The 72089-nt window shown below is 39.2% G+C and overlaps 1 protein-coding gene across 1 annotated transcript; it reads right to left on the reverse strand.

The window, feature by feature from the left end:
- Window positions 1–33731: 33731 nt before the first annotated feature.
- CALM1 (calmodulin 1) lies at window positions 33732–46541 on the reverse strand. The gene is made up of 6 exons (XM_053697565.1): window positions 46386–46541; window positions 43368–43398; window positions 38254–38397; window positions 37855–37961; window positions 37610–37745; window positions 33732–36244 (listed from the first exon to the last, which is right to left on the reverse strand). The coding sequence occupies exons 1-6, from the start codon at window positions 46386–46388 to the stop codon at window positions 36216–36218; spliced, it is 450 nt and encodes a 149-aa protein (XP_053553540.1). The 5' UTR covers window positions 46389–46541; the 3' UTR covers window positions 33732–36215.
- Between the last annotated feature and the right edge of the window lie 25548 nt (window positions 46542–72089).

Consider the following 72089-nt stretch of genomic DNA (forward strand, 5'->3'; position numbering starts at 1 on the left):
GCAGAACAAGAATAAATAAATACCTTATGTGCATGCCAATTAAGAGTGGGGGGCTGGGGGTCCCCAATTTAAAGAATTATAGGAAAGCTACCTTTCTCCAGTGCATAGTTGACTGGTTTACAAATTATGAACACAAAAAATGGGTAAGACTAGGACATGATATCACACATACTCTTCACCTTGGGTCTTTCTGTTGGCAGAACAGAGCAAGTCTAGCACGAATTACCAACAATAACTTCATAATTCAGGAAACATTTAACGTTTGGGAGAAATCCCTAAGAGAAAACCCTTTTCTCTCATCCAGATCCTCCCCCCTAACACCCCTCACAGAAAATATAGATTTCCCCCCAGGACAAGGGTGGGGGAAATTGAAATATAAAGCACAACATAGAGCGATCTTGGTATATCAATTAGGTAACGAACAAGCTCTTTTCCCTTCAATTAACCTGATTGACAACGGCCTACACATGTTCTCAAATTGGCTATTCCTTTGGCAATGTCATTCTTTTATATTTAAGCATCCAGATAGGAAAAACATACTACGGCCTTTAACCCAGTTTGAACTTTTGTGAAAATCGCCAGATCCAATAAAACGCACTCTTTTGCTTACGTACTCCCTCTTGCAAACACCTCTACCGGGATATACTCCATACTTCATTGATAGATGGGCTGACGAGATAAATGTTGAAATATCACAATTTGACAGGACTCACATATGTAATAATATAACCAAAACTTCTTCCTCCAGCAGACTCATTGAGACTAACTTAAAAATTATTCAACGCTGGTACTTGACACCCAGCAGAATACATAAATTATTCTCATCAGCCAGCAATAGATGCTGGAGATGTGATGCCTCCATAGGCACTATGGGGCACATATGGTGGTCATGCCCCCTTATACATACATGCTGGGACAATGTTGCAAAGGTTATCTCCAAAATGTTAAGTATAGAGCTACCTCTTGAACCACTCCTGTGGTTACTCAATAATATCCCACATAAACTCCCGACCTATAAGAAAAAAATCTTATTCATAGCCAGCAACAGCCTGAAAACACTTATCGCCCAAAAATGGAAAAGCAAAGAAGTCCCGACCCTGACCCATTGGTATAGCAAATTTCACCAAATCCTAGAATTAGAGGAATATTCCTATATGTTACACAGGCAAGAGACTCTTTATATCCAACTGAAAACGTCATGGGACGCCTTCATATATGAAGAGTTTCAATAAATAAAGATCATACCCACATGTCCCTATTATAGAGTATTGGGACATGAGCTCAATATTTCCTTGACTTTACAGATACTTATGATGTTTGCCACACAATTATAGTAAATCATTATTGTTTATTATGTGTTCATTCTGCATTTTGAATATGCTTTTGTTACTCTGAATCCTGCACCATGTCAGCTTTTTTTTGGAAATGTACAGCTTACAAGATGTAATAGCTAAATTTCAATGCATATTTAATTTATGTTGTACAAATTTCTTCTTCTTTTACATAAATAAAGCTGATTTGAAACCTAAAAAAAAAAAGAAAACATTGAACTCATGCAGTATAGTTACCCTGGATTGATCAGTGATTGGCTGAAATGCTGGTATGTCAAAAGAACAGAAATAAGTGGTCATTTTTCTGAGGCATAGATACAAAGTTAATCACAGAAGTAAAACGTGTATTTTTCAAAGTCTTGTTTTTCCAAACTTGATAATGCGTAATAAAGTGTTTTCTTTGTAACCAACAATTAATGTTATGACTGTCCCTTTAAGCTGTGTTATTGGCATCAAAACAGTGATATGCCATCATGTATAATTGTAATGGTCATTTTGTTTGAGATTAGGGAAACAGTTTGGACATCACATCACAGAAACCAATCAATGTAATCAACAAGGATAGGTATGTGATGACACTTGTAAAACACACTCTGCAAACAATCTGCCTCCATGGACCCGGTCCCATAGAAGCAGATTATATACAGAGTGTGCTCCACAAGTGTAAGAAGACCACATCATTAGATACCTATCCATTACACATTAAATAACTACAAATATATATATAAAAAACATACTTCCTCTTCCTTCCACTCTTTTCACGAGACTGAGGCTCTGGGGGGGGTCAACTGCCCCCTCCGACGAGTTCTCATCTCAGATGTTTGGGGAAGAGGGGAAGGAGGAGTACTGGGATCACCCGGCTGAGGAGGAGATTGAGGATGAGATGGAGGAGGGCCAGGAGCAGATGGTCCAGCAGCAGATGGCCCAGGATCAGATGGCCCAGCAGCAGATAGCCCAGAAGTGCGCTGAATATTTGAACGATGCACAGTGACACCATCTGCAGCAAGATGATGTTGTAGGTCTTTGGAGGTTGTCTGTGGGCTGGTTCTCACCATCCTTTGCCTCTCTGATATTTTACTTGGCCTGCCACTTCTAGCATTAACAAGAAATGTGCCTGTGGTCTTCCATTTCCTCACTATGTTCCTCACAGTGGACACTGACAGCTTAAATCTCGGTGATAGCTTTTTGTAGCCTTCCCCTAAACCATAATGTTGAACAATCTTTGTTTTCAGGTCATTTGAGAGCTGTTTTGAGGCCCCCATGTTGCCACTCTTCAGAGGAAAGTCAAAGAAAAACATAATTTATGCTTACCTGATAAATTCCATTCTTCTGTAGTGTGATCAGTCCACGGGTCATCATTACTTCTGGGATATTACTCCTCCCCAACAGGAAGTGCAAGAGGATTCACCCAGCAGAGCTGCATATAGCTCCTCCCCTCTACGTCACTCCCAGTCATTCGACCAAGGACCAACGAGAAAGGAAAAGCCAAGGGTGAAGTGGTGACTGGAGTATAAATTAAAAAATATTTACCTGCCTTAAAAACAGGGCGGGCCGTGGACTGATCACACTACAGAAGAAAGGAATTTATCAGGTAAGCATAAATTATGTTTTCTTCTGTTAAGTGTGATCAGTCCACGGGTCATCATTACTTCTGGGATACCAATACCAAAGCAAAAGTACACGGATGACGGGAGGGATAGGCAGGCTCTTTATACAGAAGGAACCACTGCCTGAAGAACCTTTCTCCCAAAAATAGCCTCCGATGAAGCAAAAGTGTCAAATTTGTAAAATTTGGAAAAAGTATGAAGCGAAGACCAAGTTGCAGCCTTGCAAATCTGCTCAACAGAGGTCTCATTCTTGAAGGCCCAAGTGGAAGCCACAGCTCTAGTAGAATGAGCTGTAATTCTTTCAGGAGGCTGCTGTCCAGCAGTCTCATAAGCTAAACGAATTATGCTACGAAGCCAAAAAGAAAGAGAGGTAGCAGAAGCTTTTTGACCTCTCCTCTGCCCAGAGTAAACAACAAACAGAGAAGACGTTTGTCGAAATTCCTTAGTTGCCTGTAAGTAAAATTTTAGAGCACGGACTACATCCAGGTTGTGCAGTAGACGTTCCTTCTTCGAAGAAGGATTTGGGCATAAAGAAGGAACAACAATCTCTTGATTGATATTCCTGTTAGTAACTACCTTAGGTAAGAACCCAGGTTTAGTACGCAGAACTACCTTATCCGAATGAAAAATCAAATAAGGAGAATCACAATGTAAGGCTGATAATTCAGAGACTCTTCGAGCCGAGGAAATAGCCATTAAAAATAGAACTTTCCAAGATAACAACTTTATATCAATGGAATTAAGGGGTTCAAACGGAACGCCCTGTAAAACATTAAGAACAAGGTTTAAACTCCATGGTGGAGCAACAGTTTTAAACACAGGCTTAATCCTGGCCAAAGCCTGACAAAAAGCCTGGACGTCAGGAACTTCTGACAGACGTTTGTGTAACAGAATGGACAGAGCTGAGATCTGTCCCTTTAATGAACTAGCAGATAAACCCTTTTCTAAACCTTCTTGTAGAAAAGACAATATCCTAGGAATCCTAACCTTACTCCAAGAGTAACCTTTGGATTCACACCAATATAGGTATTTACGCCATATCTTATGGTAAATCTTTCTGGTAACAGGTTTCCTAGCCTGTATTAAGGTATCAGTAACTGACTCAGAAAACCCACGTCTTGATAAAATCAAGCGTTCAATTTCCAAGCAGTCAGCTTCAGAGAAGTTAGATTTTGATGTTTGAAGGGACCCTGTATCAGAAGGTCCTGTTTCAGAGGTAGAGACCAAGGTGGACAGGATGACATGTCCACCAGGTCTGCATACCAAGTCCTGCGTGGCCACGCAGGTGCTATTAGAATCACTGATGCTCTCTCTTGTTTGATTCTGGCAATCAATCGAGGAAGCAACGGGAAGGGTGGAAACACGTAAGCCATCCTGAAGTCCCAAGGTGCTGTCAGGGCATCTATCAGGACTGTTCCTGGATCCCTGGATCTGGACCCGTAACGAGGAAGCTTGGCGTTCTGTCGAGACGCCATGAGATCTATCTCTGGTTTGCCCCAACGTCGAAGTATTTGGGCAAAGACCTCCGGATGAAGTTCCCACTCCCCCGGATGAAAAGTCTGACGACTTAAGAAATCCGCCTCCCAATTCTCCACTCCCGGGATGTGGATTGCTGACAGGTGGCAAGAGTGAGACTCTGCCCAGCGAATTATCTTTGATACTTCCATCATAGCTAGGGAGCTTCTTGTCCCTCCCTGATGGTTGATGTAAGCTACAGTCGTGATGTTGTCCGACTGAAACCTGATGAACCCCCGAGTTGTCAACTGGGGCCAAGCCAGGAGGGCATTGAGAACTGCTCTCAATTCCAGAATGTTTATTGGCAGGAGACTCTCCTCCTGACTCCATTGTCCCTGAGCCTTCAGAGAATTCCAGACGGCACCCCAACCTAGAAGGCTGGCGTCTGTTGTTACAATTGTCCAGTCTGGTCTGCTGAATGGCATCCCCCTGGACAGATATGGCCGAGAAAGCCACCATAGAAGAGAATTTCTGGTCTCTTGATCCAGATTCAGAGAAGGGGATAAGTCTGAGTAATCCCCATTCCACTGACTTAGCATGCACAGTTGCAGTGGTCTGAGGTGTAAGCGTGCAAAGGGTACTATGTCCATTGCCGCTACCATTAAGCCGATTACCTCCATGCATTGAGCCACTGACGGGTGTTGAATGGAATGAAGGGTGCGGCAAGCACTTTGAAGTCTTGTTAGCCTGTCCTCTGTCAGGTAAATCTTCATTTCTACAGAATCTATAAGAGTCCCCAGGAAGGGAACTCTTGTGAGTGGAACGAGTGAACTTTTCTTTTCGTTCACCTTCCATCCATGTGACCTTAGAAATGCCAGTACTAACTCTGTATGAGACTTGGTAGTTTGAAAGCTTGAAGCTTGTATCAGAATGTCGTCTAGGTATGGAGCTACCGAGATTCCCCGCGGTCTTAGTACCGCCAGAAGAGCACCCAGAACCTTTGTGAAGATTCTTGGAGCTGTAGCCAATCCGAATGGAAGAGCCACAAACTGGTAATGCCTGTCTAGGAAGGCAAACCTTAGGTACCGGAAATGATCTTTGTGAATCGGTATGTGAAGGTAAGCATCTTTTAAATCTACAGTGGTCATGTACTGACCCTCTTGGATCATAGGTAAAATTGTCCGAATAGTCTCCATCTTGAACGATGGAACTCTTAGAAATTTGTTTAGGATCTTTAAGTCCAGGATTGGTCTGAAAGTTCCCTCTTTTTTGGGAACCACAAACAGATTTGAGTAAAACCCCTGTCCCTGTTCCGATCGTGGAACTGGATGGATTACTCCCATTAACAAGAGCTCTTGTACGCAGCGTAGAAACGCCTCTTTCTTTGTCTGGATTGTTGACAACCTTGACAGATGAAATCTCTCTCTTGGAGGAGAGTATTTGAAGTCCAGAAGGTATCCCTGAGATATCCTGAGGGATCCTGGACATCTCTTGCCCAAGCCTGGGCGAAGAGAGAAAGTCTGCCCCCCACTAGATCCGATCCCGGATCGGGGGCCCTCAATTCATGCTGTTTTAGGGGCAGCAGCAGGTTTCCTGGTCTGCTTGCCCTTGTTCCAGGACTGGTTAGGTTTCCAGCCTTGTCTGTAGCGAGCAACAGCTCCTTCCTGTTTTGGTGCAGAGGAAGTTGATGCTGCTCCTGCTTTGAAATTACGAAAGGAACGAAAATTAGACTGTCTAGTCTTAGCTTTGGCTTTGTCCTGAGGCAGGGCATGGCCTTTACCTCCTGTAATGTCAGCGATAATCTCTTTCAACCCGGGCCCGAATAAGGTCTGCCCTTTGAAAGGTATATTAAGCAATTTAGACTTAGAAGTAACATCAGCTGACCAGGATTTTAGCCACAGCGCCCTGCGTGCCTGAATGGCGAATCCTGAATTCTTCGCCGTAAGTTTAGTTAGATGTACTACGGCCTCCGAAATGAATGAATTAGCTAGTTTAAGGACTCTAAGCCTGTCCGTAATGTCGTCCAGAGTAGCTGAACTAATGTTCTCTTCCAGAGACTCAATCCAGAATGCCGCTGCAGCCGTGATCGGCGCAATGCATGCAAGGGGTTGCAATATAAAACCTTGTTGAACAAACATTTTCTTAAGGTAACCCTCTAATTTTTTATCCATTGGATCTGAAAAAGCACAGCTATCCTCCACCGGGATAGTGGTACGCTTAGCTAAAGTAGAAACTGCTCCCTCCACCTTAGGGACCGTTTGCCATAAGTCCCGTGTGGTGGCGTCTATTGGAAACATTTTTCTAAATATCGGAGGGGGTGAGAACGGCACACCGGGTCTATCCCACTCCTTAGTAACAATTTCAGTAAGTCTCTTAGGTATAGGAAAAACCTCAGTACTCGTCGGTACCGCAAAATATTTATCCAACCTACACATTTTCTCTGGTATTGCAACTGTGTTACAATCATTCAGAGCCGCTAACACCTCCCCTAGTAATACACGGAGGTTTTCCAGTTTAAATTTAAAATTTGAAATATCTGAATCCAGTCTGTTTGGATCAGAACCGTCACCCACAGAATGAAGTTCTCCGTCCTCATGTTCTGCCACCTGTGACGCAGTGTCTGACATGGCCCTAATATTATCAGCGCACTCTGTTCTCACCCCAGAGTGATCACGCTTACCTCTTAGTTCTGGTAATTTAGCCAAAACTTCAGTCATAACAGTAGCCATATCCTGTAATGTGATTTGTAATGGCCGCCCAGATGTACTCGGCGCTACAATATCACGCACCTCCCGAGCGGGAGATGCAGGTACTGACACGTGAGGCGAGTTAGTCGGCATAACTCTCCCCTCGTTGTTTGGTGAAATTTGTTCAATTTGTACAGATTGACTTTTATTTAAAGTAGCATCAATACAGTTAGTACATAAATTTCTATTGGGCTCCACTTTGGCATTGCAACAAATGACACAGGTATCTTCCTCTGAATCAGACATGTTTAACACACTAGCAAATAAACTTGCAACTTGAAGACCCCTGAGTTCTGTAGAGATGAACCGGATCATGCAGGAAATACAATGAGCTGCTGACTGAAATATCTGATGCGTAGCAAAAGCGCCAAAAAAACGGCCCCTCCCCCTCACACACAGCAGTGAGAGAGAACAGAAACTGTCAGAAAAAAGATTAAGCAACTGCCAAGTGGAAAAATAGTGCCCAAACATTTATTCACTCAGTACCTCAGCAAATGAAAACGATTTTACATTCCAGCAAAAACGTTAAACATAATTTCTAGTTATTAAACAGCTTTATGTACTTCTTACAGTGTAATTCTAGTGAAGTACCATTCCCCAGAATACTGAAGTGTAAAGTATACATACATGACATTATATCGGTATGGCAGGATTTTCTCATCAATTCCATTGTCAGAAAATAAAAGCTGTTACATACCTCTATGCAGATTCATCTGCCCGCTGTCCCCTGATCTGAAGTTTACCTCTCCTCAGATGGCCGAGAAACAGCAATATGATCTTAACTACTCCGGCTAAAATCATAGCAAAAACTCTGGTAGATTCTTCTTCAAACTCTGCCAGAGAGGTAATAACACACTCCGGTGCTATTTTAAAATAACAAACTTTTGATTGAAGATATAAAACTAAGTATAATCACCATAGTCCTCTCACACATCCTATCTAGTCGTTGGGTGCAAGAGAATGACTGGGAGTGACGTAGAGGGGAGGAGCTATATGCAGCTCTGCTGGGTGAATCCTCTTGCACTTCCTGTTGGGGAGGAGTAATATCCCAGAAGTAATGATGACCCGTGGACTGATCACACTTAACAGAAGAAACAACAACTTGCAATTGGCCACCTTAAATACCTTTTCTCATGATTGGATGCACCTGTCTATGAAGTTCAAGGCTTAATGGGCTCACCAAACCAATTGTGTGTTCCAATTAATCAGTGCTAGGTCGTTACAGGTACTCAAATCAACAAAATGACAAGGGTGCCCAAATTTATGCACCCATCTAATTTCATTTTGATGCATATTGCACATTTTCTGTTAATCCAATAAACCTCATTTCACTACTGAAATATTACTGTGTCCTTCAGTTATTTGATAGATCAAAATGAAATTGCTGATCCAAACACCCAATTATTTAAATGAAAATCATGGAAATTGTCTGGGGTGCCTAAACTTTTGCATATGACTGTATATTTATACATATGTATTTGTATTTGTGTGTATATATATATATATATATATATATATATATATATATAATACACACATACAGGGGTTAAAAAATATCATTATGTCGTGGGGTGAAAAGCTACTAGCCCAGAGGTAAAGTTAGTAGTCCACTAATTTTAAATATAGGAAAAAGTTAAATTTCTAAGTTGTCTGGGACCACTGGAAATTTCAACATACAGACATATATCTAGACACGTACTGTATATCTATGTTAAAGCTCTTTACCTGCCTTTTTGTTCTACCACCTGTGACCATATATCTTTGAGCCTTTATAACTTTATAACCTTTGCAATGTATTTTTGATCTGTTTTGCGCAACGTTTACGTTTTGGGAAACAGTTAACCAGAGCTCTGAATTCACAGTAATCGTAGTGTAAATCGCAATTGCACTCAAACGATCGCGTTTACTTTCAACTCATAATACCAGTGGTAAACACGACAAGCACAAACACCCACGATAAACCCCTTATTGCACGCAAATGTTTGCTCTCCACTCGTAATCTGGCCCTTTTTTAGCTGAAAAACACAAATTGCAACAGCATCTCTGTTTTCTGGAAATGATGTGCACACTTTCCTTGACTGTTTTGTAAAGTCCTTATAGCAGCAGCAAGCCAGGCTAAAACTCCATGTGTACTGTTAAAACAAGCAGAAATGGATACAGCACCCACTACTCACAAGAGCATGGAGGGGGCTTACCAAGCCCAAGTAAATCAAATGAAAGGATAATCTCCAGCTGTAGTGAGCAAAGTGACTTTTTTATTTTTCATACAAGGTCAAACACAGCAACGTTTCGGGCTAACAATAAGCCCTTTTTCAAGCTTGAAAAACGGCTTATTGTTGGTCAAACACAGCAACGTTTCGGGCTTTGTATGAAAAATAAAAAAAAGTCACTTTGCTCACTACAGCTGGAGATTATCCATTCATTTAAAACTCCATGTGGACAGGGCATACCTAAACAATCTCTTTTAAAGGGACATTCCAGCCAAAATTTAAAAACAGGTCATTCTTTCATTTTTAGATGGAAGCATTTTTACAATAAACATGCATCAGCGAAAAAAATGCTTCTAGTAAAAGTTATCACTACTTCTGTGTGCGTTTTTACTGTGCATATGCAGCATATCTAAATATGTTTCTTGCATCAGCATTTTAAACAGTATGACTGCTCATACTGTAAAATACTGATATCATGGGTTGTCTCCACACCACAATACAAAGCACTGCCAGCACATTGAACAGACACTGTTGAAAATGCTGGTGCATGAAGCATATTTACATAAAAACTTTAATTTAAAAAGTATATGAAGCCCAAAAATGTTCGAGCATACAATTTTAAAAATGTTTTTAATTTATTCCTATTATCAAATGTGCTTAATTCTCATGGTATTCTTTGTTGATGAGCTACCTAGGTAGGTGTCTAGAGTAGTGCTGCCATCTAATGCTCTTGCAAATAGACAACACATTCTCGTAAAACTGCTGCCACATAGTACTCCAGACATGTGCAAGCTCCTAAGCTTACGCCCTGCTTTTCAACTTGGGATACAAAGAGCATAGAATAATTGATAATAGAAGTAAATTAGAAAGTTGTTTAACCCCTTAAAGGGACACTAAACCCATTTTTTTTTTCTTTCATGATTCAGATAGAGCATGCAATTTTAAGCAACTTTCTAATTTACTCCTATTATCAATTTTTCTTCGTTCCCTTGCTATCTTTATTTGAAAAAGCAAGAATTTAAAGCTTAGGAGCTGGCTCATTTTAGGTTCAGGACCCTGGATAGCGCTTGTTTATTGGTGGCTACATTAACGCCTTAGTGACCAGACCACTTTTCCATTTGTTGACCGTTTGGGACCAGGGCTATTTTTACATTTCTGCTGTGTTTATGTTTAGCTGTAATTTTCCTCTTACTCATTTACTGTACCCACACACATTATATACGGTTTATCTCGCCATTAAATGGACTTTCAAAATAAGGAAATTCATGCTTACCTGATAAATTGATTTCCTCTACGATACGACGAGTCCACGGATTCATCCTTTACTTGTGGGATATTATCCTCCTGCTAACAGGAAGTGGCAAAGAGCACCACAGCAGAGCTGTCTATATAGCTCCTCCCTTGACTCCACCACCCCCCAGTCATTCGAACGAAGGTATAGGAAGAAAAAAGGAGAAACTAAAAGGTGCAGAGGTGACTGAATTTTTAAACACAAAAATAAATCTGTCTTAAATTGACAGGGAGGGTCGTGGACTCGTCATATCGTAGAAGAAATCAATTTATCAGGTAAGCATAAATTTCCTTTTCTTCTACTAGATACGACGAGTCCACGGATTCATCCTTTACTTGTGGGATACAATACCAAAGCTACAGGACACGGATGAACGGGAGGGACAAGACAGATACCTAAACAGAAGGCACCACTGCTTGAAGAACTTTTCTCCCAAAAATAGCCTCAGAAGAAGCAAAAGTATCAAATTTGGAAAATTTGGAAAAGGTATGAAGGGAAGACCAAGTCGCAGCCTTACAAATCTGTTCAACAGAAGCATCGTTTTTAAAAGCCCATGTGGAAGCCGCCGCTCTAGTAGAATGAGCTGTAATTTTTTCAGGAGGCTGCTGTCCAGCAGTCTCGTATGCCAAACCGATGATGCTTTTCAGCCAAAAAGAAAGAGAGGTAGCCATAGCTTTTTGACCCCTACGCTTTCCAGAATAGACAACAAATAGAGAAGATGTTTGACGGAAATCCTTGGTCGCTTGTAAGTAAAACTTCAAGGCACGAACCACGTCCAAGTTATGTAACAGACGCTCCTTCTTAGAAGAAGGACTAGGACATAGAGAAGGAACAACAATTTCCTGATCAATATTCTTATTTGAAACAACCTTAGGAAGGAATCCAGGTTTAGTACGCAAAACCACATTATCAGAATGGAATATAAGATAAGGCGAGTCGCATTGTAACGCAGAAAGCTCAGAAACTCTTCGAGCAGAAGAGATAGCAACTAAAAACAGAACTTTCCAAGATAGAAGCTTAATATCTATGGAATGCATGGGTTCAAACGGAACCCCTTGAAGAACATTTAGAACTAAATTCAAACTCCATGGTGGAGCAACAGGTTTAAACACAGGCTTGATTCTAACTAAAGCCTGACAAAACGACTGAACGTCTGGGACATCTGCCAGACGCTTGTGTAGTAAGATTGACAAAGCAGAAATCTGTCTCTTTAAGGAACTAGCTGATTATCCCTTCACCAATCCTTCTTGGAGAAAGGACAAAATCCTAGGAATCCTGATCCTACTCCATGAGTAGCCCTTGGATTCGCACCAATAAAGATATTTACGCCATATCTTATGGTAAATTTTCCTAGTGACAGGCTTTCGAGCCTGAATCAAGGTATCAATGACCGACTCAGAGAATCCCCGCTTAGATAAAATCAAGCATTCAATCTCCATGCAGTCAGTTGCAGAGAAATTAGATTTGGATGTTGAAACGGACCTTGAATGAGAAGGTCCCGTCTCAGTGGCAGTTTCCACGGTGGCAGAGATGACATTTCCACCAGATCTGCATACCAAGTCCTGCGTGGCCACACAGGCGCTATCAAGATTACCGAAGCCCTCTCCTGTTTGATTCTTGCAATCAGACGAGATAGGATAGGAAAAGGAGGAAACACATCTATCAGTACTGCTTGAGGATCCCTTGATCTGGACCCGTAACAAGAAAGTTTGGCATTCTGACGAGATGCCATCAGATCCAATTCCGGTGTGCCCCATTGATGGATCAATGCCGCAAACACCTAAGGATGGAGCTCCCAATCCCCCGGATGAAAAGTCTGACGACTTCGAAATTCCGCTTCCCAGTTCTCCACTCCTGGGATATATATTGCTGAAAGATGGCAAGAGTGAGTCTCTGCCCATCGAATTATCTTGGAAACCTCTATCATCGCTAGAGAACTCTTTGTTTCCCCCCCTTGATGATTGATATATGCTACAGTCGTGATATTGCCCGACTGGAATGTTATGAATTTGGATGAGGCCATGCTTGAAGCGCATTGAATATGGCTCTCAGTTCCAGAATATTTATTGGTAGTAGGGACTTTTCCTGAGTCCAAACACCCTGAGCCTTCAGGGAATTCCAGACTGCACCCCAGCCCAAGAGGCTGGCGTCCGTCGTCACTATGACCCATGCTGGCCTGCGGAAGCACATTCCCTGGGACAGATGATCCTGTGACAACCACCAATGAAGAGAGTCTCTGGTCTCTAGATCCAGATTTATCTGAGGAGATAAATCCGCATAATCCCCATTCCACTGTCTGAGCATGCACAGCTGCAGTGGTCTGAGATGCAAGTGAGCAAACGGAACTGTCCATTGCCGCTACCATTAACCCAATAACCTCCATACACTGCGCCACTGATGGCCAAGGAATGGAATGAAGTGCTCGGCAAGTAGTTAAGATCTTTGATTTTCTAACCTCCATCAGAAAAATTTTCATGTCTACCGAGTCTATCAGAGTTCCTAGGAATGGAACTCTTGTCAGAGGAACTAGTGAACTCTTTTTTAAGTTCACCTTCCACCCGTGAGTTCTTAGAAAAGCCAACACGATGTCCGTGTGAGATTTGGCTAGATGGTAAGTTGACGCCTGAATCAAGATATCGTCCAGATAGGGCGCCACTGCTATGCCCCGCCGCCTTAGAACTGCCAGAAGGGAGCTGTGGCCAACCCGAAAGGAAGGGCCACAAACTGGTAATGTTTGTCCAGAAAGGCGAACCTGAGGAACTGGTGATGATCTTTGTGGATAGGAATGTGAAGATACGCATCCTTCAAATCCACGGTGGTCATATATTGACCCTCCTGGATCATTGGTAAAATTGTTCGTATGGTCTCCATCTAGAACGATGGGACTCTGAGAAATTTGTTTAGACATTTGAGTACTAAAATAAGTCTGAAGGTTCCCTCTTTTTTGGGAACCACGAACAGATTTAAGTAAAACCCCTGCCCTTGATCTAATTTTGGAACTGGGCAGATTACACCCATGGTATATAGGTCTTCTACACAGCGTAAGAACGCCTCTCTTTTTGTCTGGTTTACAGACAAACGTGAAAGATGAAATCTCCCTCTTGGGAGAGAATCCTTGAATTCTAGACGATACCCCTGGGTCACAATTTCGAATGCCCAGGAATCCTGAAAGTCTCTTGCCCAAGCCTGAGCGAAGAGAGAAAGTCTGCCCCTACTAGATCCGGACCTGGATCGAGGGCTGCCCCTTCATGCTGTCTTGGTAGCAGCAGCGGGCTTCTTGGCCTGTTTACCTTTATTCCAGGTCTGGTTAGGTCTCCAGACTGACTTGGATTGTGCAAAGTTTCCCTCCTGCTTGGTGACGGAGGAGGAAGTAGAGGGACCACTTTTAAAGTTTCGAAAGGAACGAAAATTATTCTGTTTGGTCCTCATTTTAAGCGTCTTGCCTGAGGAAGGGCATGACCTTTACCTCCAGTAATGTCGGAAATGACCTCCTTTAGTTCAGGCCCGTTCAGGCCCGAATAGGGTCTTACCCTTAAAAGGAATAGCTAAAAGCTTATATTTAGATGACACATCAGCAGACCAAGACTTAAGCCATAACGCTCTACGCGCTAAAATGGCAAAGCCTGCATTCTTAGCCGCTAATTTAGTCATTTGGAAAGCGGCATCTGTAATAAAAGAATTAGCTAGCTTGAAAGCCTTAATTCTATCCAAAATATCATCTAATGGGGTTTCAACCTTTAGAGACTCCTCTAGAGCCTCAAACCAAAAAGCTGCTGCAGTAGTTACTGGAACAATGCACGTTATAGGTTGTAGAAGAAAACCCTGATGAATAAACAATTTCTTTAGAAGACCCTCTAATTTTTTATCCATAGGATCTTTGAAAGCACAACTGTCCTCAATAGGTATAGTTGTACGCTTAACCAGGGTAGAAATAGCTCCCTCCACCTTAGGGACCGTCTGCCAGGAATCCCGAATGGGGTCAGATATTGGAAACATTTTCTTAAAAGTAGGAGGGGGAGAGAACGGAATGCCTGGTCTATCCCATTCCTTAGTAACAATGTCCGAAATTCTTCTAGGGACTGGAAAAACATTAGTGTAAGTAGGGACCTCTAGAAATGTATCCATTTTGCACAATTTCTCTGGTGGGATGACAATAGGGTCACAATCATCCAGAGTCTCTAAAACCTCCCTGAGTAACAAGCGGAGGTGTTCAAGCTTAAACTTAAAGGCCGTCACATCTGAGTCTGTTTGAGGAAACATCTTTCCTGAATCAGAAAGCTCTCCCTCAGACAGCAAGTCCCCCACCCCCAAATCAGAACACTGTGAGGGTACATCGGAGATGGCCAATAAAGCATCAGAGGGCTCAGCATTTACTCTAATACCGGACCTGCTGCGCTTACCCTGTAAACCTGGCAGTTTAGACAATACCTCTGTAAGGGTAGTAGACATAACTGCAGCCATATCTTGCAGGATGAAGGAATTAGACGCGCTAGAAGTACTAGGCGTCGCTTGGGCGGGCGTTAAAGGTTGTGACACTTGGGGAGAAGTAGATGGCATAACCTGATTCTCTTCTGACTGAGAATCATCCTGAGACATACTTTTATCAGCTAAAAACATAATTTATGCTTACCTGATAAATTTATTTCTCTTGTAGTGTAGTCAGTCCACGGGTCATCCATTACTTATGGAATATATCTCTTCCTAACAGGAAGTTGCAAGAGGATCACCCAAGCAGAGCTGCTATATAGCTCCTCCCCTCACATGTCATATTCAGTCATTCGATAAAAACCAGACGAGAAAGGAGAAACCATAGGGTGCAGTGGTGACTGGAGTTTAATTAAAATTTAGATCTGCCTTAAAGACAGGGCGGGCCGTGGACTGACTACACTACAAGAGAAATAAATTTATCAGGTAAGCATAAATTATATTTTCTCTTGTTAAGTGTAGTCAGTCCACGGGTCATCCATTACTTATGGAATACCAATACCAAAGCTAAAGTACACGGATGAAGGGAGGGACAAGGCAGGAACCTTAAACAGAAGGAACCACTGCCTGAAGCACCTTTCTCCCAAAAATAGCCTCCGAAGAAGCAAAAGTGTCAAATTAGTAAAATTTAGAAAAAGTGTGAAGTGAAGACCAAGTTGCAGCCTTGCAAATCTGTTCAACAGAGGCCTCATTTTTAAAGGCCCAGGTGGAAGCCACAGCTCTAGTAGAATGAGCTGTAATCCTTTCAGGAGGCTGCTGTCCAGCAGTCTCATAGGCTAAACGTATTATGCTACGAAGCCAAAAAGAGAGAGAGGTAGCCGAAGCCTTTTGACCTCTTCTCTGTCCAGAGTAAACGACAAACAGGGAAGAAGTTTGACGAAAATCTTTAGTTGCCTGCAAATAAAACTTCAGGGCACGGACTACGTCCAGATTATGCAAAAGTCGTTCCTTCTTTGAAGAAGGGTTAGGACACAGTGATGGAACAACAATCTCTTGATTGATATTCCTGTTAGTAACTACCTTAGGTAAGAACCCAGGTTTAGTACGCAGAACTACCTTGTCTGAATGAAAAATCAGATAAGGAGAATCACAATGTAAGGCAGATAACTCAGAGACTCTTCGAGCCGAGGAAATAGCCATCAAAAACAGAACCTTCCAGGATAACAGCTTGATATCAATGGAATGAAGGGGTTCAAATGGAACGCCTTGAAGAACGTTAAGAACTAAGTTTAAGCTCCACGGCGGAGCAACAGTCTTAAACACAGGCTTAATCCTAGCTAAAGCCTGACAAAAAGCCTGAACGTCTGGAACTTCTGCCAGACGTTTGTGTAGAAGAATAGACAGAGCAGAAATCTGTCCCTTTAACGAACTAGCAGATAAGCCCTTTTCTAAACCCTCTTGTAGAAAAGACAATATCCTAGGAATCCTAACCTTACTCCATGAGTAACTCTTGGATTCGCACCAATATAAATATTTACGCCATATCTTATGGTAAATTCTTCTGGTAACAGGCTTCCTAGCCTGTATTAAGGTATCAATAACCGACTCCGAGAAGCCACGCTTTGATAGAATCAAGCGTTCAATCTCCATGCAGTCAGCCTCAGAGAAATTAGATTTGGATGGTTGAAAGGACCCTGAATTTGAAGGTCCTGTCTCAGAGGCAGAGACCACGGTGGACAGGACGACATGTCCACTAGGTCTGCATACCAGGTCCTGCGTGGCCACGCAGGCGCTATCAGAATCACCGAAGCTCTCTCCTGTTTGATCTTGGCAATCAAACGAGGAAGCATCGGAAATGGTGGAAACACATAAGCCATGTTGAAGACCCAAGGGGCTGTCAGAGCATCTATCAGCACCGCTCCCGGGTCCCTGGACCTGGATCCGTAACAAGGAAGCTTGGCGTTCTGGCGAGACGCCATGAGATCCAGATCTGGTTTGCCCCAATGATGAATCAGTTGAGCGAAGACCTCCGGATGAAGTTCCCACTCCCCCGGATGAAAGGTCTGGCGACTTGGAAAATCCGCCTCCCAGTTCTCCACGCCTGGGATGTAGATAGCTGACAGGTGGCAAGAGTGAGACTCTGCCCAGCGAATTATCTTTGAGACTTCCAACATCGCTAGGGAACTTCTGGTTCCCCCTTGATGGTTGATGTAAACCACAGTCGTGATGTTGTCCGACTGAAATCTGATGAACCTCAGAGTTGCTAACTGAGGCCAAGCTAGGAGAGCATTAAATATTGCTCTTAATTCCAGAATATTTATTGGGAGGAGTTTCTCCTCCTGAGTCCATAGTCCCTGAGCCTTCAGGGAGTTCCAGACTGCGCCCCAGCCTAGAAGGCTGGCGTCTGTTGTTACAATCGTCCAATCTGGCCTGCGAAAGGTCATCCCCTTGGACAGATGTGGCCGAGAAAGCCACCATAGAAGAGAATCTCTGGTCTCTTGATCCAGATTTAGCAGGGGGGACAAATCTGAGTAATCCCCATTCCACTGACTTAGCATGCACAATTGCAGCGGTCTGAGATGCAGGCGCGCAAATGGTACTATGTCCATTGCCGCTACCATTAAGCCGATTACTTCCATGCACTGAGCTACTGACGGGTGTGGAATGGAAAGAAGGACACGGCAAGAACTCTTTTCCACGTTCACCTTCCACCCATGCGACCTCAGAAATGCCAGAACTATCTCTGTATGAGACTTGGCAGTTTGAAAACTTGACGCTTGTATCAGAATGTCGTCTAGGTACGGAGTCACCGCTATGCCTCGCGGTCTTAGTACCGCCAGAAGTGAGCCCAGAACTTTTGTAAAGATTCTTGGAGCCGTAGCTAATCCTAAGGGAAGAGCTACAAACTGGTAATGCCTGTCTAGGAAAGCAAATCTTAGGTACCGATAATGATCCTTGTGAATCGGTATGTGAAGGTAGGCATCCTTTAAGTCCACTGTGGTCATGTACTGACCCTCTTGGATCATGGGAAGGATGGTTCGAATAGTTTCCATTTTGAATGATGGAACTCTTAGGAATTTGTTTAGGATTTTTAAGTCCAAGATTGGTCTGAAGGTTCCCTCTTTCTTGGGAACCACAAATAGATTTGAATAGAATCCTTGCCCGTGTTCCGTCCGCGGAACTGGGTGGATCACCCCCATTAGTAAGAGGTCTTGTACACAGCGTAGAAACGCCTCTTTCTTTATTTGGTTTGCTGATAACCTTGAAAGATGAAATCTCCCTCGTGGAGAAGTTTTGAAGTCCAGGAGATATCCCTGAGATATGATCTCCAACGCCCAGGGATCCTGGACATCTCTTGCCCAAGCCTGGGCGAAGAGAGAAAGTCTGCCCCCCACTAGATCCGTTTCCGGATAGGGGGCCCTCTCTTCATACTGTCTTAGGGGCAGCAGCAGGTTTCTTGGCCTGCTTGCCCTTGTTCCAGGACTGGTTAACTTTCCAGCCCTGTCTGTAACGAGCAACAGCTCCTTCCTGTTTTGGAGCGGAGGAAGTTGATGCTGCTCCTGCCTTGAAGTTACGAAAGGCACGAAAATTAGACTGTTTGGCCTTTGATTTGGCCCTGTCCTGAGGTAGAGCATGGCCCTTACCTCCCGTAATGTCAGCTATAATTTCTTTCAAGCCGGGCCCGAATAAGGTCTGCCCTTTGAAAGGAATATTAAGCAATTTAGATTTAGAAGTCACGTCAGCTTACCAGGATTTAAGCCATAGCGCTCTGCGCGCTTGGATGGCGAATCCGGAGTTCTTAGCCGTAAGTTTGGTTAAATGTACGACGGCATCAGAAACAAATGCGTTAGCTAGCTTAAGTGCTTTAAGCTTGTTCATAATTTCATCCAATGGAGCTGTGCGAATGGCCTCTTCCAGAGACTCAAACCAGAATGCCGCCGCAGCAGTGACAGGCGCAATGCATGCAAGGGGCTGTAAGATAAAACCTTGTTGAACAAACATTTTCTTAAGGTAACCCTCTAATTTCTTATCCATTGGATCTGAAAAGGCACAACTATCCTCCACCGGGATAGTGGTACGCTTAGCTAAAGTAGAAACTGCTCCCTCCACCTTAGGGACCGTCTGCCATAAGTCTCGTGTGGTGGCGTCTATAGGAAACATTTTCCTAAATATGGGAGGAGGGGAAAAAGGCACACCAGGTCTATCCCACTCCTTGCTAATAATCTCTGTAAGCCTTTTAGGTATAGGAAACACGTCAGTACACACCGGTACCGCATAGTATCTATCCAACCTACATAATTTTTCTGGAATTGCAACCGTGTTACAATCATTCAGAGCCGCTAATACCTCCCCTAGCAATATGCGGAGGTTCTCAAGCTTAAATTTAAATTAGAAATCTCTGAATCCAGTCTCCCTGGATCAGATCCGTCAGCCACAGAATGAAGCTCTCCGTCTTCATGTTCTGCAAACTGTGACGCAGTATCTGACATGGCTCTCACCTCATCCGCGCGCTCTGTCCTTAACCCAGAGCTATCGCGCTTGCCTTTTAATTCTGGCAATTTAGATAATACTTCTGTCATAACAGTAGCCATGTCTTGCAAAGTGATTTGTAAGGGCCTCCCTGATGTACTTGGCGCCACAAAATCACGCACCTCCTGAGCGGGAGGCGAAGGTACTGACACGTGAGGAGAGTTAGTCGGCATAACTTCCCCCTCGTTGTCTGGTGATAATTTCTTTACATGTAAAGATTGACTTTTATTTAAAGTAACATCAATGCAATTAGTACACAAATTTCTATTGGGCTCCACATTGGCCTTTAAACATAGTGAACAAAGAGATTCATCTGAGTCAGACATGTTTAAACAGACTAGCAATGAGACTAGCAAGCTTGGAAATACTTTTCTAAATAAATTTACAAGCAATATAAAAAACGCTACTGTGCCTTTAAGAAGCACAAAAAGCTGTCACAGTTGAAATAACAATGAACCAAAATAGTTATAGCAACCAATTTTTCACAGTAAATGTATTAAGTTAGCAAAGGATTGTACCCACCAGCAAATGGATGATTAACCCCTTAATACCCAAAAACGGATAACAATTTAATAATTAACGTTTTTAACACAGTCAAAACACACTGTCACAGGTCTGCTGTGACTGATTACCTCCCTCAAAATGAATTTTGAAGACCCCTGAGCTCTCTAGAGACGATCTGGATCATGGAGGATGAAGTAGACAGATTGTGACTGAATTTTTACTGCGCAAAAAAAGCGCTAAAATAGGCCCCTCCCACTCATATTACAACAGTGGGGAAGCTCAGATAACTGTTTCTATGCAGAAAACAAAGATGGCCATGTGGTAAAAATCATGCCCCAATAAGTTTTATCACCAAGTACCTCACAAAAAACGATTAACATGCCATTAAACGTTTTGAACATACATTTTAAAAGTTATGAAGTGTTATTAATAAGCCTGCTACCAGTCGCTTTCACTGTAGTTAAGGCTCATACATTATTTCAGTATTAACAGTATTTTCAGAGTCAATTCCATTCCTTAGAAAAATACATTCAGTGTACACACACTCATCAGCCTAATACCAGTCGCTATCACTGCATTTAAGGCTGAACTTACTTTACATTGGTATCAGCAGTATTTTCTCAGTCAATTCCATGCCTCAGAAAAATAATTTACTGCACATACCTCATTTGCAGAGGGGGCCCTGCATGCTATTCCCCTTTTCTGAAGTTACCTCACTCCTCAGATGAGAACAGCCAGTGGATCTTAGTTACGTCTGCTAAGATCATAGAAAACGCAGGCAGATTCTTCTTCTAATGCTGCCTGAGAACAAACAGCACACGCCGATGCCATTTAAAATAACAAACTTTTGATTGAAGAAATAAACTAAGTTAAAACACCACAGACCTCTCACAACGACCTATCTTTAGTTAGGCTGCAAGAGAATGACTGAATATGACATGTGAGGGGAGGAGCTATATAGCAGCTCTGCTTGGGTGATCCTCTTGCAACTTCCTGTTAGGAAGAGATATATTCCATAAGTAATGGATGACCCGTGGACTGACTACACTTAACAAGAGAAATATGGTCTTTGCAATGTAAGGCCCTCAGTACATGAGGGACACATTTGAAGTGGGGGTTCCACAATTGCTTCTAAACACATAGAACACTGACTTTCTTCAATGTCAGACATGTTGAACAGACTAGTAATAACAGCACAAGTCGTTAACAACCTTTATTACATAGGAAAAACAATCAGCAAAAAAAAACTTTAAGAATAAAAAGAGTACACTGTTTTTTCAAAATTGCTAAAACGTTATGCAAAATGATTAATTTCGATTATGTGTGAACCTAATGTGCAATCGGATATTGCACCACAAGTAAACAGGAGAGTTAACCCTTTAATTCGAGTGTTTAGCCCACAAAAAGCGTTATGCAGAGAAAAATTGTTAAACTGCCCCTGCACCTCTGCTCTGCTGTGGCGGCTACCTGCCCCAAAGGACTGGGAAAACGATCCGGTCTCACTCCGAAAAACAGCCTCACAGTCTGGTCCCAACCAGAGCTAATGGCTGCTGTTATCTCCAAGCTCTAACTGCGCACTGAGGCGTGAAATTAGGCCCCGCCCATCATCCTCAATGTGCAAATAACTTAATCAACCGCATGGGAAGCGGTTATAAGAAAAACGACTATGAATAAATGTTATCTAATAAACATATATGCCATGTGGACCCCTCAGTATCACAAAATGTCAGCCCTGATAAATCTCATATTTAATAAAGTAAGCGTTTTTAGGCTGCCCCAGTGTCTTCAACCATATAGCCCATAAGTCTCCCCTGTTGAAATCTCTCACAAGGATAATTATACACAGGTTTACAGTACCATCCTAATAAGGACTACTGCTTAACCCTTCCCAACCTGGGAAATATGTCAGCCCATTCTGATCTACAACAGTCTCCTCAGAATATAAATGACTACACATACCTTAATGCTGCTTGCAGTAAGAAACGTTCCCCACACTGAAGATTTCTCTTGTACTCCTCAGCCAATTTTGTGGGAACCAATATGGATCTCAGTTACAACTGCTAAGATCATCAAACTCAAGGCAGAATTCTTTTTCTATGTCCTGCCTGAGGAAAAAATAGTACTCTCCGGTACCATTTAAAATAAAAAAAATTCTTGATTGAAGAAACTAAAAACTATAATTTTATCACCACTTAACTTTACCCTTCCTATTACTAGCATAGGCAAAGAGAATGACTGGGGGGTGGAGTCAAGGGAGGAGCTATATAGACAGCTCTGCTGTGGGGCTCTTTGCCACTTCCTGTTAGCAGGAGGATAATATCCCACAAGTAAAGGATGAATCCGTGGACTCGTCCTATCTAGTAGAAGAAAAACCATTATTTTCATCATATCTTATAATTTTTTTAATAAAATATGATGAAAACAATGGAAATAAACAAATTTTTTCTAACTTTGACCCCCAAAATCTGGTACACATCAACAACCACCAAAACACCCAGGCTAAATAGTTTCTAAATTTTGTCCTGAGTTTAGAAATACCCAATGTTTACATGTTATTTGCACGTTATAGGGCAATAAATACAAATAGCACTTTGCCATTTCCAAACCATTTTGTTTTTCAAAATTAGCGATAGTTACTTTGTAGCACTGATATTTGTCAGGAATCCCTGAATAACCCTTCACATGTATATATATATGTATATATATATATATATATATATATATATATATATATATATATATATATATATATATATATATATATATATATATTTTTTAGTGGACAACCCAAAGTATTGATCTAGGCCCATTTTGGTATATTTCATGCCACTGTTTCACCGCCAAATGCGATCAAATAAAAAAAAAATCTTAACTTTTTCACAATTTTAGGTCTCACTGAAATTATTTACAAACAGCTTGTGCAATTGTGGCACAAATGGTTGTAAATGCTTCCCTGGGATCCCCTTTGTTCAGAAATAGCAGACATTTATGGCTTTGGCATTAATTTTTGGTAATTAGAAGGCCGCTAAATGCAGCTGCGCACCACATGTGTTTTATGCCCAGCAGTAAAGGGGTTAATTAGGGAGCTTTTAGGGTTAAATTTAGCTGTAGTGTAGTAGACAACCCAAAGTATTGATCTAGGCCCATGTTGGTATATTTCATGCCATTTCACCGCCAAATGCAATCAAATAAAAAAAATTGTTAACTTTTTCACAATTTTAGGTTTCTCACTGAAATTATTTACAAACAGAGCAATAATAGCACAAATGTTTGTAAATTCTTCTCTGGGATCCACTTTGTTCAGAAACAGCAGACATATATGGCTTTGGCATTGTTTTTTGGTAATTATAAGGCTGCAAAATGCCGCTGCGCACCACACTTGTATTATGCAAAGCAGTTAAGGGGTTAATTTTAGCTTTAGTGTAGAGATAAGCCTCCCACCTGACACATCCCACCCCCTGATCCCTCCCTGACCCCCTCAAACAGCTCCCTTCCCTCCCCCACCCCACAATTGTCACCGCCATCTTAAGTACTGGCAAAAACTTTGCCAGTACTAAAATAGAGCTTTTTTGTTATTCTGCAGTGTTGGATCCCCCCTTAGCCCCCCAACCTCCCCGATCCCCCCGAAACAGCTCTCTAACCCCCCCTCTACCTAGTTGCCGACATCTTGGGTACTGGCAGCTGTCTGCCAGTACCCAGTTTGCGGGAAAAAAATGTATTTTTAATAAAAAAAACATTATCTTAAAAATAAATTTTCTGTAGTGTAGCTGCCGGTACCAAAGATGGTAGACACTAGTAAGAGTGCGGAGGGTTGAAGAGCTATTTGGGAGGGATCATGGAGGTTGGATGGTAAGGGGAATCTTACACTGCAGAAAATAGAAAAAAGGAAATTTATGCTTACCTGATAAATTGATTTCTTCTACGAAACGATGAGTCCACGGATTCATCCTTACTTGTGGGATATTATCCTCCTGCCAACAGGAAGTGGCAAAGAGCACCACAGCAGAGCTGTATATATAGCTCCTCCCTTCTCTCCACCCCCAGTCATTCGACCAAAGGTATAGGAAGAGAAAAGAAAAGCTAAAAGGTTCAGAGGTGACTGAAGTTTTGAAAACAAAAATATAATCTGTCTGATATAACAGGGAGAGCCGTGGACTCGTCGTATCGTAGAAGAAATCAATTTATCAGGTAAGCATAAATTTCCTTTTCTTCTACTAGATACAACAAGTCCACGGATTCATCCTTACTTGTGGAATACAATACCAAAGCAACAGGACACGGATGAACGGGAGGGACAAGACAGATACCTAAACGGAAGGCACCACTGCTTGAAGAACTTTTCTCCCAAAAATAGCCTCAAAAGAAGCAAAAGTATCAAATTTGTAAAATTTGGAAAAGGTATGAAGGGAGGACCAAGTCGCAGCCTTACAAATCTGTTCAACAGAAGCATCGTTTTTAAAAGCCCATGTGGAAGCCGCCGCTCTAGTAGAATGAGCTGTAATTTTTTCAGGAGGCTGCTGTCCAGCAGTCTCGTATGCCAAACGGATGATGCTTTTCAGCCAAAAAGAAAGAGAGATAGCCATAGCTTTTTGACCCCTACGCTTTCCAGAATAGACAACGAATAGGGAAGATGTTTGACGGAAATCCTTGAGTCGCTTGTAAGTAAAACTTCAAGGCACGAACCACGTCCCAGTTATGTAACAGACGCTCCTTCTTAGAAGAAGGATTAGGACACAAAGGAGGAAAAACAATTTCCCGATTAATATTCTTATTTGAAACAACCTTAGGAAGGAATCCAGGTTTAGTACGCAAAACCACATTATCAGAATGGAATATAAGATAAGGCAAGTCACATTGTAACGCAGAAAGCTCAGACAATCTTCGAGCAGAAGAGATAACTAAAAACAAAAAACTTTCCAAGATAAAAGCCTAATATCTATGGAATGCATGGGTTCAAACGGAACCCCTTGAAGAACATTGAGAACTAAATTCAAACTCCATGGCGGAGCAACAGGTTTAAACACAGGCTTGATTCTGACTAAAGCCTGACAGAACGACTGAACGTCTGGGACATCCCCAAGACACTTGTGTACTAAAATTGACAAGGCAGAAATTTGTCCCTTTAAGGAACTAGCTGATTATCCCTTCACCAATCCTTCTTGGAGAAAGGACAAAATCCTAGGAATCCTAACCCTTCTCCATGAGTAGCCCTTGGATTTGCACCAATAAAGATATTTACGTCATATCTTATGGTAAATTATCCTAGTGACAGGCTTGCGAGCCTGAATCAATGTATCAATGACCGACTCCGAGAATCCCCGCTTAGATAAAATCAAGCGTTCAATCTCCAGGCAGTCAGCTGCAGAGAATTTAGATTTGGATGTTGGAACGGACCTTGGATGAGAAGGTCCTGTCTCAGTTTCCATGGTGGCAGAGATGACATTTCTACTAGATCTGCATACCAAGTCCTGCATGGCCACACAGGCGCTATCAAGATTACCGAAGCCCTCTCCTGTTTGATTCTGGCAATCAGACGAGGTAGGAGAGGAAAAGGAGGAAACACATAAGCCAGGTTGAACGACCAAGGTACTGCTAGAGCATCTATCAGTACTGCTTGGGGATCCCTTGATCTGGACCCGTAACAAGGAAGTTTGGCATTCTGACGAGATGCCATCAGATCCAATTCCGGTGTGCCCCATTGACGGATCAATGCCGCAAACACCTCCAGATGGAGCTCCCACTCCCCCGGATGAAAAGTCTGACGACTTCTCTACTCCTGGGATATAGATTGCTGATAGATGGCAAGAGTGAGTCTCTGCCCATTGAATTATCTTAGAAACCTCTGTCATCGCTAGAGAACTCTTTGTTCCCCCTTGACGATTGATATATGCTACAATCGTGATATTGTCCGACTGGAATCTTATTAATTTGGCCAAAGCCAACTGAGGCCACACTTGGAGAGTGTTGAATATTGCTCTCAGTTCCAGAATATTGATTAGTAGTAGGGACTCCTCCTGAGTCCAAACACCCTGAGCCTTCAGGGAATTCCAGACTGCATCCCAGCCCAAGAGGCTGGCGTCCGTCATCACTATGACCCATGCTGGCATGCGGAAGCACATTCCCTCGGACAGATGATCCTGTGACAACCACCAAATTAGAGAGTCTCTGGTCTTTAGATCCAGATTTATCAGAGGAGATAAATCCGTATAATACCCATTCCACTGTCTGAGCATGCACAGCTGCAGTGGTCTGAGATGCAAGCGAGCAAACGGAACGATGTCCATTGCCGCTACCATTAATCCAATGGCCTCCATACACTGCGCCACTGATGGCCGAGGAATGGACTGAAGTGCTCGGCAAGTAGTTAGAATCTTTGACTTTCTGACCTTAGTCAGAAAAATTTTCATGTCTGCCGAGTCTATCAGAGTTCCTAGGAATGGGACTCTTGTCATTGGAACTAGTGAACTCTTTTGTATATTCACCTTCCACCCGTGAGTTCTTAGAAAAGCCAACACGATGTCCGTGTGAGATTTAGCTAGATGGTAAGTTGACGCCTGAATCAAAATATCGTCCAGATAGGGCACCACTGCTATGCCCCGCGGCCTTAGAACCGCCAGAAGGGATCCTAGCACCTTTGTGAAGATTCTGAGAGCTATGGCCAACCCGAAAGGGAGGGCCACAAACTGGTAGTGTTTGTCCAGGAAGGCGAACCTGAGAAACTGGTAATGATCTTTGTGGATAAGAATGTGAATATACGCATCCTTCAAGTCCACGGTGGTCATATATTGACCCTCCTGGATCATTGGTAAGATTGTTCGTATGGTCTCCATCTTGAACGATGGGACCTTGAGAAATTTGTTTAGGCATTTGAGATCTAAAATCGGTCTGAAGGTTCCCTCTTTTTTGGGAACCACAGATTTGAGTAAAACCCCTGCCCCTGTTCTAGTCTTGGAACTGGGCAGATTACACCCATGGTATATAGGTCTTCTACACAGCGTAAGAACGCCTCTCTTTTTGTCTGGTCTACAGACAAACGTGAAAGATGAAATCTCCCTCTTGGGAGAAAATCCTTGAATTCTAGTCGATACCCCGGGTCACGATTTCTAATGTCCAGGGATCCTGAACGTCCCTTGCCCAAGCCTGAGCGAAGAGAGAAAGTCTGCCCCCTACTAGACGGGGGCTGCCCCTTCATGCTGTCTTGGTAGCAGCAGCGGGCTTCTTGGCCTGTTTACCTTTATTCCTGGTCTGGTTAGGTCTCCAGACTGACTTGGATTGTGCAAAGTTTCCCTCCTGCTTGGTGGCGGAGGAGGAAGTAGAGGGTCCGCCTTTAAAGTTTCGAAAGGAACGAAAATTATTTTGTTTAGCCCTCATTTTAACAGTTTTGTCCTGAGGAAGGGCATGACCTTTACCTCCAGTAATGTCGGAAATGATTTCCTTTAGTTCAGGCCCGAATAGGGTCTTACCTTTAAAAGGAATAGCTAAAAGTTTAGATTTTGATGACACATCAGCAGACCAAGATTTAAGCCATAACGCTCTACGCGGTAGAATGGCAAAGCCTGCATTTTTTGCAGCTAATTTAGCCATTTGAAAAGCGGCATCGGTAATAAAAGAATTAGCTAGCTTCAGAGCCTTAATTCTATCCAAAATATCATCTAATGGGGTCTCAACCTTAAGAGACTCCTCAAGAGCCTCAAACCAAAATGCTACTGCAGTAGTTACTGGAACAATGCACGCTATAGGTTGTAGAAGAAAACCCTGATGAATAAACAATATCTTTAGACCCTCTAATTTTTTATCCATAGGATCTTTGAAAGCACAACTGTCCTCAATAGGTATAGTTGTACGCTTAGCCAGGGTAGAAATAGCTCCCTCCACCTTAGGGACCATCTGCCAGGAATCCCGAATGGTGTCAGATATTGGAAACATTTTCTTAAAAGTAGAAGGGGGAGAGAACGGAATGCCTGGTCTATCCCATTCCTTAGTAACAATGTCCAAAATCCTCTTAGGGACTGGAAAAACATTAGTGTAAGTAGGGACTTCTAGATATTTATACATTTTACACAATTTCTCTGGTGGTATTACAATAGGGTCACAATCATCCTGAGTCGCTAAAACCTCCCAGAGTAACAGGCGGAGGTGTTCAAGCTTAAATTTGAGGGAACACATTTCCTGAATCTGAAAGCTCTCCCTCACACAGCAATTCCCTTACCCCCAAATCAGAACACTGAGGGTACATCGGAGATGGCCAATAAAGCATCAGAGGGCTCAGCATTTACTCTAATACCGGACCTGCTGCGCTTACCCTGTAAACCTGGTAGTTTAGATAATACCTCTGTAAGGGTAGTAGACATAACTAAAAGAATTAGATGCACTAGAAGTACTTGGCGTTGCTTGAGTGGGCGTTAAAGGTTGTGACACCTGGGGAGAATTGGATGGCATAACCTGATTCTCTTCAGACTGAGAATCATCCTTAGACATACTTTTATCACCTAAAATATGTTCTTTGCAATGTAAGGCCCTTTCAGTACATGAGGGACACATTTTAAGTGGGGGTTCCACAATGGCTTCTAAACACATAGAGCATTGACTTTCCTCAATGTCAGACATGTTGAAACAGGCTAGTAATAACCACAAAAAGTCTTGAAAACACTTTATTTAGTGAGAAAAACAACAATTTGAAAAACGGTACTGCGCCTTTAAGAGTAAAAAAGCGTACAATTTTTCCAAAAGTGCTTTAAAATGTTATAAATATCACAATTTTAGCATATGTGTCTTATCTTGCCAGCTAAGATTGCACCACAAGGTATACTTAACCCTTTATGGGAAAAAAACGTTATGAAAAATAAGATAGCAACCCCCTGCACCAGAGCTATGGCGTCTACCTGCCCTCTGATAATTCACACTATCCCTTCGTTTAGGCTAAATCTTCAGTTTAGGCCCACCGGAGCTGGAGCTTGCTGCCTTCATAACCATTTCAACTGCGCATTTGAGTCGCGAAATTAGGCCCGCCCATCTATATTGATGTCTCTCTGCCTAGTAAAAACCGCTGTAAAGTGGTCTAGAACCTAGCCATGTGGGTTTTTTATATTACCCATCTAACATTGTAAGCCATGTGAAACCCTCCAGTGCCATATGACATAAAAACGTTTGCTCATAAAACGTTATGTTGCCCCTAAGTATAAAAACGTTTTGTTATCAAAAACATTATGTTACCAGTGTCAACCAAATTTCTAGCCCATAATATACAGGTCCCAGTAATACCCTTTCTATTACATGTAGGATTACTGCTTACCCCTTCCCTTATGGGAACTATGTCAGCCAGTTCTGAAATACCACAGTCTCTCCAGAAAAAAATGACTGAACATACCTCAATGCTTGTAGCATGAAAACCGTTCCCCACACTGAAGCTTCTCAAGTACTCCTCAGCCATTTTGTGGGAACTTCTCTGGATCTTAGTGACAACTGCTAAGATCATCAGAAATCTTCATCCATCTGCTGCCTGAGGAAAAATAGCACTCACCGGTACCATTTAAAATAAAAAAGTCTTGCTTGAAGAAAATAAAATCTATCATTTTAACACCTCTTTCACTTTACCTCTTCCTATTACTAGTATAGGCAAAGAGAATGACTGGGGGTGGAGAGAAGGGAGGAGATATATATTATATATATATAGCTCTGCTGTGGTGCTCTTTGCCACTTCCTGTTGGCAGGAGGATAATATCCCACAAGGATGAATCTGTGGATTCGTTGTATCTAGTAGAAGAAATATTTTCTTTTACAAAATAAGAACAAAAATTTGCCTTAAAAGGGACAGTCAACACCAGAATTTTTGTTGTTTTAAAAGATAGATATAATCCCTTAATTACCAATTCCCCAGTTTTGCATAACCAACACAGTTATAATTATACATGTTTTACCTCTGTGATTACCTTGTATCTAAGCCTCAGCAGACTGCCCCCTTATTTCAGTTCTTTTGACAGACTTGCATTTTAGCCAATCAGAGCTGTCCCCATGGTAAATTCACGTGCATGAGCTCAATGTTATCTATATGAAACACGTGAACTAATGCATTTTTTATAGTTTTTTACCACTAGAGGGCATTTAGATTAGAGGCGGCCTTCAAGGTCTAAGAAATTAGCATATGAACCTCCTAGGTTTAGCTTTCAACTAAGAATAACAATAGAACAAAGCAAAATTGGTGATAAAAGTAAATTGGAAAGTTATTTAAAATTGCATGCCCTATCTGAATCATGAAAGTTTTTTTTTGCCTTGACTGTCCCTTTAAATCTTCATATTGCCAGTACCTAAGATGGTGGTAATCAGTGGAGGGTGAGGGAGGGAAGAGCTGTTTGGGAGGGTAATCTACACTAAAGCTAAAATTAGCCTTACAAAATACCTGATTAACCCCTTCACCACCAGGAATTTCAGACATGTGGTGTGCAGCTGCAATTAGCAGCTTTCTAATTACCAAAAGGCAAAGTCATGTATGTCTGCTATTCCTAAACAAATGGGATCCCAGATAAGCTTTTACAACCATGTGTCATAATTGCACAAGCACTATGTAAATACTTTCAAGCGAGAAACCCTTTGTGAAAAAAGTTAAGTTTTTCTATATGATCGCATTTGGCGGTTAAATGGTGGAATGAAATATACTAGAATGGGCATAGATTCATACCTTGGGTTGTTTGCTATAAAATGTTAAAAAAATTAAATTATATATCACAGCAGGGATAGGCAAGGGATCCGTGACTGGCCCTTGCAGTGTCTGCCACCCATTTTGCGGAGGGAAGGAAGGAGTAGGACAGATGAATGCTGGTCCTCACTCCCCCTTGACCCAAGTGGCACCGCGTTTAGTAGCGGGAAAGTGAAGGAAGAAGCAAGCTGCTTGCAGTCAACTAACCATGAGTCGTGACCCATCCAAAATCCTTGATCTGTGCGGCAGCGTGGTGCTGGTGTGTGTGTAGAAGAACGCTGCCTATTCTGACAAACTTTACATAACCAACCATGATCATGCAATTAACATCAAGATGAGTGGGATTGGTCAGGAGTTGCAGACTCTCAATATAACCAAAAATAAATAAAAGGTAATAGCACAAGCAGTTTATATAAATGTTATTTTAAACTTGTTTGATTAGATGACTAACTTGTAGTTGTGGAACTAGAGCAGGGATGTCCAAAGTGCAGTCCATTTGACAGCAAAGTATCCCTCTCCTGACTTATAGAAAATGTCAGCAGATAGGAACCATTCGGCCTATTTAGTCCGCCCAATTTTTTGAATACTTTCATTAGTTCCCGGCCTTATCTTATATTTAGCATAACCTTATGCCTACCCCATGCATGATTAAACTACTTCACTGGCTCTACCACTTCTGCAGGATGGCTATTCCACCATGTATTCATTACACTCTCTGTAAAGAGTGTTTTTTTTTTTTATGTTTCTAATTTGAAATGTACCTTTATGTCCTTGACCAACGTCCATACTTTGGAAAATGTCCGATACACACTTGGTCCATGCTTATCCCTATCTCACAGGTATAATTCGTGTACTTCTAGGATTACTAAAGCCAAAATTAGCCAAGCAGCTCTGGGTAAAGCCTAAAGAAATGTAATCCCCCATCTACACTTTATTTTGCCTCTGCCTAGGGAGTTTTGAAGGAAGGCGTCCGCCGATCCTGACATCCATCCGAAATGAACCTTGGGGAATGGTGTTTACAAGGGGGGCTTTGCCCACCTTGAACCCACCAGGCAGAGGTAAAAAAATGAAATGTGGTGACTTGATGCACCCTGATAATTATGTGATATCGGGCTTTACCCACAGCCACTTGAGTAATGTCTGCTAACGCAAGTAAAATTAAAAAAAAAAGTCTTCTATCCAAAAGTGAAATGCATCGATGTACATTTTTGCCAGTTTTGGCTGGAATGTCCCTTTAACCCTTTCATAACAGTACTTCCAGGGATGTAGGTCTCACTGACAGCAGTAAACCTGCACTATTACTGCATCCTTAGCACTCTAGCAATATTAGTCATTGGTACAAACACTAACACAGAATGTTATGGACACTTCTGAACCCACCTAGGATTACTCTTCTAAGACTACCAACAAATCTAATAGAAGTAAATGGAAAGTATTTATATTGCATGCTCTCTGAATCATGAAGCTTTAGTTTTGACTGTCAATTTAAAAAAGTATAAAAAAAATACAAAGGGTGATGGCATTGTCATCTGCTACTGGGCAGTAGACACACTACAATTTACTTCCACTGTACTAGCGCTGCCGGAATCTGTTGGCGCTCTACAAATAACCGATAATGTGCGCTTTAGGCGCACATTGAGGCTCCTACTGAGAGTGAGATAAGTGTATCTGTCTGATAGCTGTAATATGATGCAGGAAATTTAACTGAAAATAAAAATCACTTATTTAAAATACTTTTGTTAAAGGAACTTAAAACAAACATTTTCCTTTCCAGACTCCATATACAATTTGAAACTTTCCAATTTACTTCTATTATCAAATTCTTTATTTGCTTGTTATCCTTTGTTGGAAAACTTCTGCCATATAGTGCTGCAGACATGTGCAGGTTTCAAAGTTTACCTTCCTGCTTTTCAACAAAGTTACACATTAGCAAGAGCACTAGACAGCACTATTTTCCTGGCATGTAGTGCTTGAGGTATATGCACTCTATTCTCAACAATGGGGATGAAGCAAATTTGACAGAGGAAAAATTAAAAACATTCAAAAAAAATAAATTTGGCTACAGGTCCATTTATAATGCAATTCTGTGTTTAGTGATGCTTAAAAAGTACAATCGCTGGGCTATAATACAATATGCTTTTGCCTGCTTTTCCTATGATTTACCATGATGTGCATTTTGGCTCACAACCCTAACTGGAGAACACCGCTGCATGCTGCGCCTGATCAGTTGCCTTGCAGCTCCGTATACTAGTTATTAGAGTAGTGCGAGCTAATTTATTAGATGTTTAGGGCTTATCTAAGTTTTATGTGATGGGCCCCTCTGATTTACAAGACAGCACCATAACAGGTTGATTTTTTTTCTCTTAAGAGAATATTTATTTTGGGGCATTTACATCTGATCCAGTGATCAGTCAGCTCTCAAGGGCTGATTCTGCTGAAACAAGTGGTTCATTCACACTTCAATTTGCACTTTATTACTCCTGTGTTTAAAACAAGTTACTGATAAAGTCTGAAGCCACCACTGACATGGCAAGTGTTAATCAGCTCCTAAAGACCCATTCTATGTTTTGCCAAAAGTCAGCTGCTGCTTGTAATTTCCATAGGAAAATGTGGTGTCATTGCTCCTGTGACTTCCCCCTTATATGCTCTAGCACCCCACACAGCAGGATGCCCCCTCGCACACAAGGTTTGTACAGGTAGTACACTGCACAATGACAGATGCATCTTCCAATGCTTAAATTTGTGTGAAAATATATATGGTTCCTTTAAGCTGATTGTTTACAACTGATGTAGTCTATACAAACAAAAATGCCCCTTTAAAACTGATGGAACTTTTTTACAGGTGTTTAGCAAGACAAAATTTGTTTTTGCAATTTCAACCACGATGAAATCTCAAAATAAGTCAATTACTTTATTAAAACACAAAGGGGATCAGAGGTTTTTTTTATTTTGGCTTTATTTAATTTCAGTTGTAATACATCAAAGCCATTTGCTCTATCCAAGGTCTTCTGCTTCAAGGTTCACGTTTACCTTGAATAGCAAGCACAGAATCAGCACTTTTAACAAACAAAACTTCCATTTAAGTCCACTGGAGTTAATGTGCAGTTAGTGCTAAACCCATGAATATCTAAAATCCTAAAGAAAACGTATGCAGAAAATCTCATGCTGTTATTTCATGGGACATATTTGGTGAGTAATGTTTAATTAGTCCCACATGAGATCACACAAGATAAATCTGACACCCCATAGGAGAATGGAAAAATGCTAAGATGAGAAGTGATTGCTAAAACCCTTGAGTGCTGAAAGAGCATGAAGTGACATTGCAGTTATTGACTCAAATAGGTTCATTCTTAACCAGATTGTTTAACCACTGCCTAACCCGTGTCCATTCTAGACTGCTCATTTGCTACTCTTTGGCATACAGACCAACAAGGCATTCATGCATTTTGGAAGGATAATTATTGAAATGGGACTTAAGTGTATGGTAGCCATTCCAAGCTACAATAATGGTTAACAGTATTGTGTGAGAATCTTAATTACCTATTCTTACAGGACATTACCTCTTGAAATCTGTACAGCATATATAAGACACTAAGCAGTTATACCTTGTCATGTGAGTATTCAAGCCTTTTAAAGGCGGTAATAAAGCAGTTCCAGCAAAAATTGCAAAGGACAATTTTGTAGTCTATAGCTATGGCAGTTAAACATTTCAAGCCTTAAATGACAAGGTCAGCAACTAACTTAAACACAAATATAGTACTGATATCCACAACTATATTCTGCTTGCAACAAATATGTACAGATGAACCAGCTGACAGCTAAATGTCAGAACAAAAGTACTCTAGCTACTTTGTCTTAAACTTAAGAGAAAACCATTGTTTGCGCTAGGTATTCTAAGTAACCTTGGCTTCCAGTTCTCATTAGCAAATAAAGCTGGATATTCAGGATGCAACCAGCTGATTTAGGACTTTATAAAGCATCTTTCATAACTAGCACAAATATTCTATTTAAACAGCTCCTGCACCACAGTCTAGAAGTTCCTTATTGTAAGACTAATTGCAGTCATATGTCACAGTACTCAGTAAGCAGTTTAACTAGTTTATCTTTACTGCAACATTTTGCAGCCATGTGAAGCAGTCAGTGATGTACACATGAACTAGGCTTGAACATAGGTCAATACCTAGAATTTGCCTTTATTCCTCAGTTTATTAACTAGTGTGTACCTTTTACATCTCTATACTGTTTAGTGCATGCAAAATGTTATCTGCATGCCACACCAAAACCATTTTAATTCACCAGCGTTAAAAATTAAAGGTTGATGCAACAATTAAGTATTATTCACAAAAAAGCTAAAGCTATTTCCAGTGTTAACTCATGCTGCTGGAAGGGTTATTGGACACTGAATTGTTAACCTGCCCAGCAGGAGGTTTACACAACTTAACCAGTACACAGAAACCAAGGTATTACTAAGACATTAAGAATTCAAACAAAAATATATAGAACTGAACAAAAGTAACATGCGCATGAATTAATTAAAAGTTTAACAACAAAACAATTACATTAATGGTCTTTTATTGGAAAAAAAAAAAAAAAGACTAGCATTTACAACTTGGAATGGACATTGTAATTTCTCAAACAGCCATGATATTGTTGTGCTGAAATCCTATGTAGAAATAGGTTATTCTGCCGGCTCCAAGTCTGGTACAGAAGGTTTAAAAACAAGAGTCCAAAGATGCTCCCCCCTTGGTGAAGGCTTCACTCAAATTTTGTGAACGGTAACAGCCTGACACCCGTTTCACTTTAGTGCAATGCAAACAATGTTAAACCAATATTAACAGACATGCCATCCATAGTTAAGATCATATTTTGGAGCACACTAAGTACAAAAGAACCATTCAACCTTTAGGGACTTTACTCTATTTGCATCCTTCAACCATTTTGCTGCATACCATCCTGAGGTATAAACCAATTTAAAGTAAACCAGCTATGACAATTTTTACTACAAATTAAAACAGAATCCACTGAGGCTAGTGGATATTAAGGTTTGTTTTTTGTGTTTTTTTTTTAAGTTTTTGTTTTTAAATACAAAGGTCTGACTGTGCTCAATTGTCAAGCTGCATGCATGAAAAACTGGCCAGCCCAAACAGTGTAGTAATCGTTAGCAAATGGATCGAGTCCACTAAGTGCTTCCTTGTTGTTAAAAGGTAGTACAAGTATTTATATACTGTAAAACTGATGTTTAAACTGATCGTTTGGGGACAGGACCACCAACCATTACATGCAGATTTTTTGTGGACAGAAGGTATTTCTTGACATTCAGTTTTGCTATACAGAAACAGAATGAGTAAATGAACATTTTTGCAAGAGGTAAGTAAAAGATTCAATTTGATTCTTCTAGAGGGGAAAGAGGTGGGAGGAGTCTTCATTTTGCAGTCATCATCTGTACGAATTCTGAAAAACATTTGCAAGTCAAATTTTTAAGATCTGAATCTAGTGGACTAATCTCTAAAGGTTACAAATGAAAAGCAAAACATGAAACTGAATACCACTCAACATTCCAAAAAGTGAGAACTTTCCACATAATCCATTCTGCGATAACACTGTTCTTTAAAGTTTACCCTTTAGTTATAAAGTGCAGAGTATTAAAGGGACATTCAATTCTTGCTTTTGTGCTCTATGCTCTAAAGGGGATTAAGAAGCAATTTCTAACCTTTGCTTTCATATTGCTGTAAATTACCAATACCTGTTATCTGATTTTCAGAATATGCTTTTTGGCTTCTAGGGTTTAGAAGAGTAATTTTCTCATTTCACAAAACCAACGCGTTCAATGTCCTTTACATTAATAGGAAATTGCGTCTTTATATTTCTGTATTTGAAATGGCTTATTTTTGTTCACTGAAATAGCAAACCATTGCTTAAGAACATGCACAGGGAGTGCAGGCCTGTTTATGTTCAGAAATTCTTATGGATAGGGTTTTCAATGAGCAAAACCAGCCATTTAAATTGCAATAAGCAATCTTCAATTAAAGGGTCAGTCTACACAAAAATGGTCATTGTTTAAAAAGATAAATGCCTTTATTACCCATTTCCAGTTTTGCATAACCAACAGTTACACATTTTACCTCTACCTTGTATCTATGCCTTTACAAACTACCCCCTTATTTCAGTTCTTTTGACAAACGCATTTTAGCCAATCAGTGCTGACTCCTAGGTATCACGCGTATGATCTTAATGTTATCTACCAACGCCCTCTAGTGGTGAAAAACTCAAAATGCATTCATATTAGAGTCAGTCTTTAAGGTCTAAGAAATTAGCATACGAGCCTACCTAGGAGTTTAGCTTTCAATACCAAGAGAACAAAAGCAAAATTGGTGATAAAAGTAAATGGGAAACTTGTTTAAAATTACTTGCCCTATCTGAATCATGAGTTTATTTTGGACTTGACTGTCCCTTTAAGAGTTGGCACAACAGTATTAAATGCAACTCAATAGATTTTAAATAGACATCTGATCAGGTGGCTGTCAGAAGATTCTTAGATACAATGTAATCAGAGGTAAAAAGTATAACTGATGGTTGTGCAAATCTGGGGAATGGGTAATAAAGAGATTATCTTAAAATAAAAATTCCATTGTAGACTGTCCCTTTAACAGAGCTAGCCTAACATTGGGAACACATCAAGATGAAAAGTTTCACTATTACAGGATGTTTGCTTAACAGTTTATCAGCTACAATTACCTCTAAGTATCAAAATTAAACACTTTATAAAAAACAAAAAACCAAGTCATAAGATCTAACTATTTCAACAATGTTACTAACCTTCGTAGTTGACCTGCCCATCTCCATCTATATCTGCTTCCCTGATCATTTCGTCTACTTCTTCATCTGTTAATTTTTCTCCTAGATTAGTCATTACATGACGAAGCTCTGCAGCACTTATGTAGCCATTACCATCCTATCAAGAAGGAAATATATGTCAGCCAATTCACACAGTGAAACATTACATTTGTGCAGTCTGCCTCGCACTACAATTTTAAATTGAAGATTGTCATGAAAAAATCTACCTTGTCAAAGACTCTGAATGCTTCACGAATTTCTTCCTCACTGTCTGTATCTTTCATTTTTCTTGCCATCATAGTTAAAAATTCTGGGAAGTCAATGGTGCCATTGCCTGAAAAAACAAATTTTAATCTCATGAGAAACATATGAAAAGGATATAAATGCAGGCTAAATCAATTGTCTTAATATACATTGATTATCTAAAAATACACCAACACCACAGGAAACCTTTGTATGCTTACACAAAGCAAATAGTTGTACAAGAAGATGCTAGAATCATGAGCAAGGAAACGACCCAGGCACCAATGAACTTGCACAATAAAGCTGTGCCAGAAACCAGCCATAACATATGCGCAATACAATTTATTATTTCAATGTACATTACATAAAAGCCCCGTGCATACCGTCAGCATCTACTTCATTGATCATATCCTGTAGCTCAGCCTCTGTTGGGTTCTGGCCAAGTGATCGCATAACTGTTCCAAGTTCTTTAGTTGTGATGGTACCATCTCCATCTTTGTCAAATAAGGAGAATGCCTCCTTAAATTCTGCAGGATTAAAAAAAAAAAAAAAAAAAGTTTACAGATAAACCAGATCTCTAGTTAAGCACCAATTGCTTAAAGGGATATAAAAATGTATTTTATGATACAAACTGATTTAAATAACTTCCCAATTTACTTTTATTAAATTCTTAATTTCTTATCCTTTGCTGAAGGAATATAAAACCCACATTTTCTTTCATTACTCAGCACATGCAATTTTAAGCAACTTTCTAATTTACCCCTACTCGTTTTCTTAGTAGCTTTATTTGAAAAAGCAGGAATGTAAGCTTAGGAGCCAGACAATTTTTGGTTTAGCACCCTGGGTAGCGTTTGCCGATTGGTGGCTACATTTAGCTACCAATCAGCAAGCGCTACCCACAGGGTTCTGTACCAAAAAATATACAAAAAATGGTTCCTAAGCTTACATTGATGCTTTTTCAAATAAAGTTACTGAGAACAAAGGGGAAAAATATGAGTAAATTAGAAAATTGCTTTAACATGCTCTAACTGAATCAAAAATAGTGTTTGATATCCTTTTAGGAGAGTGGGCGTGTCTGCAGCAGTATATGGCAGCAGTTCTGCAACAGTTATATATTAGCAAGAGCACTAGATGGCAGTACCATTTCCTGACAGTGCTACAGATATGTGCATGCTACCTATCTGGATCTCTTTAACATTGGGCTCAATTTGTCAAGCATCAGTTGACAGGGGCGTACATTCAGTTGACAGAATTCAGCATTGCACAAGTGAGCTATTTTGTGCTCTTGTGCAACGCCGCCCACGCACAGCCACACACGCTGGCAGAAGCAGTAAATCAGATGATCGCTTCTTGTTAAATACTGACTGCAGGTTCTCGTGAGACACTGAAGGCGAAGCCTTTGATAAATCAAGCCCAGGTGGCTGTGCAGTGTTAACCACTTTATTTAGGGCTTGTTGGATGCTTTAGAGGAATTTCCTCTCTAAACATTTTTAAATGCCAAGTGATTAAAAGTTAATGCTTAATACTATCACTTACACTTATTTACTGTACGTACATTGATTCTTCAATAACCGTATATCCAATAAAGGGAAGAGCGCTACTATTAACTCCTTAGGTCATTCACCTGCTGTTAATATATTACTGAGGGGGCAGCACTGAACTTGTAAATAGTTTATTATTCCCTATTATGACCTTATACTAGTGCCAGTTTGCTTTTACTCTTAAAGCAAATTTTATAATAGAAGTAAATTGAAAACTTAATTGTATTCTCACTGGTTTTCAAACCTGTCCTCATGCCTCCCCAACAGGCCAGGTTTTCAGGATCACCTTGGATGAGGGCAGGTAAATAACCATGTTTACTAATCAGATGATTTCACCTGTTCTCTAGTTCAGATTTCCACAAATTGTGGCCTGCTAGGGAGGCCTGAGGACAGGTTTGAAAACCAGTGCTCTGAATCATGAAAGAAAAATGTTGAAGAAAGACATTAAAATGGTATACTGCTGAATCATGAGATTTTTTTTAAATTTAAACAGCTTTTTAATTTGCATTCATCAAATATGCTTCATTCTCTTGGTATCCTTTGTTGAAGGAGCAACACCACACTAATGGGAGCTAGCTGAACATACTGGACAAGCAGCGTATGTGCAGCCACCAATCAGCAGGTAGCTCCCAGTAGTGCATTGCTGTCCCTGAGCCTACTTAGGTATGCTTCTCAAAGCATTCAAAGAGAACAGAAACAATAAGTTAAGTTTAAAACTGCATGCTCTGTCCTTTAAATACCTTTAAAGGAAAGTAAACAAATTGTGATTTATATAAAAAATTATGCACAATAAAACTAATTTTGCCCCTTTGTGTAATTTAGCTCTGAAATATGGGATTTCCCAATTAAAAAAAAAAAAACTTAGGATGCACTCTGCTGACATAGGTCTAACCCTGCTACATATACTTCCCTAGTTGTATATAGCTAACCATAAATTATCAGAACATTATGACCATGGCTAAAACCCAGATTGGCTCATCCAAAATGACTGGTGAAATTTGGCCATTGTTAAACAATCAGTAAAAAGGATGTTCATTTTTTAGGCTGTTCTACAGCAACACAATGCATCTGAATTAGGTGTTTATGTCCAATTAAAGTGAAAGTAAACCCTAGAGTTGTATAAACGCTAGGATTTACTATTGAAACAAATAAACGGCACTTTCATTCATGAAGTATAAGATACTTCATGTAGAAAGCTCCTTTATTTAATTCAATCGATTGCCGTTTTTATCGGCTACAGCAGCCCACGGCTAAAAAAAAATTTCGCTAAGAGGTGACATTTTCACCTCTTAGCCAATAGCAGTGCGGTAAATCCGGCTTGGCACCCATGGGAGCCGGATTTAGCCGTGCTCTGCTGTAGGAGCTAAGAGCGGCAAGTGATTGAATCAAATAAAGGAGCTTTCTACATGATCTTAAAAGGAAAAGGAAAACTGAATTACTAGGCTAACAGGAAGTGTAGATTTGCTTACAACTCTTGCCCAGGGACAGACTACCCGATCACTGGTATGAACTTCAGTAACATGGTTAAATTGAAACACTGTTACATGCAACAAATAAAGGGACACTAAAGACAAAATTAAAACAGTCACTCCACATGAAGAAAAAAAAAAAGCGCTCCAATGTACTTCCATTACCAAAACGTGTGCAATCTTTATATGTACATCTTAAAGAACACTAAAGTCAAAATTAAACTTATGATTCAGACTTTCCAATTTATTTCTATTAACACACACAAGCTCCTACTGAGCATGTGCAAAAGTTCATATGGTATAGGTATACTAGTCTGATTGGCTAATGGCTTTCACATGACACATGGGGCCAGCAAACAGGGAAAAAAAGTTTCAGTAAAAATAAACGACTGCTTATTTGAAATTCAGAGTAAGTGTTATTACATGGTCTATATTCATGCACTTATTCAATTAATCTATGTAGTGGTCCTTTAAAGGGACAGTATACACTCATTTTCATATAACTGCATGTAATAAACTACTATAAAGAATAAGATGCAGATACTGACATAAAAATTCAGTATAAAACGGTTTAAAAACTTACTTAGAAGCTGTCAGTTTGGCTCTGTTTAAAAGGCAGCTGGAAAGCCCACTGCAAGTGGCAAATAAGACACTCCCCCCCTCCCCCTTCTTTTGCATATTAAAAGACCCTTTACACAAACAGGAGCAAGCTGAAGGTAGCTGACAGTATTCACATAAAACTTTGGGGCTTGGTTAGGAGTCTGAAAATCAGAGCAATGTTATTTAAAAATAAGCAAAACTATACATTTATCTTATTAAAAAAAAACATTATGGGCTATATAAATAGATCTACAAAACATTAATGCATAGAAAAAATGCTCTGGTAGAGATCCAAGATAGAGTACTCTGCAGCAGAAGCGGGGCCGGAGGTAGCAAACACAGAAGATAAAGCAGAATTGAAGGCATCAGCATCGTTCAGGAGCTGAGCACTATGTTGCAAAAGGGGAGAGACCCAGGCTTAGGGCCTTGTCTTTCATCAAAGAAATGATAAGTGAACTTTGATGAGACTGGAAGGTGTGAGGATCATTGCGAAAGTGCAGCCTGCACTGGTTGAGAAAACCCCTAAAGTCGGTAGTACCATTATACTTGTCAGGTAATGGTATCCGTGGTATACTTCCAGAAGCAGGCGAGGGGAGAATTTCTCTGGCAACTTTCAAAGAACCATCTCAATTGCAATGTGTTAAACTTAAAGGGACACTGTACCCAAAAATGTTCTTTTGTAATTCAGAAAGAATGCAATTTTAAGCAACTTTCTAATTTACTCCTATTATCAATTTTTCTTCATTCTCTTGCTATCATTTGAAAAAGGCATCTAAGCTTTTTTTTTGTTTCAGTACTCTGGACAGCAGTTTTTTATTGGTGGATGAATTTATCCACCAATCAGCAAGGACAACCCAGGTTATTCACCAAAAATGGGCTGGCATCTAAACTTACATTCTTGCATTTCAAATAAAGATACCAAGAGAATGAAGAAAATTTAATAGGAGTAAATTAGAAAGTTGCTTAAAATTTCATGCTCAATCTGAATCACGAAAGAATTTTTTTGGGTACAGTGTCCCTTTAAAAATAAAATACTTTATCGTTCAATATATTGCAGCAGCTGAAAATCTCACTGCAAATTAGCGGCAGAAATTTTTTTTTTTTAAATGTCTAATATTTTTTCATTTGCTCTTGGTCTAACACCAAAACTAATGTAAATGTAGCAATGTAAAAAGAATTGCTCACAAGAAAGTCTTACAATCATGAGTCACAGCTTCAGACCAGGAAAGGCTAGGGGCGGGGCTGAAAAAATTCATGAGAACCATTTCTGCTCCATATTTGACTGTTCTCAAACAGTGCTTCCTATTGTTGCACTGTAAGTTGGAATTGCAGCGAGAGCATAGAGCTTGAACAGAACAGCCTGATGCGGCCCAGCGCTGCAAAGCTAAACCACTCCTGCATGTCCCATTATTTCTGCAGACAAGCTGCATTTTCTGCAATGACCTCAGATCACAGCATGTTCTGCCGTGGGGTTTAAGACTAATCTTATTTAAGATATTTAGATGCAGAATTTAAAGGGACAATGCAGTAAAGGGACAAGGAAGTTATTCTTGAAAACAAGGCCTTGACTGGGAGACTGTCCACAAAGCCGTGGGAGCCGACAGCAAAATAGTAGCTAAGCTTTTCTTGAATAACCACTTTCCTTTAAAAATGATATATATTTTACAGATACCTATACAGGATTGAGACTATACGTAAACAAATGTTTAGCACCCATTAACTTGCTTCAAGTCATTGACCATTTATAAATGGGTTCAAAATAGTATTCCTTAAAGATGGCATTTGAAAAAGACACATCCTAAAAAAGGTTCTCTACTACAGGTAATCAACCACAGGCTACTAAAAACATAGTATGCTTCTGGTGACTCATCTGTTTTATGTACTCACCAGCAATCTGTTCTTCAGTAAGTTGATCAGCCTATTGAGAAGAAAAAATACACATTAATTTGTAGCCAATACAACCTTTTGAAGAGAAAAGCTGATAATTGTACATTGCATGAAATAAACAGGCCTTGGCAAATAGGAGAAGCCTAAAACTAACCCCCCCCCCCCCCCCAAAAAAAAAAAAAAAGATAGCTTAGTGAATTTTAAAGAGGTGACCACATTCCAAAACCAATTAAAACCAATTTTAATAGAAGAACATAAGCCAAATATTGTCATTGTGCTTTTTATCCAGGATGAAAAGAACTTGGGAAATTACTTTAAATTCCATTCATAAAAAGGTCAATATATGCATCATACCTAGTGACAGAATGAAACTATAAATGAAAATACAGCAAGATTGCCATCTTCCTTACATGTATGACAGCAATTGATTTACGTATAGGAAATAGAGTTTCTCTCCATTCCAGAGCCTACCAGCAGAGAGCTAAGGGAGGCATCTCCAACAACCAATGATCAAAAATGTGCAGTCTCATTTATGCACAAAACATTACACCTACAATTAAGAAATGTCTAATCAAAGCTGTAACTTGTTTTATAATTTGAACGTTTTCCTTGCGTCCCATTAAATTGCCATGTCAAAATTAAAACAGATTCACATAGGACGTGAAAACTGAACACTTTCTCCCTCACTTGGGAAAGGGATACATTTGAACAATACATACAATATGTACACATGTCCGAGGCACTATATGTAGAACACTTACAAACTGCTTTAGTGCTCGACATGTGCACACTCCTGCAGCTCTTATGTAAGGAGCTATGTTTTAAGCAATACCAGCTGAAGTTAAAGGGACACTGAACCCAAAAATTATCTTCCGTGATTCAGATAGAGCATGATATTTTAAGCAACTTTCTAATTTACTCCTATTCAATTTTATTCATTCTCTTGGTATCTTTATTTGAAATGCAAGAATATAAGTTTAGATGCCGGCCCATTTTTGGTGAACAACCTGGGTTCTTGCTGATTGGTGGATAAATTCATCCACCAATAAAAAGTGCTGTCCAGAGTACTGAACCAAAATAAAGCTTAGATGCCTTCTTTTTCAAATAAAGATAGCAAGTGAATGAAGAAAAATAGGAGTAAATTAGAAAGCTGCTTAAAATTGCATGCTGTATCTGAATCATAAAAGAATAAAATTGGGTTGTGTCCCTTTAAGTTTACAAACAAGCCATAAATCATAACCTCAGATGTTTAATGTGTCTTTACATACAGATTAACCTAAAATTAGAGTTTCTAAAACTCAAGGACATTTTAGTTGCCAAAGGCAGCATAAGCCAAGGCTTACAAAGCACAAGTTGCAGTTAAACAATAGCTAGCCATGAGCTTTAATACATCAGTATTGAGTTGGTTACAAAGTGCATTTGCCACTACTTATTTATAGTCTATGCATAGTACCAAGCACACAGCACCAGTATATCAATTTAATCCTAAAGTATTTTAAACTAGAATGTCAAGGCTAGGGATCCTTACTAAGCCATTATACCAGCACATTACTTCTTACCATAAATCTGCCACCACTATACTGAATCTGCCTTAGGCAAGGTATCAACACATTGAAAGTTACCTGCAACTGTCTTATCACATTTTATTGAAGAGGCCATGTTAAAGGCCTTCAAGCAGCATGTACCATTTTAATTAAAGGGACATTCCAGCCAAAAAAATGGATCCACAGGAATGCATTCCAGTTTTGAAAATAAGAATGTTTGTAATATACATGTATTAGCAAAAATGCTCCTAATAAAATCTATAGCTGTTTCAGGAGTATTTAAGTATGCAACGTGCACCAGCATTTTAAATGCAGCACTTGCTCAGAGAGCCTAAGGTGCTTGTATCTGGTAATTACTAATAAGGTAATTGCTGGCATGATAAAAGTCCCACTGGCACTCTGAGCAACTGTAGTATTTAAAATGCTGCTGCAGTGAGAATATCTAGCTATGCTTCACATGCACGTGCAGAGAAAAATGTTAACACTAAAACGGGGATAACTTTTACTACATGCATTTTTGCTTATATGTATATTGCATTTATGTTATTAATCTATGTACTGTTCAATTTTGACCGGAATGTCCCTTTAAGTCGCCCTCGTTGCCTTTTTTAACGAGATACATATATACCGGCAACTCATCCCTCCACATAAGAGCACAAATAATTCCAAGCGGTGAACAAGCCAGCAACATCTCACTAACGTTTAGTAAGTTAGAATATGTGGCTGCTTAAAATGTAACCAACGGGAAGAATATAGTTTGCTTAACGCAGTGTTAAGTAAAGGGCAGGGGTAACACGATTCCTCGTCAAAGCCTGCAGGCTAAACACGTGTTCAGTACTACAGTGTCAATCACTGCAAGATCATTACCCGAACTAAACCCAAAAAGACAAAACATAAGTTACACGCAGCTCGGCTAAGCGCACCGGCTTGGCATGGTGAGCAACCGCCTGTCCATAGTTTTAGGCCAAACCACGGAATATTTTATATTACAAAGGGTGTCGGCAAATGCGCGAGCCCGCCAGCTGTCACACGCGCCCAGAACAGCAAGCAAAGAGAACAGCGCAGCCCCTCCCTCGCGTGCGCGCTTTTCCACGAGCTGGGTTTGTAGCAAAACCAGAGTAAAATGTGACGTAATGTGCTGCTCACTACAGCTCCTTCCCATTCAAAAGCATTAAACTGTGTATAGCTCACAACTTAACTCGCTGCAAAGTCAGAAATAAAAACTAACCGAAGCGCAACACAACAGCATGCATACCGGCGAGCCTAGCGGGATAAAATAGTGCTCAGCAGTCGATAAAGCCAGCAGCTTGTCAATATTTACCAAAACAAAGGAACAGGACAAGGCCAGTAAGAGACCACCTTGCACAAAGCCATTCACTTTCTTATACGCAATTTAGAAAAGCAATGACAGAAGATCCATCACAGGGGATTAAATTAAAGGGGATTATAAAGATAAAGCAAAGAAACAACCTACCATGGCGGAACGTTGAGGACGAGTCAGTAACTTGCTTAATTAAAAAAAAATCGTTTGGATAGCCACGAAGCCCAACACACTCCTTATTTTTCCCCCTTAGCAGCAACCACCGACCCGCTCAGTTCACGCAGCTCCACAGAGTGCTGGGGGTGTGAGATACAGCGTCACAGCTTTATAAGCGCGTATCCCTCCGCCAACGGCCACACAGGGCTAGGGTGCCTGGATCTTGGCTGGGACTGCGGTTCTAAACCACGCCCATTAATACATGTCACGCCCCATTCTGTCTTTGGCATTGCTCCTCCCTGACCTCTCCTTGCTGGGGAGGGTGTGTATAAGCGATTGCACCTATTTAGATGCAGTAATGGTGTCATATGTGTAATGCATTAAGTGCTAAAACATAGAGAAGTGGATGTAGTTATACTTTTTTTTTCTTCTTCTTAAAGTTGCATTTTATTTTTAGGTTTTACAAAAATAATAAGGAAAAGCAGTCCAGCAAAATAAAAAATACAATAATTTGACCTTAAAAAGAACACACCCCATGCAATTCACAAATATCTGGCAACACCCCTGTGGGAAGCCTTTATGCTGCTAGATGACGTTTTCTGTCCAATTTGGTGCAGAGAAAAGCTGCTTAAACTTTAGGGTGTGGGGTGGAGCATTATTAATAAATTGCAGGACTGTACATTGAATCTTTCTGATCAGTTAGATTATATCTAATTTCTGTATTAGAGTCAAGTAACTATCCAGTGCTTTTCTATAAACAACCCCCCCCCCCCCAAATGCATAAGGATTTTTTTTACCTACATACTTAAAAATTCAGGCACCTTATCATGTGTCAGATAGTTTTGGGAAGGAGGGGGAACATGTAATTAGGTGAAGACTTCTAGAATTTCGTTAGCGTGGGTGCAGTGTTACACAGTATATCTGTCTCATTATGTTTCATCCTATAGTCAATACAGTTTATAAAATGGTGTTAGGTTATACTGGTGCAAGATGATTTATTAATAGAGATAAGATTCAAAGGTTAGGGGTAAATGGCAGATTGCACTTTGTGAGAAATTTTTATTTATTTAAATTGGAAGACAATGAATGGGACAGCTTTTTTTAACAAGCAACACTGGTATTTAGGTTTGTAGGCAAATTAATTGCAACTATAAACAATACATTGTTTCTTGTTTAAGACAAATACAGTATAGTAATGTTTGTTGCCAGAATGAACTGCAATGCAGACCTATTCTAAAACAAAGGAGTTAAATGTCTCATCTATAGGCTTACAAATTCTATTTAAAGTTCTACAAAGTATTCTCTATTTGCAAGTAAATTTAAAGGGACACTGAACCCAATTTTTTTTCTTTCGTGATTCAGATAGAGCATGAAATTCTAAGCAACTTTCTAATTTTTCTCCTATTTTCTTTATTCTCTTGGTATCTTTATTTGAAATGCAAGAATGTAAGTTTAGATGCCGGCCCATTTTTGGTGAACAACCTAGGTTGTCCTTGCTGATTCGTGGATACATTCATCCACCAATCAAAAACTGCTGTCCAGAGTCTGAACCAAGAAAAAGGCTTAGATTCCTTCTTTTTCAAATACAGATAGCAAGAGAACGAAGAAACATTGATAATAGGAGTAAATTAGAAAGTTGATTAAAATTGCATGCTCTATCTGAATCATGAAATAAAAAATTTGGGTTAGTGTCCCTTTAAGCTTGTCTTGTTATCAGATAATTAATAACAAGCAACACTGGTATTATGAGATAATCAATAATATTTAAACAAATGTGAAACTCTTAACCCTTTGAGTGCTAAGCACTTTCCCACCTGGGTGCTAAGCTGATTTGAGTGTGTTTTTTTTTTTTTTTCCGATCCCCAAGACTTATACTGCTGGAAAGGTTACCTTTCTAACAGTAGGTCTTGGGGGGGTCTGTAGCTGCTTAGACGCCTGAGATACAGGCTTCTAAGCAGCATGTTCCCTTTCCCTATTCTTGTCATTGTAATTTGTTAATAAAGTTGTGCAGTGATGTCATTGTTCGTGACGTCACCACGCAAAACATGAAGCCCCAACGATGCCTGTCACTATACAGGCCCGATCGCCGTGGTAGGAGCTCTGAGCCGTGGTTAGAACCTGAGTGGGAGACTCTGCGACGGCCCAAAGCCGTCGTTAGCACTGAAAAGGTTAAAGTGATGGTAAATTTTAGACTATAAGAATCTTGCAATAAAAAATATATTAGTTTGCAAGTAAAACCACATTTTTTTTTAAAGTGCATATATATTTTATAATAAAAGGTTTATAATCCTAATTGGTATTGTCTGTTCCTCCGCCCCTTCATTTCCTCTTTTGGCTGGGCTGTGATATATAGAGCAGTCACATCCACTCTCTACATAGGCTTTCCATGGGGTTTGACTTCAAGATTGTCAACTGACACACATCTTGATTGGATGTTCACTGGAATTGCTATAAAAAACTGTTCATCCATGATGTGGGCCGTCATAACATTGTAATAAAAACATTATTATATGCACTAATGTAACACTTTCACAGATTGATTAAAAACAAAATAGGTACACATATACTTTTTAATGGCAAAGATTACATTTATTGCATTTGATTATTTAAAGTTTACCATCACTTAAAGGGCACGAAAAAAATTGAAGAGGGCAAGGGATACCAATTGTAATTCTCCAGGGGTGGAAATATTGACAAGTTACCTGGAAGATACAGAGGTCTCTAGGATAATTTAATTCAAGAATATACAGTCTAATATCCACCTAAAGATTGCAATGTTTAAAATATATTTTTCCACGGTAAAGGTGTTTATTAGTAGGGCCTCAAAGCCTTAGTAGGAGTGTAGAGTATGGAAGTTTGTGGTTAGTAACCTTACTACAACACTGTAGCAAAAGTGATTGCTTTATTAACACATTTTATTGTTTTTAGTATCTTATTATACTGGTTTAGTGATAAAATGTGTTAGAAAGCACATATTTTGTTTTCCTAAATAAGTAATACACATTTATAATGAGAAAATGATTAGTTGTCTTTCATCTTTGTACCGCTTACATTTGCTGTGTTAATTCAGAACTACTTGGAGCAACTCCCTGCAATTTCAGGAAATGAGGGAATTAAAGCCATCCATAAAGGAGGACGAGGGTGGATTTCCTCTAATTATTAGACCTAAAACATGTAGAGTTCACAAAGCAAGCTAAAAAACAAAAGAAAACAAAGTCCTCACTGCATGGATCCAATTTAAGTGATTGTTGTTATGTGTGTACATAGGTTTATGACACTCATAGTGTTTAATAATTATATAACTATAGATGTTACTTTTATATTTATTTAAGTAGCATTATTTTGAAAGAACAGGTTACTAACTTGGGGAACTCTAAGTAGAAGAGATCACAAACCATATAATAGATTCATTTGTAACAAATAACAACTAAGAAAAATTAGATGTAATTTAAAATAAAATAAAAAACAGGTACAAAATGTAAGATTTTATATAAAAATTCTCAAAAATTGCTAAAGGCTTAGGTTTTATTTGTTTGTTTCAAGAGGAAATAGAACTTCCTGTTTTCTCCAGATCATCAGAATTTATTGTAGAATCAAAAATTAGTTTGTTGGTTTGGTTAAATAATGCTAACTACATAGGAATTATAAAACAACCGTATATCAATGAATTGATAAATTAGTGAGAAAAGTTTAGCTGTTTTAAATAATCATCCTGATTAAAATAACAATTTAAATCAGTTTAACCACTGAGCTCTTTGTAAAAATTGATCACAAATAATATATACTACATCTGCATTTCCTGTTAATGGAGCAGTTTAATCTTACACATATCTCCATTAAACAACTAAATCTCTCTTTTCTATCTTTTCTATCTATCTATGTATCTATCTATATATATATATATATATATATATATATATATATACACACACACACACACATACTTTTTTCAACTGAAATAAACAAAAGTGAATGCTTTATCAATGGATTAGTTATCTTAGTTATTCAGATGGGAAATTGATTCCTGATTAATGGGTGTTGTAGTCACAATTATAACAATGTAGGGCAAGCTCTATGAAGCTTGGTTGCTAACATGACTAACAGATACAATTAAAGGACCAATTGGAAGCTCCAGCATTCTAAATATTGACACAGGAAACAAATAAACCCTACACACCTTGATGCCATACTCAACATACAGATAGTTATGAGTGAGTTAACCCTGTAAGGAAAAAATTATCCCTGGTATCATAACATTTTGTTAGGCCTGATCTTCAATAATAATAGTTTAACATCTAACATTATTAAAATATTACATTACATATAAGTATTTAAACTGCATGATTTAAGACTCAAATTAATAGTGCACATCTAAATAATGAATTGGTTCATACTTTTGTTTTAGATTAACTATACCTTATCATAATATCTACACATATATTCTTATTGCTAAAATATTGTTTATTGCAATGATAAAAATCAATTCTAAGATACTTTTAAATACACTTGTTTCATGCTATGCCAACTATGTTTAAATAACATTCTATAGGTGCAGAGATGCATTTACTGTATTTGCGAATTAAATGTAACAGTCTAGCTAGAAGCATACACACTGTCAGTCTAAATATAAAACATTCAAACAAGTACAAAATCCGTTAACGAATTCATAACATTGGAACTATTTTAAAACAGCGGATGGCTACACAAAGCTGAGACTACATCGAATCTGGTTGCTTAGTTGGCGCTGTGTTGTTTTTGTGAGGAGCGCACTGATTGGCCATCAGGACCCTGCAATGGTTTACCGGAAGAGTCAAGTGTTGCCATTGGTTGCGCTTTACCTGCAATGCGTCAAGTTATGATGGTGGCGGCAGTCACTGTGCATTGTTTTATCTGCTCTTGGATGCTGAAGTCCAAAAGTTAATGTTTGCTTTTCACTCATCTTTTTATTGCATTTATCATTTTATTTAGCAATTACCTAAGTGCAAAGTTCATCGCGAAATCTAAACTACCCTCAATAAATAAAATACCTTTTTTCTATATATGTTTATTGTTCAGACTGTTTCAAAAGCACTGACGTTTACATACATAAAGCGGTAACACGGCTATTATTAATAATGCAATGCCTGATGCCAGTGCAACACCTTATGCTGACAGATTGCTCAATTTAAATGTATAGTTATCTGCAGCAATATAATCTTTATGTCCTCACTATAAATCTTGCATTGTCATTGCAATTTGACATAGCAATTGTAATTAACGTGTGGGTTGTAATTGTAAACGCTCTGCAGTTTCATTACAAATCCAGGAAGTGGATGGAGGAACTGCAGATTTTGTTTTACACACACACACACATATATACTGTGTATATATATATATATATATATATATATATATATATATATATATATATATATATATATATATATATATATATAAATATATAACCTCGTATTTCCTTTGTGCTGCTTCACTTGTGTGAGTCAGCAACAAGTAAGACCTCAAGTTTTCGTTTCTGCCATTTTGCTGGGGAGTTATGTATTGAACAAGTCCTAAAATAGTAAAATGTAGCCACAATGTATTTTGCATGGTTTGATTTTTTTTTTTAAATCCTGAGAAAATGCATTAAATGTACTTGCATATATAAACATAGATTCTAATACAAAAACATGTGGCATAATAACTTTCCAAATTGTATTTATTCATTTTAGGATGTGTATTATAGAGCAAGAGAATATTTGCATGTGACAAACAGACAGAAAGCTAGAAAATCATGCTACAAAAAGAGGGATAGCAGTTTGTGGACTGAAAAAGTAAATAGATACATTTCTGAACCCAGTCACAGCATAATTGTCTTATATATATACACAAGATTGTATGATTGTGTCTTGATATATGATGTGCATCTTTTTACCAAACTGCTGGATGCTAATTACATCAGACTAGTACTGTATACAATATAAACACATTATATGCAGATTACAAACAGGTCACTATAACAGTTTGACAGTCAAGTTGCCTGCAACCATAGCAAGCTCAGGCACAAAGGAGCAATCTGAAGTCACACAGCCTTGGTTTATTTCTCACTACAACCCTCTTAGATCTATAGATGATGATCTAGAGGTTTGTACTTTAACTATAACAAGTTCCATGGTACAAGTAGAGAACAAAAAATCATTATTTGCCCTATTATTTATGGATAGTCTCCCTGTTACTGGTACACTGATCATGCTTGTTGGGTCATGGGCATTTTAGTTAGGGTTGCCACTTCGGCCATGTTTTCCTGGACTCTTATGAGTTACACATGTTGCAGGGTGTGCAGGGATAAACATTGTGCTGCTGGACAGCAAAAAAATAGTAACCCTGGACAGCACTATTCATGTTCCTCCCTGCACACCCTGCAGCATGTGTAACTCATAAGTGTCCAGGAAAACATGGCCGAGGTGGCAACCCTAATTTTAGTAGAGACATCACTTGTATACTGGTGTTTTTTTTTTTACACTACTCATATGTAAATGATTGACAACTCTAAAGAAGCACATTTCCAGTCCCTTGGCCCACAATAGACCATATGCTACTTTCAACCAATATAAAGGGCCAATAGATACTTTCTAAGTGGCAGGGATTTTATAAAGTAAATTAATCTATGTATTTTATAGGAGTAGAAAATGGATGTTCTGTCCAGTTCTAGAGAATAGGATAGGACTTAGAGGAGAGACCTCTAGTACTGTTCTCTACTATACAATGCATATAAACATATTTATTTGCTATAAAAGCTCAAACACTCATTTTCTTTATAATTTCTCTAAGAAACAGTTTCAAACACCCTTTCTTGTGAATGTATCACATTTTTTCTTGAATTACTCTTTTATAAATGTAAGTATAAAATGTTGCAACTATTAAACAGAAAAACAAACTCATAGAATATAGTATACATGTGATTAAAATGTAAAATTTGTTGCAAAATAATCTCAGGTCATATGGTGGTATGGATTTTTTACACAGTTTCGGTAAATTGTAAATAAAGAATAATACATTAATTCCTGATTATGTTATATTTAAGTGTTCTATTGGTTCCATGTTAAGCCACTTAAAGGGACATTCCAGTGAAAATTTAAATGTACATAGATGAATTACGTCTTTGCATAGAAACATATTTTCAATATACATGTATCAGAAAAAATGCTTCTAGTAAAAGTTATCACCGTTTTAGTATTTTTCTCTGCACGTGCATGTGAAGCATAGCTAGATATTCGCAGTGCACCAGTATTTTAAATACTGCAGCTGCTCAGAGCACATGTGGGGCTTGTATTATGTCAGCAATGAAGAAATTGAGTTATTACCAGATGGTACCAGCACCTTATTCTCTCTGAGCAAGTGCTGTGTTCATAATGCTGGTGCATGGTCCATACTTAAAGGGACATTGCACACTAGATGTTTCTTTGCATAAAATGCTTCTATTCAAAACTGAAATGCATCCATGTAGATTCTAATTTTAATTGGAATGTCCCTTTAAGAATAGTTCATTTTACTTAGGGGAAGGGAAGCTGTTGGCTAATACTCCTATGTTTAAGGGCATTTTTTTGTCTGATTATATCACTGTATTTGCCAGTATTCATGTACACATGGTTGATTTAGCACTCACCGGATTTAACCAAGACAATTTTTAATCCTTTAATGTGTTATTGTGACGTTTCGGAGTCTTACCCCCGTTTTCAAACTGCCATTTTGAAAATGGGGGTAAGACTCCGAAACGTCACGATAACACTTTAAAGGATTAAATATTCCCTTGGTTAAATCCGATGAGTGCCTTCCTCATTATTTTCTATTTGGATCATTTGTTGCGCACCCCGGTACTAAACAGTAACCGTGAGTCCTAGGCCACACAAGACATATGTATATATATATATATATATAACACACAGAGAAAGTCCAGCACTATCTTACAAGCACTCAGCTAAGATTAAAAGCAAAGATGGAAGGGTTAGTTACCGCATTTGGCCAAATGGGACAAGCCCAGGTACCACGTCAAGGTCCCTTCCAAAAACCTGGGACCCTAAAACAGCCACACAATGCAAGCTCTCAATCCAACAAACTGGGAACAAGTGAAGGGTGCACAGGCTTATGTGATCACCCCAGACATATACAAAACATGGAAGGGGACTGCCCTCTCAGACCGGACCGGGTACACATCCCATGACCCTGCAATATGCTCAGCCCTGATTGCTCACTGGCACTCACAGGCTGTGCTGTCCCCATTGTCACAGGCAGTTAACCCCAGACAGGTCTGGGTACAAGAACCATAGGGAAAATTACAAAACAAATTAATACAACACACAGAGAAAGTCCAGCACTCACTTACAAGCTCTCAGCTAAGATTAAAAGCAAAAATAGAAGGGTTAGCTTAGCTGAGAGCTTGTAAGTGAGTGCTGGACTTTCTCTGTGTGTTGTATTAATTTGTTTTGTAATTTTCCCTATGGTTCTTGTACCCAGACCTGTCTGGGGTTAACTGCCTGTGACCTCTGGGGACAGCACAGTCTGTGAGTGCCAGTGAGCAACCAGGGCTGAGCATGTTGCAGGGTCATGGGGTGTGTAACCAGTCCGGTCTGAGAGTGCAGTCCCCTTCCATGTTTTGTATATGCCTGGGGTGATCACATAAGCCTGTGGCAGTTAACCCCAGGCAGGTCTGGGTACAAGAACCATAGGGAAAATTACAAAACAAATTAATACAACACACAGAGAAAGGTTTTTAGAAGGGACCTTGACGTGGTACAAGGGCTTGTTCTATTTGGCCAAATGCGGTAACTAACCCTTCCATTTTTGCTTTTAATCTTAGCTGAGAGCTTGTAAGTGAGTGCTGTGCTTTCTCTGTGTGTTGGTTTTGTAACTGTCTGGGGTTAACTGCCTGTGACTCTGGGGACAGCACAGCTTCCTGTGAGTGCTAGTGAGCACCCAGGGCTGAGCATGTTGCAGGGTCATGGGATGTGTGTTTTGTGTGTATATATATATATATATATATATATATATACATTCAAAGACATTTACCATGTTTCTTGCAGATACTGGTCCTTTTATAATACACAAATACTATTTCAATCCTCTTTTAATAATTGTATTATTATCGGTTTACTAAAATGCAGATGAGAACTTTGGTCTCTCTGTGTTGCTTTTATGATTGCAATACAGCAGTGCACCCATTGCAGACCTGATGTAGTCTCTGCAGTGCAGTAACAGACCTCTGCATTTCTACTCTTTTATCTCCATTCAGAAATTACTTGACAAAGCTGTTTTAAATAAGGTGTAATTAGTGTGCCAACTGCCAAGAGATATTTTATACAATAGCTTGCCTTAAGCTGTATTAGTCATCTCAGAGGTGTTGTTATAAGTATTACACCACACCTGCCAGCCTGTATTTCAACTTTCTATGTGTAGCTTTTTGTAATGCACCTTAACGTTTGTAAGAATGTTGGTTGAGGTTTCTACATAATGTTTAGGTTGTACTCGTTGCAGCAGAGTATGGATACATTTAATTACCTATAAAGCAGCTTAAAGGGCAGTACGTTTTTTTTTTTTTTTTAAATCTAAAGGGTAGTATGCTAAAATGTATTACAATAAATAGATGTGTTTCAACTTAACCTACTTACATTTTTCATTAATTTTTTTAATATATTTAAAAAGACATTAAATACTATAATATTGTAATATACAATGTTTAATTATGTGTAGTAAAAACATTTTTTTTTATTTTTTTCATCCTATTTTCCTGTAATTTAACTGAAATTTTCCAATTTCCCTGGGTTTATATAATGAAATGGTTATGGTAACACCTAGATTTCCATGATCTAATCTCTTCTGCGGAGATAACAATTAGGGACACAGATAAAGTGTGCACATAATGGCTTTATGGAAATGTTAAAGGGACATTAAATAAAATAACTTTAACTTTGGTAAATTCCATACAGCCATTGTTTGAACACTATCTGTCCCTCATTGTCCTCAGCAGTAGATATTAGAAAGGGGAAAACCTAGGTTTCAACATGGTAGCACTCCCTTACTTTATAGCAACTAGAGTACTTTAAAATTATACTCATTACTTAAATAATTAAAAAAAAAAACAATCATCTTAAAAATACATCTACATATTTTTTCTCAGGCTAATCTTTCCTTTGAATACATAACTTATATCTAGCATTTATGCACTGTTAGATGTCCCTTATTTGCTGTTCTTTCCTATATATATATATATATATATATATATATATATATATATATATATATATATATATATATATATATATATATATACTATATATATATATATATATATATATATATACTCTCTCTCTCTCTCTCTCTCTCTCTCTCTCTCTCTCTCTCTCTCTCTCTATATATATATATATATATATATATATATATATATATATATATATATATATATATATATATATATATATATATAAAACAGTTCTCAGAGATCCGCACTCACTCTAACTAATGTGCAGCAGATGCCCGGGGTGCATCTAGAGAAAACATGTACAGCAAAAAGGAGACGCACTCGCCGGGTCTTAGTAAATAGTGTGTTTAATACACCATGTTTAACAGTGACGTTTCGGGGTAATTAGCCCCGTCCTCAGACCATAACAAATATGTACATTAGTAACAAATATTTAAAGCCTTACCCTCCACCAAGATTCTATACCGGAAGTGTCCATAGCGTTCCCCCTGCGCCACTGCGCAGGACCGGGGGTGGTCATAGCAACCGGTAAACAATACTCACAGAACGACACTGAACTCTGGATCGTACGGACATGCCCATCTGCACTGACAGTGCCAAAGGTAGCCGTAAGAGCCGGATAATGGTTACAATTCTGATAAACTATCTGTAAAAGAGAAACATACATAATAGAGTATTTAAGCACATCAATAGCTGTTCAAATTAGAAACAATATACATCGTATTGTAATATAATGGGGGTCATAACTTGAATACATGCTATGGTGGGCTTCAATGTTAAAAAAGGAGGGTATATACAGAATATATATACTTAAATTAGAAAGTCATTGCATAAATGAAATCACTAAGTAAGGGACAAGTATCATAAGAAACAGTGCCAATCTAAATTTACATTTAGCCCATTTGGCGTTAAAGTGTTGAGGGTATGAATCCATCTGGATTCCTTTTGTAGAAGTAGTTTGGCCCTGTCCCCCCCTCTACTGGGTCTAGGGACATGATCTATTATGACATATCGTAAATTAGACACCGCATGGCCAGCCAACGCAAAGTGTCTAGCAACAGGTTGATCAGACTGTTTTTTCTCAATTGCCGATCTAATCGCAGTGCGATGGTTGGCCATGCGTGTCCGTAAATCATCAATGGTTTTGCCTACGTAGTATAAACCACAAGGGCAATGGATCAGGTAGACAACATATTCAGTGGTACATGTAACTCAGTGTCTTATGAAGAATTTTTTGTTTGTGTGAGGGTGTACAAAAAACTTGGTGGCACTAAGGCCATTGAACGTAGTACATCCCAGACATTTGAAACAGCCCAGTTTTGGTTGATTTAACCATATATGTTTCTTGTAACAGTCAATGGGATCCACTTTGACTAGGGTATCTCGAATAGATCTGGATCTTCTATAAATGACTCTCGGTGGTCCCATGTTGATAAAGGGTAAAGTGTTGTCAGACTGCACAATGTCCCAGTCTTTCCTTAGTACAGCTGGAAGATTCTGTTTGTCCACTGTATATGTTGTCACATATGTCATCCTTTCAGTGTCAGGTTTCCTAGTGTTTGCCCGTAGTGCTTCCTCTTGCGGCAGATCCCAAAATTTTTCCAGGCATTTATTTAAGTGCTGTTCACTGTACCCCCGTTGTAGAAATCTTGTCTTCATTTCTACCAGTTGTTTTTTTGTGTGTACAGGGTCGCTGTTGTTTCTGACGACTCTTTTGAATTGAGAGATTGGCAGTGCCTTCTTTAAGGCCAGGGGGTGGCAGCTAGTAGCCTGGAGTAGGGAATTTCTGTCTGTAGCTTTACGAAAAAGTGTGGTTGAGAGATGATTCTGGTTCTTGTATATACGCAGATCTAAGAAATCTACAGTTGTATCGCTGTATTCCATCTTGAACTGAAGATTCGTGCGTAACTCATTCAGTTTGTTAAACCATTGTTGAAGATCATGTACCGAACCATCCCAGATCAAAAATAGGTCGTCTATATAGCGACGAAACACCCTAATACTGGGATGGAAGAATAGATCAGTCTGCTACTGTTCAAACTCTGCCATGTATAAATTGGCAAATGATGGGGCCACGCTCGACCCCATCGCTGTACCCAAAAGCTGTAAGTAGAACAGGTTCTCGAAGCGGAAATAATTCATAGTGAGGCAATGTTGCAGCATTTCCATAATCCATTCAGTATTTGGTCCTATAAAAGGATATCTTCTCAGGTGGTTGCGGATTGCCTCCATCCCCTGGCTGTGTGGGATGTTGGTATAGAGACTCACCACGTCAAGGGTGACCAGAAGTTCCGTCCCTTTTAGATGATTGTATTGTTTGAGTTCTTTAATCAGGGCCATGGAGTCCAACAAGAAAGAAGGCATATTGCAGACCATTGGTTGGAAAAGGGAGTCCAAATATGTAGCAATGGGCTGGAGCAGCGAACCAATAGCGGAAACTATTGGTCTCCCAGGTGGTTGTGTAAGATGTTTATGCACTTTGGGTAACGTATAGAATACAGGTACCCGTGGAAACTGTACTGTTAAGTATCTGAACAGCTGTTCATCTATAAGCTTGTTCATTAGTGCACTGTACAAGGAGGTGTCAATTTGTTTCTTAAAAGACCACACTGGATCCCCTGGGAGTTGTCTGTACGTATTGCCATCATTAAGCTGTGTAATTGCTTCACTGCGGTAGTATGAGTAATCCAGGATTACCACCGCACCGCCTTTGTCGGCTTCACGGAAAATAAACGATAAACGATAGTTTATCAGAATTGTAACCATTATCCGGCTCTTACGGCTACCTTTGGCACTGTCAGTGCAGATGGGCGTGTCCGTACGATCCGGAGTTCAGTGTCATTCTGTGAGTATTGTTTACCGGTTGCTATGATCACCCCCGGTCCTGCGCAGTGGCGCAGGGGGAACGCTATGGACACTTCCGGTATAGAATCTTGGTGGAGGGTAAGGCTTTAAATATTTGTTACTAATGTACATATTTGTTATGGTCTGAGGACGGGGCTAATTACCCCGAAACGTCACTGTTAAACATGGTGTATTAAACACACTATTTACTAAGACCCGGCGAGTGCGTCTCCTTTTTGCTGTATATATATATACTCTCTCTCTCTCTCTCTCTCTCTCTCTCTCTCTCTCTAACTCTATATATATATATATATATATATATATATATATATATATATATGTATAAAATAAAAGTTCTCCACAAATGCAGGCACTCACTGGTCTTGGTTAAAACAAGATCATTTATTTAATCCATTAAAAAGGTATCCTTGACGGTTCGGTACATTCCTGTACCTTTATCAAATGTTACCGCAATACAAAACTTACAAAAAACTAAAACCTATATCTTTATATATATATATAAAGATAGGAAAGCTATATGTATATAATTACTATATTTTCTAGTCAGGGGTTAAACGTTACTAGCCCAGAGGCAAAAAGTTTCTTGTCGATTTAAAATTAAAGATGGGAAAAGGTAAAAAACTTTTTCTTTTTTTTTTAAATTAAATTAATTTCAATGGCCCTTTAAAATAATGTCCTGCTGCATATTGTGATACTTTAGACATGGTTTCATTAACTTAGCTTTATATGTAAGGTTAAGTGCTCCAATTTAATAAGAGATATGCACATTTGTTTTCTTGGAAATGTTAAATTTTACCATTAGCTTATAGCAAGTATGTAAAGCATGGGCAAGTAATAATGGTGACATATATAATAATACATTTTCATACATCGTTCCAGCTTTGCTGTCTGGGATAATGGAATTAATATATTATACATATACAGTGTTTGACAGGAAGGATCCAGCTAGCCAGTGGGCGTGCTAGCTGCTCGAAATGTACCACACCTCTCTTGTTATATTTGATTTTGTAATTTCACAATGATAAAAAGTAATGTGCAAGGTTCATTTCTCATCATGTATGAATGCTGTCGTCGCTTGTATCATCTGCATCATATGCTTGTCAGTATTTGCTCTGCAATGTCAAAAAGCTCACGTAAGATATCAACAGTGAAGTCTGCAACAGACCCTAGCTCATTATGGATTTGTACTCACTTGCTGCACAGAACTGATCTGATTTGGAACCGAGGATGATGGTTAGATTGAGAAATCACTTTGGCTTTATAATAAATTAAAGGGATATGAAACCCACATTTTTTTTCTTTCATGATTCAGATAGAGCATTTTTTTTTAAAAGTTTTTATTTATATCCAGCAAGGTAATGTAACAAGCATTGAAGAAAAATAAGAAAAACAAAAAGAAAAAAAGAAAACCAAGTCAGAGACTTGGACCCATAATCTGAGTCCAGCCGATGTGCAAAATAAATATACATGGATAACATTCAACTATATCTTCTAGTTGCACAATTTTAAGTACAATTTTAACTAAATATCATTCTGAGGCACAAAGATACGCGTCATCGTGCAGAATATCAGCAGAAAGTATATTAGCACCTCATTCAGGAGACAGTGTAGATGTAAACCAGATATTTACAGGGAATTACCCAAAAACAGGAAAAAATAAGATATATTTATTTATTTATTTATTTATTATTATTATTATTATTATTATTATTATTATTATCGGTTATTTGTAGAGCGCCAACAGATTCCGCAGCGCTATTAACAAAGGCGGAGTACAAAAAAAAAAAAAAAAACAGTTATAGGGATCAAATGGGTAGAGGGCCCTGCCAAGAGTTGCACTGTTGTAGTCAGCTCTTGAGAAGGTGATCAACAAACAGCTGGACTCTTAAGCTTACATGCTAGGGGGGTTCAGGGGATAGCAATGGAGGAGAGGAACTGGTATAAAGTAAGGTTAGCGTAGGTTGTATGCATCCCTGAACAGTAGAGTCTTTATGGAGCACTTGAAGCTTTTAAAACTAGAAGAGAGTCTTGTGGAGCGAGGCAGAGAGTTCCACAAGATGGGAGCCAGTCTGGAGAAGTCCTGTAAACGGGAGTGTGATGAGGTGACAAGAGAGGAGGAGAGTAGGAGGTCTTGAGCAGAGCGAAGGGGACGGGAAGGAGAGTATCTGGAGACAAGATCTGAGATATAGGGGGGAGCAGTGCAGTTGAGGGCTTTGTATGTCAGAGTGAGAATTTTGTGTTTGATCCTAGAGGCAAGAGGAAGCCAGTGAAGAGATTGTCAGAGAGGTGCAGCAGATGAAGAGCGACTTGTAAGGAAGATGAGTCTGGCAGAGACATTCATTAAGGATTGTAAAGGAGCTAGGCGGTAGGTGGGGAGACCAGAGAGGACAGAGTTGCAGTAATCGAGGCAGGAGAGGATGAGAGAGTGGATTAAAATCTTAGTTGTGTCTTGTGTAAGGAAGTGTCTAATTTTAGAGATGTTTTTAAGGTGGAAGCGGCAGGCTTTAGCCAAAGACTGAATGTGAGGAGTGAAAGAAAGATCTGAGTCAAATGTGACCCCGAGACATCGGGCATGCGGGGTAGGGGTAATGATGGAGTTGTCAACAGTTATAGAGAGATTGGGGGTGGAGAGTTTTGAAGAAGGGGGGAAAATAAGGAGCTCAGTTTTGGAGAGATTTAGCTTGAGGTAGTGAGAGGACATCCAGTTGGAGATGTGAGAAAGACAGTTAGTGACACGTGTTAGCAAGGAATGAGAAAGGTCTGGTGCAGAGAAGTAGATTTGGGTGTCGTCAGCATACAAATGATATTGTAAACCATGGAACTTTATTAGGGAACCTAGTGATGACGTGTAGATTGAGAAGAGAAGGGGACCGAGGACAGAGCCTTGCGGTACTCCGACAGAAAGTGGTGACGGGGCAGAGGAAGCCCCAGAGAAGGCTACACTAAAGGTACGGTTTAACAGGTAGGAAGAGAACTACAAGAGGGCTGTGTCACATATGCCGAAGGATTGGAGGGTTTGGAGCAAGAGAGGGTGGTCAACAGTGTCAAAGGCTGCAGACAGATCAAGGAGAATAAGCATGGAGAAGTGGCCTTTTGATTTTTCTGTAAGTAGGTCGTTGGTAACCTTAACAATTGCTGTTTCTGTGGAGTGATGGGGACGAAATCCAGATTGCAATGGGTCAAGGAGGGAGTTTATTGTAAGGAAATGGGAAAGGCGTGCATAAGCTAGTTTTTCGAGAAGCTTTGATGCAAGAGGGAGGAGGGAAATAGGGTGGTAGTTGGATGGGGAGGTAGGATCAAGGGAAGGTTTTTTGAGGATAGGTGTGACCAGTGCATGTTTCAGCGATGAGGGAAATATACCGGTGCTGAAGGAGAGGTTGAAAGTGTGTGTGAGTATAGGGGTAAGGGTGGCAGAGAGGGAGGGGAGTAGCTGTGAGGGGATAGGGTCAAGGGGACAGGTAGTGAGGGGAGAGCGCAGTATAAGTGCCGAAACTTCTTCCTCAGTAACAGGGGAGAATGAGCTAAGTTTAAGGTTATGTGGGTTGTGGTTGATTGAGAGCATTTGAGGGGGTGAGGGAATAGAATTATGTTGAGAGCTGATTTCATTTCTGATGGAGTTGATTTTGTTATTGAAGTGGTTGGCAAAGTCTTGAGCTGACAGAGAAGTTGTATTAGGAGGTGGGGGAGGGCGGAGAAGAGTATTGAAAGTGGAGAACAAACGTTTTGGGTTTGAATAAAGATTAGAGATAAGAGTCGAGAAGTAGTGTTGCTTATGGAAATTAAGGGCAGAGTAGTAGGAGTTCAAGATAAATTTGTAGTGTTGAAAATCAGCTGAACTCCTAGATTTTCTCCAGTGCCGCTCAGCAGTACGGGAACATCTGCGTAGGTATCGTGTCAGTGGAGTATGCCAGGGCTGAGGATGAGTGTTTGATTTCCGAGCTATGGTAAGAGGGGCGAGATTGTCAAGGACGGATGTAAGGGTGGAATTATAGTGGCAGATAGATTGGTCAGGGCATGAAAAGGAGGAGAAGGATGAGAGGAGAGGTTTGATGGAATTAGAAAGCTGTTGTTGATCTAATGACGTAATGCTTCTGTGAAGTTTGGTGTGAGGAGCAGAAGGAGGGAGAGTTGTGGGGAGGGATGATATGTTGCAAGTAAGGAGATGGTGGTCAGAAAGAGGAAAGGGGGAGTTTGTGAAGTTTGAGAGGGTGCATCGATAGCTAAAGATCAGGTCAAGGGAGTGACCATCTTTGTGAGTGGGAGAATCAGTCCATTGTGACAAACCAAAAGAGGAAGTGAGTTGCAGAAGTTGTTTTGCAGAGGAGGCAGTGGGATTGTCAAGAGGGATGTTGAAGTCACCAAGAATGAGGGAAGGGGTTTATAATCTATACCTTGTTGGAATTTTTAATTTTACACACAAATTACTAAAAAAAAAAACAAAAAAAAAACATAAGACACGCGACGCAAGACAGGAGAAAAAGAGGGGAAAGAGAGAAAGAGAGAGAGAGAAAAAAAAAAAAAAAGGGGAGGAAAAGGGAAACCAGTCACCACATTCCTAGCAAGACTAGATCGGAATTACATAAAGAATATAACAGATAGTCCCTTTCAGCAGGAGGGAATGATTTTATAAATGCTGACCACTTACAGAAAAACTTAATAATATCTTTATCATTATCAACATTAACATTATATTGTTCAAGAATGCATTGTTTTTTTAAACAATTTTTCATTTCTAAGACACTAGGAACTGTTCGCATTTTCAATTTTTTTAAAAATAAGATATCTAACCGCCAGTATAGTTATATTGATAAATTTAATATTAAGCTGCTTATCCTCTGGTTTAAGGAGAAGAAAGACTATATTTGAGTCTAGAAGATTTAACGAAGGGAGCTTTAAAACTTTACATAGCCAGAATTGAACCTTACACCAGACATTCTAATTTTTGGGCAGGTCCATAACATGTGCAGAAGGCCTGCAGAGGGAAATTAACATTTAGAGCAGACAGTAAAATTCGTATTCCCACATCTGAATCCTTTTTCTGGTGTAAAATATGTCCTATATAATAACTTCACATGGGATTCTCTCCAAGTAGCCGAGAGAGTTGTCCGAGCAACCTCTTGGATTGAGAGAGAAGGTAATTTAGAATCTACTTCTTTGGATAACAGTCTGGCCCAATTAATAGCCATATTATCAAGATTAATTACACCTCTGATGGAGACCAAAATCGAATAGCATGGGGAAATTAACAAAATTCCATTCTTAACCAACGTAAGCCACTTCTCCAAATGCCCCAGTGACCAATTCCATCCATATTCATTCACAAGCTTCATAACATAATGTCTAGCTTGAAGATAGGCGTAGAAATTTCTCTGCGAGAGATTAAATTCCACTCTAAGCGCATCAAAGGATTTAACACATCTATTTTGTATATCCAGTAGCTGAAGGGCCCTAACAACCCCTAGATCATTCCATTTTAAAAAGATTAAGGATGGTGTTCCGGATTGGAACTGTGGATTCCCCAGGAGTGGTAGGTAACTCGATACCCGGTGTTCTATGCCTAACAAGCTACACATTTTTTTCCAAGCTAAAATTATGTTATATATAGATCTGTGTCTTTTAATTTGAGATGGAATATGGTTAGTATCCATATGGATAAGCACAGCCGGTAGAAGAGGATGCATAATACTAATCTCGAGATCATTGTCTGTAACATAGTTACGATAAAATAACCAATCCTCCACAACGCGTGCCAAAAACACATAATTATAAGCTCTCAGGTCAGGCAGGGCCAAGCCTCCATATCCTAACGGCAGAGAAAGTTTTGCAATAGATATTCTGGACCTCCTACCCTGCCATAGAAAGGAACGGAGTTGTAGATTAAAAAGAGTTATGTCCTTCTTTTTTAAAAGCAAAGGAGTATTCTGAAGGATATAGAGAATTTTAGGCAATAATATCATCTTGTATGCTGATATACGACCAGATAAAGATAAAGGTAGATTCTGACAATTTTTAAAGACTGCTTTAACTTTATTTAATACAGGGGAAATGTTAAGAGAATACCACAGGTCAGGATTATTTGAAACATTTATACCCAGATATTTAAACGAGTCAGTCACTATAGAAAAAGGTACATTTATAGGAGAATCACCTGTCTGTCTGACCCAGAGAAATTCAGATTTATTTATATTAACCTTATACCCTGAGAAAGAGCAAAACTGATGTATAATTAACAAGAGAGTCTGTAAATTCCTGCATATATTGGACATATAAAGGAGAATATCATCAGCATGCAGTGCTATTTTTAACTCCTGCCCAGCAACCTCATTCCCCTCTAGTTTTTGTCTTATCATTATGGCAAAGGGTTCAATAGCAAGGTTGAAGAGGAGCGGAGAAAGAGGGCACCCCTGACTAGTCCCCCTATGCAAAATTATCTCCGGGGACAGTAGACCAATTGACTATCATTCTTGTAGAGGCTGTGTGATAAAGTTTTTCAATAAACTTAGCAAAATTACCTTTCAGTCCAAACTGATCTAACGAGAATAAGAGATGGTCATGGTGGACCGAGTTGAAGGTTTTTTTCGGCGTCTATAGCTAAAATTGCCAGGTCTACATTACTTTCTTCCGCCGATTGAGTGGTATTCGAAAAAAAGTCTAGAGTAAGCAGAAGTTCCCTTATTTTAGCCGTGGAGTTCCTATTCTTCATGAACCCAGCCTGGTCCAAATTAATAATAGAGGGAAGGAGAGACTGAAGTCGCTGGGCAAGAATTGTAGCCAACAGTTTATAGTCCGTATTCATAAGTGCTATAGGTCTATAGGATTCCATCCTTTTTGCATCTTTTCCCTTTTTTAAGCTCAAGGACGTATATGATGCTGTAAAGTTAGGTGTGGGTTCATTGCCCTGTATATAAATATAATTAAATAGCGAGGTCAAATACGGTGTTACAGTAGTAGATACCATTTTATAAAACTCATTGGGTAAAGCATCTGGTCCAGTTGCCTTGTTATATGCCAGCTTATTAATTGCCTTGGCCACTTCAAATTCAGTGATAGGGGACTCAAGTTCCTCAGTAGAGGCCACTGATAACGATGGAAAGGAGATTTCTGCCCAGAACTTCTGATGCTCCATAATATTAGATAGTCTAGCAGAATATATACCATTATAATAATCATAACAAATTTGGACAAGATCCTGAGGGGAACTAAATATTTGACCTTCTCTATCTAGCACATCTATTAATTGAGAGCCTAGATCCTGCTTGACCAATTTAGCTAAAAGTTTTCCTGTCTTATTCCCGTATCTGTGTAGTTTTCGCAGAAAACCGAATATCCTTTTCAGTAGATCTATATAAAAAAAGTGAATCTCTCGCCTCTAGTGCATTAATATATTTAGCCCATTTCTGTGGGGTTTTTTCCAATAAATATAAGTTATATGCATTTGTAACTGCCCGGAGAAGTTCATTCTCTCGTTTTTTAAATTTCTTAGTCCGCATGATAGAATATGCAAGAATATCCCCTCTAAATACTTCTTTAGCAGTTTCCCAGAACAGGGAAGGACGACTTTTAGCTTCAGCATTATACACCGCGAAATCCACAAACTTGGTTTCCACAAAATTTTTAAACTTAGAATTCAAGGATAAGAATTTGGGAAAAGAAAAGCGAGAGTTTGTATATGGGAAAACAGTTGATAAAAGCTCAAAACATATTGGAGCATGATCAGAGATCAGATAGAGCATTTTAAGCAACTTTTAAATTTACTCCTATTATAAATTTTTCTTCATTCTCGTGGTATCTTTATTTTAAAAACAGGAATGTAATCTTAGGAGTCGGCCCATTTTTGGTTCAGCACCTGGGTAGCACTTGCTGATTGGTGGCTAAATGTAAATTTTTCTGTGGGAGTAGTCCCTGTGAACCAGTAGACACTCAAATACCTCAACTCAGTTTTACATAGTCACACACTTCCAGTTTCTCATCAAATTTTAACAGCTTTTACTTCTTTAGCAGTTTCCCAGAACAGGGAAGGACGACTTTTAGCTTCAGCATTATATACCGCGAAATCCACAAACTTGGTTTCCACAAAATTTTTAAACTTAGAATTCAAGGATAAGAATTTGGGAAAAGAAAAGCGAGAGTTCGTATATGGGAAAACAGTTGATAAAAGCTCAAAACATATTGGAGCATGATCCAGGATCAGATAGAGCATTTTAAGCAACTTTAAAATTTACTCCTATTATAAATTTTTCTTCATTCTCGTGGTATCTTTATTTTAAAAACAGGAATGTAATCTTAGGAGTCGGCCCATTTTTGGTTCAGCACCTGGGTAGCACTTGCTGATTGGTGGCTAAATGTAAATTTTTCTGTGGGAGTAGTCCCTGTGAACCAGTAGACACTCAAATACCTCAACTCAGTTTTACATAGTCAAACACTTCCAGTTTCTCATCAAATTTTAACAGCTTTTACTTCACTTTTTTTCAGGCAAAAACTATATTTTTATAGAGATTTGAACTTAAATTGTATGTCCAGTCCAGGCTATCTAATTCTATATGTTTTACATTAAAAGCAGATGTATAGATTAGAGAAAGATTTCCCTTTCTCAAACTAATATTTTATTCCAAATCTGCAGACAAACACCTGGTGAAAAGTCAGACATATATTTTTGTTTCATTGTTAAAGGGATATTAAACCCATTTTTTTCTTTAATGATTCAGAGTATGCAATTTTAAGCAACTTTCTAATTTACTCCTATTATCAATTTTTCTTAATTCTTTTGCTATCTTTATTTGAAAAGCAGGAATGTAACGCGTAGGAGCCGGCTTATTTTAGGTTCAGTACCCTGTATAGCACTTGCTTATTGGTGGCTAGCAAGAGAATGAAGAAAAAATCATAATATGAGTAAATAAGAAAGTTGCTTAAACTTGCCTGCTTTATCTGATTCATTAAAGAAAAAATGTGGGTTTAGTGTCCATTAAAAGGGCCGTTACACTAGAAAGTTTCATTAAAGGGCCATTATAGTTAAAATAAAATATATGCTGTAATTTGTTAGACTCTTCTGTGCGATTAGCTCTACTAATTGGGTAAGCGTCAATTTTTTATCAAGATTGCTTTAACTATGTGTTTAAAATGCCTTTCTTGAGGGGTATATGAGTTATACTTTGATGAACTAAACAGGTGTCTTAGATATTTAGAGGGGCAAAAGGCTTTGTGGTGGTTGTGTTACAATATAGTATTATATAGCAATATTATTTTCTTAGTGAGAGGCGACTATCATCTACAGCACTGCTCAGATGGGTGTATAATACACATTATCTATAAATTCATTGATAGATAAGGGTTAAGATTGAGCAATTTTATCCAGAATTATTGCATTTTCTGTCTGCTAAACCACCACATAATAGATAATGACATGTACTGAAAATCCCTATATCATCAACTGCATCTTATAATTTTTTCTAAATAATTTTGAATCAATCAGTAATGTATGAACTTGATGCAGTGAGTTTTATAAGACATAGCCTTAAATATAAATTCCATAAAGAAGATCTCACAACCATGCCATTCAAATCAGGATTTATTGAATGTGGTAGAAAAAAAACACCATGTTAGTAATAATTTACAATATCGAGAAGGGGAAGGATGAAAGTTTAGCTGAATTCAAACAGCAACATCATTATATTAGCTAAAAATGAAGACACTAAGGCCTAGATTTGGAGTTTGGCGGTAGATGGGTTGTTAACGCTACGCAGGCTTTTTTCTGGCCGCACCATAAAATTAACTCTGGTAATGAGAGTCCAAAAAAATGCTGCGTTAGGCTCCAAAAAAGGAGCGTAGAGCATTTTTACCGCAAATGCAACTCTCGATACCAGAGTTGCTTACGGACGCGGCCAGCCTCAAAAACGTGCTCGTGCACGATTCTCCCATAGGAAACAATGGGGCTGTTTGAGCTGAAAAAAAACCTAACACCTGCAAAAAAGCAGCGTTCAGCTCCTAATGCAGCCCCATTGTTTCCTATGGGGAAACACTTCCTACGTCTGCACCTAACACTCTAACATGTACCCCGAGTCTAAACACCCCTACCCTTACACTTATTAACCCCTAATCTGCCGCCCCCGCTATCGCTGACCCCTGCATTATATTATTAACCCCTAATCTTCCGCTCCGTAAACCGCCGCAACTTACATTATCCCTATGTACCCCTAATCTGCTGCCCCTAACACCGCCGACCCCTATATTATATTTATTAACCCCTAATCTGCCCCCCTCAACGTCGCCGACACCTGCCTACACTTATTAACCCCTAATCTGCCGAGCGGACCTGAGCGCTACTATAATAAAGTTATTAACCCCTAATCTGCCTCACTAACCCTATCATAAATAGTATTAACCCCTAATCTGCCCTCCCTAACATCGCCGACACCTAACTTCAATTATTAACCCCTAATCTGACGACCGGAGCTCACCGCTACTCTAATAAATGGATTAACCCCTAAAGCTAAGTCTAACCCTAACACTAACACCCCCCTAACTTAAATATAATTTACATCTAACGAAATTAATTAACTCTTATTAAATAAATTATTCCTATTTAAAGATAAATACTTACCTGTAAAATAAATCCTAATATAGCTACAATATAAATTATAATTATATTGTAGCTATTTTAGGATTAATATTTATTTTACAGGCAACTTTGTAATTATTTTAACCAGGTACAATAGCTATTAAATAGTTAAAAACTATTTAATAGTTACCTAGTTAAAATAATAACAAAATTACCTGTAAAATAAATCCTAACCTAAGTTATAATTAAACCTAACACTACCCTATTAATAAATTAATTAAATAAAATACCTACAATTACCTACAATAAAACCTAACACTACACTATCAATAAATAAATTAAATACAATTCCTACAAATAACTACAATTACATAAACTAACTAAAGTACAAAAAATAAAAAAGAACTAAGTTACAAAAAATAAAAAAATATTTACAAACATAAGAAAAATATTACAACAATTTTAAACTAATTACACCTACTCTAAGCCCCCTAATAAAATAACAAAGACCCCCAAAATAAAAAAAATGCCCTACCCTATTCTAAATTAATAGAGTTAAAAGCTCTTTTACCTTACCAGCCCTGAACAGGGCCCTTTGCGGGGCATGCCCCAAGAAAATCAGCTCTTTTGCCTGTAAAAAAAACATACAATACCCCCCCCCCCAACATTACAACCCACCACCCACATACCCCTAATCTAACCCAAACCCCCCTTAAATAAACCTAACACTAAGCCCCTGAAGATCTTCCTACCTTGTCTTCACCTCAACAGGTATCACCGATCCGTCCTGGCATCCGGTGCTGAAGAGGTCCAGAAGAGGCTCCAAAGTCTTCCTCCTATCCGGCAAGAAGAGGACATCCGGACCGGCAAACATCTTCATCCAAGCGGCATCTTCGATCTTCTTCCATCCGGTGCGGAGCGGGTCCATGTTGAAGCAGCCGACGCGGATCCATCCTCTTCTTTCTGCGTCTCCCGACGAATGACGGTTCCTTTAAGGGACGTCATCCAAGATGGCGTCCCTCGAATTCCGATTGGCTGATAGGATTCTATCAGCCAATCGGAATTAAGGTAGGAATATTCTGATTGGCTGATGGAATCAGCCAATCAGAATCAAGTTCAATCCGATTGGCTGATCCAATCAGCCAATCAGATTGAGCTCGCATTCTATTGGCTGATCGGAACAATAGATTTGCAAAATCATCAAATGCATGATAAAAAGACAATTCAATAGCACATAGTATAAACTTCAAAGAGTAGTATATTTTTTCTGACTAATTTCAAAGTTATGTCAATTTCCACACCTCCTGTATCATGTGACAGCCATCAACCAATCACAAATGTATATAGTATATTCTGTGAATTCTTGCATGTGCTCAGTAGGAGCTGGTAACTCAAAATGTGTAAATATAACAATACTGTGCACATTAATCTATTTGATGTCATCTAAAGTTTGTTTTTAAATGTAAAATACATATTTAATTGCGGTAGGGCCTGGGAAAAGCAGATTCAGCAAGGGGGCAGTCATAAAAAGAGGCAAAATGATAGATTCAAAGGTAGAACGTAAGAAAATAAGAGTGCTCTCATAGTATTCGAATATTCACACACTAGTGCGTAGCACTATCTCTCTTGAAATGTGCCATCCCACTCTCTCGATTGAGAAAGGAAAAGCAGAGTGAAATACAAGTGTAAATGAAAATACCCAAACACTGCTCATGGTTCTTCTGAGCTCCAGCAAACAGCTGATGCAAAGGGGTTGAGAGAGAGGAAATGCAGCTCAGACACTGCAGCATGGTGCACGCCGTAACAGCTGAGCAAGCCGAAAAAGCAAAAGCAAATCACCCCTGTGCTCAAGAAGCTCCAAAAAAATAAAAAGTAAATCTTTATTCCATAATAATTAAAATTGCACAAGGTGGGATAATAATCCTTACGCGTTTCATGCCTCCCGGCACTTAATCATAAGATCATAGGATGAAATACAAGTGTAACATTTCTTTAATGCATTTATGTGTAAGAGGCATATGATATATATGCATATATATGTTCTAAAAGC

The sequence above is a fragment of the Bombina bombina genome, chromosome 1 (assembly GCF_027579735.1).
Source record: "Bombina bombina isolate aBomBom1 chromosome 1, aBomBom1.pri, whole genome shotgun sequence".
Taxonomy (NCBI): domain Eukaryota; kingdom Metazoa; phylum Chordata; class Amphibia; order Anura; family Bombinatoridae; genus Bombina; species Bombina bombina.

Coding starts and splice junctions, on each gene's coding strand:
- CALM1 (XM_053697565.1), bottom strand. Junction 37,962..38,253: donor CAATGAAGTAGATGCTGACG/GTATGCACGGGG, acceptor TTGTTTTTTCAG/GCAATGGCACCATTGACTTC. Junction 36,245..37,609: donor TGGGCAGGTCAACTACGAAG/GTTAGTAACATT, acceptor AATGTTTTTCAG/AATTCGTACAGATGATGACT.